Below are 72,089 nucleotides of genomic sequence, written 5' to 3' on the forward strand. Positions count from 1 at the left end.
AATCAAGATACAGTTAGGAAATCTAATTAAGTGCCTGTGGTAATAACGATGACCTTCCTCTATCCTGCTTTATTCTAGATTGAAGTTTTCTGGGAAAAACAGAGTCCTGGTATAAACAAAGCATCTCTGTCTATTCCAGTGAAATTCTGTTTGCTTTCGAACCCAATCTGCCCTTCCTCTCAGTCAGTTTTATTTTATTTCATGGTTTCATGTATCATTTTTTTCATCCCTCTTCCACGTAACACTCAAGGAAATGAGAAGCCTTAAATAATCAAACAGTGAAAGTCAAGTATGGAAAAATTAAAAAGCAGCTACTCAAGCTATTTTGCAAAACTGACTGATGGCAGTCATGGAAATCTGCAGTGTTTGAATTCTGCTCAGGTCAGCACCAGGCAAAACTCATTATTTTCTGGTGATTGTTTTGTGGCCTATAGGATATAGATGGATGTTTTCTTCCTGTGGAATGGTTTTATTTCTCCAGCTCTCTGTGGGTTAGAAATGAGAACTATGTTCAACTCATAGAGATTTCGGCTCACTTATGAAATATGGAACAATTGCTCACAGGGCTGCAAGGATTTCAAACTATCACACCTTAAGATTGCTTTTGATATCGTATGTGAAAAAAAAAAAAAAAAAAAAAACTGTTGTAAGCCACTTTTAAGAAGTTTGAATTGCTGGGGAGCAGTTAGGTTTCCTTTTCTAATCAGCCGCCACAAACTGCAGAAGATTGGCACAGTCAGTCAGTTCTAATGGGGAAGAGCTGGAGCACTAACAGTGGCCAACCCACTGCTCTGGTCATGCCATATTTCTAGATAGCACTTTTCAGAGAAATCTTCTTTTGTCATTTCTTGTGGCTGAGGAAGTTCCCCTACCCTCTTCCTTCCATCTTCTTACGATACAATGGCTGTTATTTTGCCTCAGGAAAATATCATAGCTTTCTTGTGGTTATATTATGTTTTAATTTTTCCCCAAATGAAACCAAGTTTGAACACCAGAAATTTGATGAGCACTGAGAGGAGCCCCAGAAATACCTCAAAAGAAAATGGTGTGGCTGAAACACCGAGTGTGGATGCACTGGTAGTTTTGAGTACTAGATGTGCAGACTAAACTAGCCCCATTTCTGAAGACTGGATAAAGACTGGAAGGGTCAAATGGTCATTCTTTGTTCAACTTTCTTCTACTCTGAGCTGTTAAAAAATGATACTCCATGAAACAAGCTGTGTCAATAATTGTTGGATCAAATGTCAGAACTATAGTTGCTGGAAAACACCCACTTTTCCTGACTGCAAAGGAGGAGAGGGCAGGGAAGGAGCACTCACTAACACTGAGTGGCTATGTAAGAACTCACAGCTGATAGGATGCTATAAATGACCTGCAACATATTTTTGCCTCATGCCGGGCAGTTTTGAAAGTACACCGAGGGTTGTGATACTGAAGACCTGAGATTTGAAAATTCTTAGGCCGGGGGAGAACAAGATTTAAGCTGCGACATCTGTAACTGATCAAATTTATCAGTATGATTTACTTGTTTCCTGATGTACCCTGGTCTGACTTACCACCTGTTATATTGCACTTGTGTTTAAAGGCAAGGACAATTACTAGCATGTTGTTTGTAAAAGGCCCAGCAGAGTATTTCTGGTCCTTGCATTTGCTCCTCTGCATACTGTGTTACTCTACATTTATAGTACTCCTTCAGGAAGATCCGCAGTGAAAGAACTTACACGATCTCCCAAGGGGCCACCTCACAGATATTTAAATATTACTGTATGCTGTTGAGCTTTCCAAATTTTTACCACTAGAAAATTTCTGCATTTCTTTCCTGACTGCACTAATAAAAAAACTTATCACTGGGTGAGTATATGGCAGTTTAATGGAAACCACTAAAGTCCGTTAAAGCATGAAGTACCTTAGGACTTATTTAAAGTGCCTGGTATATCTGGCAGGTCACCAAGTTGATGAAAGCCTTTGGTATTTCGTGGCACTCACAATAAAGAACTGCTGAGGGGCTTAGCTTGGCTCAGATTCTTATTTTCCTTCTCAATTTTTATGCTTTTTGATTGTAGTTAAATGCAGTGAAAATGGAGTTTTATGCTTATTTCAGATATAATTATGAAGCCATGATTTTGACACGTTTTCTCAGGAAAATCTCTCTGACTGGTCTTTTCTCAGGAAAATCTCTCTGACTGGACTTTGTCTACTGGTGGAAGAACAGATGTGTGGAGTAACTTCTGCTCCTCCTTCAGACTTTTGCCCTCGTGCTAACTATCAGCTCTGCAGCCACTGAGTCACAGTTCTGATTCTGTGGTAAAAGAATCCAGCAAATAAAATCCCTTGAGGCCACATTGCCAAAAGGATTTCAGCTCAGAAGAAATCTTATCAAAATGCTGATATCCTGGAGAGGCCAAGAAGGCTTTGCATGATGCAGTAGAAGCATACTAGCACATTCCCCAAGCATGAACGCACCTGCCTCCAAAAACATTTCCTGCAGTACTTTAAAACTATCAGGCTACTTTGAAGACAGTTTATTATTATTTCTTCTAATGGAAATAAGCTTAAGTGCATAACGTGTCCAGCTGAAAATAGGTCAACACACAAATAAAATAAATAGCAAAAAGGATCTGGAGCCCAAGGCCCTGACACAAGGACCCAAGAGATATATTCACAAGGGCAGTCAGCACTACCATCAGCCGTGGAAGGGGGAAGGAGAAGGACATTTCAGCCAGTAGCTTGGGAATCCAACAGAGAAGATAGAGGCATCACAAATGCATTCGTAAAAGAGGAGATTGCACTGAGCCCTCAGGAGAAATATCTGAGGCTGAAAGACAGATCAAAGCTGTGGCTGAATAGATCAAAGATCTCAAAAATAAATGTGCGTGCACAGCAAGCTGGATGGTTAACCCAAGTGAAAGCCATTTCTGAACAAAAGTTTCCTATTATGCAATCAGATATGCAATCAGATTAGCCGACAAAGCACATGGTGCCCAGAACAGAACACTGGGAGATGCCACTGGTAGAAATTCATTATCATCTACTTCTTTATCTATAAGCACAGAAATATAGGCCTGACAGCTCTAAGGCATGTGAAAGGATTAATAGAAACAGAATCACAGAATCACAGAATGGCCAGGATTGGAAGGGACCTCAAGGATCAAGAATCTCCAACCCCCCTGCCACGTACAGGGCCACCGACCTCCCCATTTAATATTAGACCAAGTTGCCCAGGGCCCCATCCAATCTTGAACACCTCCAGGGAGGGGGCAAAAAAGATTTTTCCCAAATTGCTAGTGACTGGGTGTAAGGGGTACTCGGTTCAGAAAGCTCTCACTGAGATGTGATGAGGATTCCAGAATTTCTGAAAAAACCCTTTAGCATGACTCTGGTAACTGAACTGCTGGTCAGGTTTCAGAAGCTGGGCTGAATTGCTGCTTAGTAAAATACGTTAGCTGCAGAGAGAGGGGCAGAGTGGAAAATTCCTTTTCTCCTTGCTCCAGTGACTATTTTACTAGTTCTCCAAAGCTGAACAATTCTGACAAGATTTTGGCTCTTCAGCTCACTGCTTTGGACAGTTCATTAAGGGCACCAAAATGCAAAATTATGTCTTTTGTGTGACTTGGACCTTGAACTTGTAACTTTCCAAGGAACTGCTCTGAATTCTGATCCATGGCAGGGTTCTATGTTCCCCCTGCAATTTTGACTAGAATTTTCATCCTGGTGGCAAGGAAAGAGGAAGGGGGGGCCAAGGGGGAAGGCAAAGGGGAAGGGAAGGAAATGAAAAAGGACAGAAAAGGAAAAAGGAAAAAGGAGAGACTTTTGAATAAATGACATGACTTTAAGATAATTGTTTACTCAAGAAATTCCAAGTCTAATAGTAGTGCAGAAAAACTGTTTGCAAATAATAAATGAAGGCTAGAAGTATAAAATAAGGAAATATATCCTGCATGCTACTGGCTTGAAAATAAGTCATATCCTGCAAGCGCTGTGACATGGGGTCTCAGTTAGGTATGCAGACCAGAGAAACAGGGGGATTTTCTGTGAAATAGCCACAGTGGTGACAGTAAGTGTCAGTTCATAGTTTCACCTGTAAATATAATGAGAAACTTGTACTGACATAGGACACAAAGCTTAGGTGACCTTATTTTTCAAGGATCTTCTGAAAAAATAAAGGAATGAAAGGAACAGAGAAGAGTGACAGAATGTGTTCAAGGACTTGTGAAAGCAGATTCCACCGAAAAATGCGAAATGCTCATTTTATTTACCTTATCATAGAGACACTTGAGAAGTAACCAATTTACAGTAGGCAGAATCCTCAAATGAAGGGAAAAATCTCTGTACCCTGATGCTGACTGATCTCTCAGGGAAAGGCTGAGGAGGAAGCTACAGCTAGAACCAGAAACCAGTTTAATATTAAAGGTAAGGTCTTTTATTGAAGCTGAGGTTTATTAGTCTGGAACAGAAGACAAGAGGAAGCGAAGAAGTCTTTTTTATTTTCCAGACCTTGTTGGAGAAGACAGCATAATTAAATGATATTTTACAGTTTAGTTAAACATGTGTTATTGGAATCACTGGGTTTGGTGAAATGTGTCTCAATCAAATTTAATAAATGGGAGGCTAGCCAATGTATCTTTTCAAGATGCCTTTCAGCCCTGTTTTCCTGTAATGAAAGAGTTCTTCCATATTTAAATGCTATGTATCCCTGTTTCTAGTGCAGAATAAGGAGAAATATCTGAACAGATCTGTCTGTGTCTGCTTGCTTTACATTTATGCATCGTATGTGGTAATTGTACTTTATGGGAACCACTGGCTTTCTTTAAGCTCACTGAACTTCACAATGAAGCTCCAATGCTTCCCTGTCTACAGTATGTCCTGTCACATAAGCCAGTGTTGCACTGATCACTGGATAGGCTTTTTTCCAAAGTACCACAGTCTAAATCATTGCAACAAGAGCAACATAGGGGAAAAAAAGTAAATTGAAAAAAAGAAAAAAATTGACTGACCCATCTTTCTTTTCACTCAAAGACTGTCTATATATAAAATGAGAGCCTACCCTTGTCACTCCCCCAAGGGAAACACACTGCCTTTCAGCACTTCTTTCTCTGAGCCTTCCTCCTATCCTTTGTATTGTTATTTGTGCTCAGCTGGTCTGACTGTGCATCTCTCCCTCCCTCCCTCTCTCTCCCTCCCTCTCTCTCTCTCTCCCTGCTGTTGCTGAACAGCAGCTCCCACTGGAATTTGCACAATCAAAACCTGCTCTCATCTCAAACAGCAGTGAATCACATCACCTGGAGAAAAGGAATAGCAAATCGAGCCCAGTAGCCTTGCTGCTTATGGAGCATGTGATACCAATAGCACACGCCGGATGGAAAGACCCAGGTTTGTGTGAGTCTCACTCAGCCTCAGACCTGCTGCTCGTGATGTGAAAGCTGTCACAGGCTTTTATAGGAGTGTGTGTATTTAGAGGACGTTTCTACAAAGCGAATAGCCTGCTGCAACTGAAGGCTGGGAAAGGCTGGTGCTCACTGCTGCTGCTGCAGTAGCTGGTGCAGCAGTATGAATGTGTAAAGGGCAGCTGCCCTAGCCGTGCCGGTGAGGCTCCCATCCTGCTCTGTCTTAATTAATGAAGGGCTACAGAGGAAAGCAGACGCACTAAGCGAGTGCCACCCTGGATCTATCACTGTGCACCCTTCATTGTGGAAAATGGTCAACAAAGACATGAATGGATTTCCAGTCAAGAAGTGCTCAGCCTTTCAGTTCTTTAAAAAGAGGGTAAGATTTTCCTTTTATTGTTTCTTTCTTTTCACTTTCTTTTTTTTGTTGCAGTTATTTTGGTTTGTGTGAAAGTCAATGAGGAGGGAATGTATTTTTACGCCAGTCTTGTATGCATGGAGCTCGTTGCATGGGCAGTTCAATGAAACACCAAGGGCAATAATGCTGTGGGGTGAAGGGGAGTTAGAGATGAAGACAGGGTCCAAAAGGCATTACGTAAGCACTCTGTGCTGAGGAATGTATTTCTCAATCAGGGCTGACCACAACAGGGCTTGACGCAATACAAGCAGCTATTCAGAGTGGGATAATACAATACAAATCAGAGTGCAGGTTTGTTGCAGCTTGTCTTGCACTCTGCCTCCTCCACATGCACCTAGGGGTACGACTCCCTCCACACCTTTCATTCACTTTCCTAAAGTGCAGCATTACCCACCTCCATTCATCATCTCACAGAGAGGGAAAAAAAAAAGAGAGAACAAAGAGGTGTTTGTGAGCTCAGCGAAATATTCCACAGCCTGTAATTTGCCTGCAATTGCAATTAACACATGAAAAAAGGTTGAGGGAGGTACACCTGGATTTTGTTTTCTATTACATTTTTTAGCTTAGACAAATATGTCAGGTTTTAGAGAAGTCTACTGTGCATTCTGTTTGACTGCTAGTTCTCTTAAAGTAATGTGCATGCATTGCTCTTCCTTATTACTTTAGCTAAATCATTTCTGTTTTCTCAACTCTTTTAGAGTCACACACACTCTCCATTTAACTTGAGCAACAAAGTTATTTCCATATGGCAGCAGGACAGGTATTCAGAATATGCCTGTGTAGACACAGACAGAAGCAAAGTATCAGAAAGAGATTGATAGCAAAGACTTCTCTATGGAAAGGATTTCCTGAATGATTAAAACGAGAACCCTGTATTTAAATAGACTAGAGTAAAAGCAGATAAGCTGCTCCATTCACTCATTCATTCATTCATTCATTCATTCTCATTCATTCTCTCTCTTCGTTATTTCGAGAATACAGTCAGTCCATTTAACCCTTCAGGCAAAGAGAGTGAAGCCCATAGCAGCTACTATCTAAAAGCCAGAGTCAGCCCTTTCTGGGCACTGAGATGCCATATTTAAGGGCTGACATGCAAAATGCTAGCAGGGTCACTCGGGGGAAAAAAGTGCAGTCTTTGATGATTTTTTTTTGTAGTTTCCAAAGTGGTTTCTCTAAGACTCACAGAAACAATTCAGACACCACTCACAATCAGTCCATATTAATGGCTCTTGTCTCAGGTAGCTTCTCATTTAGGTACGTTACTTGTGGTACATGTATGTTCAATACTAAGCTCACCAAAAATTGTCCAAATGTTTAAAAAGAAATGTATCCTTAAAGAGGAAGCAAAATAGCTTGCAGTTCTTGTACCAGGCTAATTACTGTCAGTTGCCTTCTATCTCCGTTTAGAGCTAAGACAAGTTATCTCTGGAAGCCTCTGTATAGTTTTCATCTAGAATCAGGGAAGATAGTTAACTTTAGCTTTGATTAGTTTTGTTTTCAAAGCAGTACTAGTGTTGAGTGAATTTTTCATTGGAAAAATTGTTAGCTATAGTTGTATTTGAAGAAATAAGAAGACTGGAACAGTCCTGGACAGAGGATCAGAAGAAAATAGCCATTTTTCAACTCTGAATGTTCTTATTTTTATCAGATATTGACTTCTTGATGTTGTGACAAAGATGGATGAAATCAGTAAAACCAATTTACAGACACAACTGAAGGAAATTCTCTCTATATACATTTCTGTCAATAGATACATACATTCCCTGACATTTCTCTTACTCCCATTACATCCTCCTTATAACAAATCAAGCATTCAAGTATTAACCACATAGTTCTTATACCAGTGCTTGGAACATATACAAGCAAGAAGAGCTACATGTTCATAAAGGGTTACTGGTTTCCACTAACATATATATTGTTTGTTGGATGAGTTACATAGTAGTTTTAATTACTGGGAGATTGGGGCGAGGTCGTTTAAAGTTATCACAGAATCATAGAGTCATGGAATGGCCTGGGTTGAGAAGAGCCACAATGATCATCTAGTTTCAACCCCCTGCTATGTGCAGAGGTTGCCAACCACCAGACCAGGCTGCTCAGAGCCACATCCAGCCTGGCCTTGAATGCCTCCAGGGATGGGGTATCCACAACCTCCTTGGGCAACCTGTTCCAGTGCTTCACCACATTCTGTGAAAATCTTCCTCCCAGTATCTAACCTAAACCTCCCCTATCTCAGTTTAAAACCATTACCCCTTGTCCTATCACTATCCACCCTCATAAGCAGCCATTCCCCCTCCTGTTTATATGATTATATGATTTATATGATCCACTTGATTCAGTTCCTTACCAATGCTCTGGATATTCTGTCTGAAGAACCACCAGAGCCCTGTGCCTACAGAAGTACAGCTGCTAGGTTTCTTGATTTGAATCCAGAGTGTGAGGTTGTTAGTTGTTTGACCGTTGCATCACCAGAGCACCTGTGGGCCATAACTGACACCATCAACCTACTGGATACATCCTCTACTCACAGTGAGAGGCAGGTCTTGCCCTGGGCAGCTCAGCAGATCTGACTGCAGGGATGATGTATTGTTATTCCCGCTGTACTTGATAATGTCTGGAACCCAGAAGCAGATTTCTCATGTGGATGATTCTGTTGTGATAGGCTTCCCTCAGATCACCATCAGGATCTTTAATGAAACAAGAGATGAGATGCCAATAGCTCCAGTTTAAAGTTACAGTGTCTTTCTCTAGAAAAGTCCACATTTCTAGTCTAATTCAAAGAAGTCTGTTTCAATCTAGATTAAAACACCTTAAACTGTGGGAAATGTTGCTATTTTTTCAACTCAATTAGATTTTTTTTTTAATGAAGAAAGTGCAAAATGTACCTTCATTGTTTTCGTTTTCCATTTAGCCTAATGTTTATTGTTAAATTGCAATCCTTTTTGTTGCTCTGACCAAGAGTGCAGAAAGGACTGACAGAGCTCCATGGATTTAAGCTGGGCTGAAAGTGCATTCATATTGACTTGAATTTGAGGTTTAGGTTTTTTTTAAGCCTGGCATATTCTCTGATGACAAAGCACTGACCCTCTGGGACACTGCCTGCTGTGTCAGATGATTCAGGGTATGGGCTAATCACATCCGGAGGCTGGAGAACAGGAAGGAAAGGCTGAAATTAAAAGGCAGCTCACAGATGAAATAAAAAGAAAAGTAGAAACTACTAGTTTTTCCAAATGACTTGTAGCACTCACTGCTGGCAGAGCTGGAACAAGTAGGTATGGATCCCATTCACTTAAAGTCTATACTCTGTAAAAACAAATCAAGTGATCGACAATGCCTGTGGGTTTTTTTGCAAGAGGTATAATAATTCAGTGTGACTAAGATCAAGATGATACTTAATTAAATATTTTTTTAATTGATGATGACACAGAAATCTAAAAAAGAATGGGGGAAAAGAAGGAGGGACATTTGTAGGCATAAAGAGAGAATCCAAAATTTCCCCAGTTGTGGTGATTTCTGAAAAGCCAGTGTTCACATGATTTTGGGTCATGGCGTGTAAGTATCTCCATCTGATAAGACTGAAAGATTAAAACACATTATCATCTTATAGCAAATGATTACCTTCACTCTGAGGACTTTTCTCTGCTGCCATCCCTTGTGCTGTCCACTGATGTTGCATACTGAATTCCAGTATAAATCCCCCACTAACTTGCTTTAGTAACAAGTGGTTGGGGAGTCTCTTTTTCATATGCATTTGCATATGAAATAGATGCATTTTGACTTCCCCAAAGTTCAATTAAAAGGTTTTGTTAACTGGCAGAAGATATGTCTTTCTCGTATGAGGGGTCAGAGGTCTCACCCTCCAGAACTATGCAGGGTTACCAACAGCATTGCATTGATTTTGAGAATGGGGTAAGCTTGCAAATGCAGTATTGCTGGTCAGCCAACAGGATTATCCCAGAGCAGAGGGATCTTTCATTGGTACCTACTGCTGTCCCTGCCAAATGGTTTTGGGAAGCAGGGTTTTGTGGTATTTGCACTGCTTTCTTCTGTGGCATTTGCCTCCTTTATAAACCTTTCTGATAACATTTTGCAATATATGACTTCACTCATCTTGAAATAAATTAGCCTTTTATGTAACACAACAAAATGGTTAATCCAGGATGAATGATGAATAATGAACTGCCTGTGCCACTTAAACACTAGCTGATGATATGGTAACCTCAGTGAGCCTGGAAATTCATTGTCCTCTTATGTCTGGACCAAGAGCAAATACAAATTTATTCAGGATGGGAAGAAGATAAATGACTGATAAATGGAAAATGAAATTGCTGTCTTCCATAAAATGAAAAAAAAGAAGCAGATAAAAAATGACGGGGAATGTCTCAAAGAGGAAGTTTATTGCAAGATTAAGGATTTGTTTGTCTGAAACCCGATAAGGGAAAGAGTATCCGTAATCTCTTTTCACTGAGAAAATTTGCATTAATTAGCAATTTAGGTCAAGCTAAAGTGAGTTCACAAAAAAGGAAGAGAAAATCCCTATCTTGTTTCTATGCAGCTTTTCCAAATATGTAGTTTGGGGAAGCCATATTCTTCTTTCTTGGTGGATATTTTATGTCATTGCACACCGGGAACTTTCTCCATATACATGCTGAAGAGGCTAACTCATAAACATTATTGTGCATGAAGATGACAGCTCTGTCATCATTAAAGCTCAAGGCAAGGAGCTGCTGAGAGGTCTGTAGAATTACCTGAATACCATTTTTAGAATTACAGTAATTTACTGATAAAGATAACACCTGAAATCGGTATTTCCAACTGACCTCCTACAGATTATGTTCCTTCTGGTAGATTGTGCTGTAGGGGCTGCTGTCTGTTCTGACACTTTAATGGGTCTAGAAGTCCATTTCAGAACTGGAGTTAATTTTTTTTTAGAGTAATTGGGAGCTTACCTAGAAGAAAATAAATGAGATCTGAAGCTGACTGTACTGCAGGAAAATGCCAGGTTTATATGGGATGACTGCAGCTTTTCTTTGCTACTGCATCCAGTGTCATACAAGTATGCACATTTTTAAGTTGATTTCTAGACAGGAATCCTGGCTCAGTGAGACAGAGTTGTGCTGCAGTAGAGACTTCTTTCCCATCCCATTTCTTCTGCATGGAGGAGTGCTGAGCACCCATGGCTCTGCTTGGTATCAACCAAAGCTGTAGGGTCTCCCAAGTGCCATTTCCATAAATAAAAATGAATCAGAAAGAAAGAGAGAAAAAATGTAGGATGATGAAATTATGTTAGAGTATTCTCTTTCTTTCCCTTTCCTAGAATGTAGGACTAGAGGTCAACTTCTGACTATTTAAGTTTGGTCTCTTTTTCTCATTGCTAAAACATGTCTCATAATCCACATCACAAATTGATTGAGCTGCTGCTTGAAATTGCCCATATCTCTCTCACTTTTGGGAAAATGATCCCATCTGAAAAGCAAAAAATTCTCTCATTTTCAGTCTAAATTTACACATGTCCAACTTATTCCAGTCTTCTCTTGTCCCAGCAAAAAGTAACAATAAATTAAATAGCTCTTCTTCCTTCATATATGTGACCACAGGTGTGTTTCTAGAGTGCAGACATTTCTTCACTCAGTTGTATTTAGTTAGACTAAATAAGCCATCATCTTTTAGACTCTTAAGGTAAACCTCCCACTCCCTAGCCACTCTAATAGACAAAAGAAGCAGTCCTATTTCCTGGTCTGTATTTTTCTTTTGAGTTAGCAAACTATTCATATATTTATTTTTTACTGTCCTTTTCACACTTCTAACCTCCATCTCATTCATGTCCTCTCATCCTGGTCCTCTTCTGCTACGCATGTCTCCTGTGGGTCACTGGCAAATTTATAATCACAAGCCTATGTTTTGTGTCAAACCCAGCTCAGTACTACCCTTCCCATTTTCAATACACTTTCCTAATTCCTTTCTCAGTATTTTTTGTTGTAAAAGTTTTCTTGTTTTCCATTTTAAATAATTAATTCCCATGTGCTTTCACTATCTTCCTGAATTACTGAAGACTATGTGGGTTAGATTAGCCACATTTCCCTCTTCAAAGGAAGGCATCAGGCAAGTCTGGCATACCGACAAATGTATGTTGCATTTTATCACGTTTTCTATCAAACCCTTAGAGATTTGCTTTCTCTTCAGATGTGGTAAGTTTTGTGTCTGTACACATAGTCTCCTAAGGCTTTTTCTCCCATGCTGTATACCATAATCCTCCTGGAAAACACAAAGCAAAGAATTCATCTTGAGATTTACTTTTATCTCAGCTCAAGTCTTCAGAGAAACAGTCCTCTTTTTTCCTCTCTTTTTTAAATTTCAGGATCTTACTGGATTTTTCCAGATTCACTCACAGCTATTCTGCCATATTTAGTTTTGTTATCCACCATCATTAATGAAGTAGCAGTGGAGGGGAGATTTCTCTTAGAGTATACTCTGGAACATTCCTTACAAGATCAGATTAGATATTCTTGAACCTAATTTTGGTTTCTCTTCATTGCGTGCTTTCAGAGTACTTCATAGTCATGACTTCTGTTTGGGGAAGGACCAGCCATGAGATCTCTGACTCTTCTGCCAAGTTCATATTAGCACTGGTTTAAAGGCCGCACGTCTGGAGTTAAATTCTTAGAGTAATCTTACCCCAAACACAATGATGTCATTACTATCATAACTCAACACAGCAATCTCCGTATCATTTAACCTCAGTCTGAACATCCAAACTGTCTGAAAAACATTGTGACGCAAGAAATTGCCAGCAAGAATAGCAGTGCAAACGTTACTGAACACCCCTGGCTCTCTGGAAGGAGCTGATGCAAAGTGAGCTACTGAGAGAGCCAACAGCTATATCTTCTGAAAAATCAATGTCGTTCCTCTGCCAAATGGGCAGAGATATGCAGAGGCTGAGAAGCACTAAGAGTTCGGAGGAATACACAAAGTACTTTAAAGATGTGTTTAATGAAGGTTACGGGCTTGGGAGAGATCAAAGGTCACATCCGTGGAGAAAGGAATCAGAGAATTGGAAAGGGGAAAGCTTACATCCTTTTAACAATTTGGCTATGGTAGTGAAGGGTAAAATGGAAGGAGAGCAACAACCTCTGCATAAAAACATGTAAATGAACATGCTAATGCAACAGGAAAACATGCATGACCTAAATGCATGAAATAAGCTTGCAAAATCAAACTGATAACACAGGCGGCTTTTTTCTTAAATAAATGCACCAGGAAATAATTTCCAGTGGATGTTATTTACAACAATTTTTTTTCCAAAAAGATTACTAAATATTGATGGTTAAAAAAAAAAAAAAAAAAAAAAAAAGAAGGAATAGCTCTGAGATCAATTTTTTTTAATGTTTATTGAAGATACAGCATTGACAGCTTTCCAAATCAGCTTGCAGGCAATTAACCGAGTCTCAAAATATACTGATGAGGTAGAAAAATCACTCTCATTTCAAAAATAAGTGAATAAAGAGGAAATACGTAACACCATCAATTAGAAAAGCTATTATATAGGAAATAAATTACTGTTTTTTCCTTATCCTTACTCTAACTTTCCCTACTAGAAAAATGGAAGACATCTCCTTTTCTTGAAATGACAGCAGTGAAAGTCTGGTAGGGTAAACTTTGACTGGGAGATATTCAGGAGCTTTAAGCAGCTTAATGAGACAAGCACCAAAATAACATACTTTTTTTTCAAATGCTAAGAAATGCCTTCTTACTAGCTGACACAGTCTTGCTCACATGAGTATGGCAACAGAATATGGTAAAATACAGTGGTAAGTTTGAAAAGCTATTATTTCCAGTCCTGGAAATGAATGACAACATTCTTAATGAGCTGAATGATGAAGAAAAATGCATGACAAACATAGATTCTGCTATACAAAGTCAAGAGTGTCAAGAATCGTGTTTGTATTTTAAGTGTCTTTCAGCATGGCCAAAGCCTGTTCCCATACTGTGATGTATCAGGATAAGGTTGAAGAGGTGACAGCCTGAGACTGGAGCTTGCTGTTCTCTGTAACACATTGCTTATTTCAATCCTCTCATGTCTCCCAACAGGCAGCCCCCCAGCATGCAAACTTCTGTGTAGCATCAGAAGCACAGATGGTGAGCTGTGTACAGGGGCAGGGGCTGTTGTAGATATGGGTAGACGATTCTAAGATGCATACAATCACCAATGGAACCCAATTTTACTTCCCAACTAGAAGCAGTGCATGCTGTCCAAAATACAGTTAATTTGCCAGGGACCATTTGTTCAGATGCCCCAACATAATAGCACAACATAATTTCTTGTGCTTTTCTGGGCTCTATATATTTGAATATGTACAAAGCATGCAGTGGGGGTTCAGTCATTTTCTGAAATGTTCCTGAGTATTACACCTGTGAATGAAAGTGTCTGCCAACTAAGTATTGCACATCAGAACTTCCCTGGCAACATTCAAGAGCCCCTAAAAAGAAAACGGAGGGGGGTCTGCATCCACCATGCTGCTGCCAGCTGCCTAGAGATGTGACCTGGAGCTGGAAGATGCCCCAGGTTCCTTGTTACAGGAAGGTTCTGCTCTCACCCATTTACAACAGCATGATGGCAGCATCTCAGGGGGCTGGATCTTTCTCATATGGCCTTTTTAAGGAGCCACCTTGTACCAGTACTGGGTGCTAAAGAGATCAGACTCGAGAGAACAGGCTTCTCACTCTGACTGATCCATTTTTTGATGCTGGGAGGTCACTTCAGTTATCATAGTAGTCATCCTTTGGTCACGTGCTTAGATTGCAAGCTCTTTGAGGAAGAGAAAAAGAGACTGAGTTTCTACAAAGATTAAAGCTGTCAAATTCGAATCTTAGTAGAGACTTCATGAACACAGATAATACAGAGAAAATAACAGACTACTGTTGCTATAAAAATTATTTTTATATGGATGATCTGGAGAGTGTTATTTTTTGGCAGCGACGGATGGGAAAGATATATTACATTTTACTTTTTGGTCTGTTCATATTTGATATTTGCTAGTCTATCTTGTTTCTGTCAGTTCTTACAAAGTCTGCTTTTTTTTTTTTTTCTGGGGGGTTAAAGGTTCTCAGTAGCAGAAGTAAGTAAAACAGATTATCAATAAGAATGCTTGAACTGCAGGTCAGCAATACAACTTGTAGATGTATTGCAACAACTTTATCCAAAAATACATCTCAAAACTGGCTTGAAGTTCCGCTTCCTATTTAAAGTATCTTTTGTTCTACTTAAAGATTCCTGCATTTGTCTGATGAAAAACTGCTAAACTTTTACATGTTTAGTTACAAGTGGGCTGGAATTTGACTAATGATAATTATTTCTTGCTTCAAAAGAAATGACATTTTGAAAAATAGTGTCATCATCTGACATACTCTAATTTGTGCAAAACTTCAAATTCGTCATTCCTAAAAGATCAAATCAAAGGAGTTCTCCTTATCAGAACAGAGACTGTAATCTCATATTTTCTGGTTGTAGTGTTGGACAAAACCTGTGAACAAAATCACTGTGGGAATCCCATGTGTAAAGCCTTTCTGACTAACTGCTGGGCTGTGACACAAAGAAGAGCTATAAGACATCTTAAGAAAAGATAATGGAAAGTAATGTTGGAGGAGGACAGCCTGTGATATAAAAACCTATAATAAAGTTAACAGCTATGCTGCTGCTGAAGTTATGCATTTGGAAGAATGCCCAGTATTAGGAACCTTTAACTTGCAGCTAATGATTACAAACTCTGATTCATTTCTTGTTTGAACTCTTGTAAAATTGCCTTATATTGTTTATCTGTAAGAATACTTGAAATTAAATGTTACATAGATTATTATAATAATAAAAATAGTTACAGCAGTAGTCATACAGAGCACAGCACTCAAAACATCATTTTTGACCCTCAAATAAAGTGGTATCTCCATGTTCTACAAGAATATGTAGTCACACAAATGAGACCTGATCTCACATTGAGAAAGCTTCATGAAATCAACAAAAATGTATCTCATAATCATAGAATGACCATAGAATCATAGAATGGTCTAGGTTGAAAAGGACCTCAAAGATCATCTAGCTTCAACCCCCCTGCCGTGGGCAGTGTCTCCAACCACTAGACCAGGCTGCCCAAAGCCACATTCAGCCTGGCCTTGAATGCCTCCAGGGTCAGGGCATCCACAACCTCCTTGGTCAACCTGTTCTGGTGCTTCACCATCCTCTGAATGAAAACTTTCCTCTTAATATCTAACCTAAACCTCCCCATAAACAGTCGTTAATCTTTGTCTTTTGATCAGATGCTCAGGATTATTACCCACATACTACAATCAGGATGAAATGCTGAAATATTTATCAAACATCTATTTTTTTAAGTCACAGTCCTTCAGTCTTCATTATTTGATACAACAATCTTGCTGCCTGACAGTGTAACCAGGATCTCACCCTACTATATTGCACCTTGGAAAAGAACAAGATATATGCATTGATGTGCCTAAAATGCACACCTGCAATTATCTTAGTCTGAACTGACTTTGATGAGCAAATTCAACTGTGACACAGAAGTAACTATTCCAAAATACCAACTAGTCCAGAGCATGCATGGAGCAATGGAAGCAGTAATCTCTATGTGAGAAATACCTTCAGAGATGTGTTCAGTTATATCAGCTTGTGTTCAGCTCTAGTGCCCCAAACCAAAGCTATCTTTAGCTCAGTAGTATGACCTTTCCTTCTTAGGCCACAAAACTGTGGGTGTAATAAAAAGCACTGTACTTACATTGCACCTCCAAGATGTGTGTTCAGTTTGAATCATGGCTCCATACTATTATCTCTATTGCTTCATGGGCACACTACCCCTTTCTACAGTGTTATCACTGACTTCAACCTGGTGTCTAGTTTGTATAGGAAACTAGTAAGTGACAATGATTAATAAACAAGGAATTTTAAGACTACTGGTCAGGGTTATTTTTGACTTCTCAAAGAACTGATGAACCTAAATACATCTCAATGCTGTGGATTTGCATCTTAAAGATACAGCCTTCAGCCAGAGGTGTTCAGTGGTCATCAAGCTCACAAGATCTGTCATGGATTAAGTAGAATCCTTTACACACTGAGTACAGCACAGTGGACGTGTGGCAAGATCTTTGTCATTTGTACTGCTTTAAAGGTTTGGCAGTTTCATGGCATTTTCAGAAAATCAAACAACATCACTATTTCCATTGCCTACCTAATGACAGGGCTTTTGATCCATCCATAGATTAGATTTCCACAAATACTCCTCTGTCTTTATCCCAGGTTCTGGCTCTACTTCAAATGAAACAACCAGCTTACTCAAGCAAATGGATTTTACAGAATATATCTTTACCTGGTGGGGAAGAAAAGACCCTCCTGATGCCTTGGCATCAGTCTAGACCGATCATCACTGCAACCAAATTCTTGGCTGCACTGATATAGTTAGGCACAGCATCTCTGGGCATCACATCTCTAGGTATATATAGAGAACAAGGTATCTTCTCTTCCATCCAGTGACCTACAGATCATTCAAAGTATATGACAAACTGGGAACATGTCTGCTAATTTTGGTGTAGACTCACCTTTTGGGCCCCATTAAGGTGACTGAATAGCTTAGTGCTATTCTACTGAAGTTCCCCAGTTAGGCTTGCAGGAATTTTTCTGTACTTCCTTCACAAACTATTTCCAGACAAAAAAAAAAAAAAAAAAAGCAAACAAATAAAAAAACCCACAACCCTCACTGGATTTTACAAAGGGGTCCAAGATCTTGACCCTTGACCAGTGTCTGTATATGCAGGTTAACACATAGTATGCATAGATATGTATGTACATACATATATATATGCATATGCTGCTTTATTCTTACTTTCCTTCCTGCCCCATCAAATGGTGAATTTTGATGCCACACCATAGATGGTGCTGTATCTGAGCACATTGAAATGAATCACAATGGGATCCATACATTTTTCTTAAAATTTCTTTTTATTATGGTTATTTTAGGTGTAATATTTCATGCAGCATGTTAGGCACAATCATCTCCTAGCTCAAGGCTTCTGTCACTGCCAAGCCCCCCTGAGAGATGGAGAGCCAAGAAGAAATCCAGGCCTCAGGAGGGAACTTGGAGTCTCTGTTCATTACCTTGGCCCTGACACTTCTCTTTTACCTCCTGCATTTCAATCTGACAGTGTCTCTCTAGTGCATATCAGGAGTAACAATGCACTTGAAGGAGATGGAAGATCTATTATTTTGATAAGGAGACTGTGAGATTTGATTTATGTTGTCAGAAGATTCCATTAGTGCACTTTTCTTCTTGAGCCTACAGTTTCCCCATGTACACTCTGCACCCATCCTCTATGAAAGAACAAATCTCATTTCAGACTCAAAAGTTTATTTTTTACGGCTTTTCTTCTTTTATTCTGCACTTCTGAGTACAGTGATAAGGAAGCCATGGTGGCTGCTCTAGAACATCTTGCCCGGACTAAATTAATTCTTTCCTTCTGTATTTTAAATTAATTTTAAAATGCTAAAGTGAAAAAAAAGATCTGAGCTATGGAGAGATAGTTCATTCCATCCCCAGTTATTCAGTGTATGCAAACCTGAAAGAACTGTAATTAGATATGACAAAAGCCTTAAGAGGTTCTCTTTCTATTTAGTTCCAAGCACTCTGGCAGTCTTCCAGAAGTTAGGCACATAAATAAATCTTTTCCTTTTCACCAAATTTCTCCCACCTGGATCTTCCCAGTTTATTAGACTGTGAACTAATAGGCTCATACAGAGATGAAGGGAAAGACTGTTTCTCCTTCATTGCTGATGGAGAATCCAGCCTACAACTATGCTGTATGAAGTTCTTAGAAGAACTTATTTGAGCTTTAGAAAACCTCAGCAGCTTCAAGGCCCAAATGTCTTTGAGATCTGTGCATTAATGTGAGATACAGACATATGTGCTAGGTTTCTCTGTCACAGGTATGCCGGCTAGAAAGTAATCCACTGGCCCTACAAAGTTAGTTGAAGGCATATATGCCAGGCACCCAGGCTCCCCACATTTCCAGTGAGATATGAGAGTTGCAGGGGCTGGAAGGAGCCAAGTGCTACGTAGCTTGGTGCAATTACTACTTTAGAAAATGTTCTCTTTGGCAAAGGAGTCACTGGCCTGCTCCACAATGTTAGGCTGTGGTCTGAATTCCCTTATTTCATGGTCACATTACTAGAAAAACTATTCAGTCCATTTAAAAACCTGGCTAACATGTCTGTCTGAGGCACTTCCTCCTAATTCCCTCATTCAGTTTCTATTTGCTTTAAATGAAGGTATTTCTTTAAGCAAAATGGTACTTCTTTCACTATTCCACTTACTCCTTGACATAATAGTTTACACTGGCGACTAAGAGTCCTGAAAAATGATCTACAAAATGAACTGAAATCATATACATCCTCCTACCTGCAAAGTGTTTCCCCCAGTAGATACTTCTCCCTGATGTCAGTTTTTGTTTAACTGGATCAGCCTCAAACCCTGAAAAATTTGACTTCCTAAGAGGAAAAATGTGTTAGGTTCCAGTGGCATTTGCCTGAAATGACTTCACTTTTTTTTTTTTTTTAAAGAATTAGGCAAAAGAAAGCCCACATACAACCAAGCATGTGGAATGAGGCTCAAAACAAGCTGCTTCAGTCACAGGCTTCCCAAAACTAACCTTCGCATGTGGGAGACTCCAGCCCTCAAGCTGATGAGTCATTATTCGTGACTTACACTTCAGGTTGTGTTTCTAAAACAAAGATCTTTATGAAAATCATTTTCTCACGAGATGAAGACCACAAAGAATAAAAGTGCTGGGAAATACATTTCTTGTGCATGCAAGTGTGCCTGTGGAAAAACACTAAGTTAAGAAGGGGAAATAATGTAAACAGCAGTAAAAAAAGCTTCTCCTGTTTCCATACTTCTCAAATGTGTCTGGTTTACATCTGTTCCTACATTTTTCACTGAAGAACTTTCATTTCTTTAATACATGAATTCATTTCTTTAATGAATGACTGTTTATGACTGGTAGTTTGAGAATGTCTCTTTACCCAGACTAACTGTTTTTTGTCTGTACTTAGCCCATTTGAAAACCATATTTCTCAAGGTATGTTAAAATATGAGGAAAAACAACATGTGGAGCAATTTATTGAAATGCCAGGCAGGTTTGACAAGTGCAGGAGAAATTACTAGGTTTCACAAATTGAAACAGCTGTAGTTTTATAGGTAAAGAAAATTGCAATGAGATGAGGTTTCACATTTATTTGTTCTTGTATTTTTTGTTTCGTTTTTGAAGCAATGAGTCATTTCTCACTCTTCAAGAGAGTCTCTAAGACCCATTCATCAAGTGGATGGAGACAACCAGTCTCCAAAGAGAAAAAGGGAAACGTGGTAAAAATTCAAACAAATTTCAGAGAAGACTGAAAAGTAACTGAAAAATAATATATCCTAATGCGACTAAAAATTAATGTTACTTGCATCTTTGGGAGCAGAAAAAGCCATAAAACTCAGGTTCATCTTTCAGATGGACTGAGCTGACCTAGATTTCATTGCTTATCTTAAAAGAATATTGTGCCCACAAAGTTTTGAGCAGTTAACCAACATAAGAGTCTCTTGTATTTAGGAGTTTTACTTTCACTCCATGCAATTGTTAGAGGAATAAGCGTGCTTTCCTTCCAAACAATTCAGAACCATGTGTTTTCCTAAAGTGACACAGTGTGTATCAAATACTATTGCTTCCCATAAGCTCATTTTTATCATCTCAGCTGGGAAAAATTAAAAAGAAAAATCAATGAACAATCTTAAAAGAACTGATTACATTTGGCACTGGACATATTTGTCAAAACTCTCTCATTATAAAATCGTCTTTATCACAGGTTAGCCTAAATCCCCACTGAAGATAGTAGTCTAAGGTAGTTCTTGTGTATCTCAGAATAGAATGATATTTTAAAAGCTGATTTAAAGGAGCTGGTTCCTCACATGCTGCTGTGCAGGCATCTGTCAATGTCATTTTCAAATCTGATCGCTTAGGACTTTCTGTTTCTGCTCGAACACTATTCTCAGCAACTCAAAAGTGAGGGCAGCTTAACCACTAGAAAAAGCTTGGAGGAGAAATAGTGGGTGTTTTCCTGGCCTATATACCTGTGTGCAAACATGGCTTCTTTGACTCAGGAAAGGAAGAACAAAGTCTGTCTGTGTTACACACAGGTCTGCCAGGCGAAAAAGGCCACCCCAGAGCTTGCTGGTGGGGGTGAAGCCACCTGACTCCATGAGCATAGCACAAGAGAGCCTGCCCGGGTCCTGGTTGCCAAGTCTCAGCCCAGCTTCATCTGGCAAGGGAGTCAACCTGTGAAACACAGACATCTCCCACCTGCAGCCATCACAGACACACTGCAGCTTTCTGTGACACAGTTTTCCTTGCAGCTCTATGGATACTTTGAAATGTTTACCTTTCAGGACTGGGTCTAGGTATCTCAAAACAACTCATCTAATGATCCTGGTTGCCATTAAGATCTACAAAAAATTAGGATGCTATGAAATATAGCATAGCAAGTCATATCAATCAACTTCTGCCCAATCAAATATAAGTTAAGCGAAGTGAAGTATCAGATATATATTATGAATAAGAAAATTATTAAATTAAGGCCATAGAGAATATGCTTCACTACTCTGAAAAGCACGATACCCTTGACCAAATAGCTAAGGATGATTACTGAATGGGATTTGGTACTGCATCCAGTCATCTATTGTGCTCTGCCACTGCAGCCATTATTCTTATACTGCAGGTAAGTTTTACAGTGCTGTGTATTTCAGTCTAGACTACTGAAGGATGCAAAACAATTACTGTATGAGGAAACTGGAGGAATGTATTTAAAGGAGAAAAAACACAGTGAGATATTTTTGTTTTCCTCTGGCTTGTTTTCATGCTTTTACCTTTGCAGCCCTTCCTCTTCTGAACTTGCATCCCTTGGCCCCTATATATGACTTAGAAGATCACTGAAGCTTGCAAACTTCTTTGAGACTTTGATTGATAGACATGGAATGTGGTGTTTATCAGTGCAGGATTTAAAATAAACGTTGCCTAGGTTTACTGAAGTTAAAATAGAGAAGAGAAGGTACGAATAAGAAGCCTTGAGTGGTTTAAATAGAATTTGGGAGTGTATTGTTCATGTTGTTTTTATTTCATCTAGATGAAAAGCATTTTCAAACTTGGTAGCTTGGAATGATTAGATTTGTACATACACAATAAACCCCATTTTGTTTTGTTTTCCTCTTTGACATAATGTGCAGAGAGAGGGTGTTTATACATCAGTGTGGACAATGAATCTATTGTGTTATGTCCTGTAGAAACAAGTGCCATCAGTGCTTACAACTGATCCAAGAACTCTTACCTGATTCCAACACATCAGTTGTTTATTTATTCACAAAGAAAATAATCCCATGAGGCTAACGATTGTTATCAAGGACAGCAGAGGAGGAAGGAAGAGCGGAAAATCCTAAGTGGTGCATGTTCAGTTGTTTAAATTTCTTTGTGCCACATTGCAAACAAATCAACCATTCAATAAGAGGACAGAGCAAAAGTCAATTTAGCAATCAGTGTGAAATGTGAGCATTACAGACTTTCTCCTGCACCATTTGAGCTGGCAAGAACTTTCCTATTGAGTGGAACAGGATAATCAGCCAAGCAGTTGTCTGTGTGCTTTTACTGTTTTTATCCTTGTTACTGATATTATTGGTGTACCAAAGCTTCCTGCTGCTCTTCATGCCTTGTCTTTCATGTATTCAACTTGTTCAGCAGGAACACTTAAACACATGCTTAGAAGAGCTCACATTTCTCAAGTCACATTGGTACTCAACATCTTTTGGGATTGGTGCCTGTCTGCAGTCACTTGCTGACGTAATTTTCTAAGAATCTCACCTTAGCTGACTTGAGACATGTTCACACCTAAGGTTGTAAAAATATGCCTTATTTACTTCAAGTGTTAACTCTGATGACAAAAAAATATAGAAGCATTTACTATGTTTCCTCTTAGATAAATTTGATTTCTGTCAGATACTGTTACAGCAAGTGAAATATTCTGCTGTGGAAAAGTGGGTGTGTGTGCAAATAGGAATGAAGTGCTGATTAAAAACCATGACAAAAGCCTGAGATGTTTACACAATGAACCTGAACAAAGATATGGCACAGGACAGGTCAAACCCTCAGCATGTACTAAAGGTGTATACTTGGATCTGGAGAACTAGCAAACACATTCCAGCCCTCACACCCAGGTATATACCCCAGTTCCTGTCATGCTGTGACAAATGTGTCATCCTCCCTGCATGCTGGCTTCCAAGGAAGGAAATATGCAGATATGAACTGAAGGGCACTGAGCTTTGTGGAACAATGGACACTTAGGATAAACTGGCTTGCCCAATGGTTACATGGCATAAATCCAGGTAGGCAGAGGCAGATGGAGACTTTACAAGATTGTTATACCTGACAGTTTAAAGAAAAGGAACTAAAACAGGTCAATCCTCTAATTCAGCCTTTATGGGCTGACTGGGATGCCAGGATGATCATGAAGGACATCCTCTCAAAACCATCACATATACAGTCATGTGCTCTTTTTTGTGATACTTACAGGAGTAATACCTACAGGCAACCACAAAGGTAGAGGCTTTCCACAATGAGATAATGAAGAATTTATGATAAAACAGCAAAGGAAGAAAAGGATGGAAGGAGAAAGCAAACCCCAGGGAAGTGGCACGGCTTTCCCGACGGCTCAGAGGAAACATGTGCCAACCAGAATTATACTGCCTTGTCCTGCTGGTGACTGAAGTGTACTGGCATCCATGTAAATATCATCATAATTCCCTGCATCTTGCTACCCTGAGCCGTGACTGTTCATCCTTCCCAGGATTTCCCTCACATGCAGGCAGCCTTTCTTCTGTCACATTTGGGTGGCTGAACTCTGTGAATCCAGGCCACGTTCATCTAGGCCAAAGTGGAAGCAATGCACTCTGTTATTTGGCGTCAGCCTGCTTTTAGCAAGCATATTTTTGGCTTGCAGAGAGTGGCAAATGATGACTAAGCAGAGAGTTGCCCTTCACTTTCCCTTATAAAATGAAATGTGATTATTAATCAACAAAGTGACATGTTTCAGGGCTCCAGAGGGAAGAAAATAGCTTGAGGTGATTTGACAAACTGATTCTTTTGCTGTGCTGCACTTCCTAGGGGACATGACAAATTAAATGTTGAAGCCAGCTAGAGAGTAGTGATATATCTCAGCCTGGGCATTAATCAGCCTGCCTCTCATTTACCACTTTCCATTTAAGTGGATGACTGCATGCAGTTTAAACAACGGAGCTTTTCATTCCATAATCTCCCTAATTGTAATTTAAATAGGTTTCCTGACGGTCGCCCCCAAGGCTGCTGGGAGATAGTTCCAAGAGCTCTGTGTCCACCTACAGTTTACATAATGGATGAAAATTCAAATCTTGGTTCAAGGTGCAATTAGATAATGCAAGAAGAGGAAAGAAGGGATCAGGTGAACTGCAATCAGAGAAGGAGAAAAGTGCATTTGATATCTCTTGGAGGCAAAACTAGAGCAAACACACGCACATGCACAGACATAGATCACAGCTAAAGAATTTGATACTGTCTGGTAGGGAATGGACACCCAGAGACTTTGCAGGGCAACGTGTAGACTAAATAGTAGCTGACTGAGAGCCATAAAAACTTATGAACTGATGCAATCAGGGACATTTATGAAAAATGAAAATGTAAATACAGAACAGTTCAAACACACACTGAGTGGTTTATTGCAGTCCTGCACAACAATGGGAAAAAAAGTCCATCCAAAATTTCAGATGAAGAAAATGCTGTCGTACGGAGCATCTGGTAGCACAGGCAGTCAGATAAAACATGATACTTGTTGTGTTGACAGGTGTGATGTTTCACTGAGAACTGGCTGATACTGGACCGCCAAGTGGATTTCAACAGTCTCTATCAACCCATTCCAGAATCGCTTACCCCCAGTATTTAGTAAATGTTTGAAATTTTACATTCTTCAATGGTCTATAAAATTTCTTGTCCGGAATATATTTATTCACATTCCTAAATCCTACTAAAATCAGAAGTCTGCAGCAGGCACTAGGATTTAGTGATCCTCACATTCACAAAGGGACTAATCTTGCAAGATGATAGGTCTCTGCACAAGGTGTCTTCTCCTTTCCAGAACCACTGAGACTCAAGCCTTCAGCTGGGAAGTCAGCAAGCCAGTCCAAAGTTATCTTGAGAATCAATGACCTTTCCAGAGCCCCCAGATCCAAGAAATGAGGATGCCCGAGGATTTCCACAGGTGCCACTGGCAGCTGCTTCACTCCAGCCAAAACCACATCTGCACCAGCAGCAGCCCCCAGAGAGCAGACTGGTGTTTCTTTTGTGGAAAATACTGCTCATTATTACAGTGATCAGGACTGGCTTATGAATACCTGATTAAAGTACAAATTGTGCTGAGTTGACTGATACCATTGACAATGGAGCCACGTGAAGTTAAAAGCTGTATCTGTTTGCTATTACGTAAGAGGAAAAGTCATGAGTGGAAAAAACTCCAGTTTTTCCAACTCAAGTTGGAACTTGGCAAATCTCATTTAATCACATCTGGCAATTTTCTAGTCTGAGCGATTATCACTGCTGGATATCGTGTTTTTAACAAGTAGTGCAAACAGAAACTAGAGCAAACAAGATTCAGGAAATAAAGAGCTTTTTTTTTCTTTTTAATACTTGTGCACTTTTCAGCGATATTACAGGCCACAGCTGGGAAAAGAGTTTTTAAGGTAACTCTCTTATTTATGACAAGAACAGTCATATTTCAATCTAGTTTAGGATTAGTGACAGATGAATACATCCCAGAAGAGCGTGCAACACTCTTTTGAACTCACTTCTCTTGAAAGAATAGGCAAAAATATCAATTTTGTTTATTGCAAGAAAAAGTAATACTGAACAGCTTTGACTGTCTGCAAAGGTTTTTCATGCTACCGGCAAAGGAGACTCAAAAACATCTGCACAGACCTAGGAAGCTGCACGTCAAAGGATTACTTTGGGAACAGTGAATCGCATAAACACAATTATAGCTTAACCAGAAGCTGCTGGGTGCTCTACTATAGGCATACAGTAGAAGTCATTTCTAGCGGATATGAGTTTTTGATGTAAAAAAGCAGTAACAAAGCTGCAGTCAAGAAGGAGCCCAAGAAAATGGGAGCACTTTTCTGTTCCACTCAGTTCTATTTTGATTATTTCAGCCAGCTGCTTATACCCTGTACTGGTGCATAACGTTGCCTGGAGGGTTTAAAGAGCCTTGCTTTTTAAATGAAAGTACAGAAATCTTCAGAAGCAGTTCAGAACAGAATTGCTTCCTGTAATTGGGAGCAGGCTCTAGTTTACTTACTGGTATATGGAAACCATGCTAAGAAAAAAAAAGAAAAAAAAAAAGCATTTAAATAGTCAAATACACCTGACATTACCATGAAGAATGATGCAACTAGCTCTGTGGCATCTGAGTGTTATACACTGTTCCAAATAACAAACTACTGCCCACTTCTTGCTAATCTTCCTGTCTTTGTCATTCAGGGAAGCAATTGTTAGAAATTTCTTCAAAAGCATGTTGGTTTTTTCTGTGCATGCCATTTAGTGTTGAAGGTTTCAAGTGGGAACTCAAAGGAAGCTTTGCACTTTGAAATCTTTGTTGACATTTAAGATAGCCCAAGTCAAATAGAGATCAATAGATCTAAGGCTCTTGTCTAGTGTAAATATAAATATTAAATATATAAAAATCTTTGAAGTCTATTAAGGTTAAAGCTAGGGAAAAACTTATAATGTAGACTTAAAATTGAATGACTAACATGTATGCATAACCTTTCAATAAACTTAACTGAGTCACTCTGAGAAGTAATGTATAATCTACAAACCTCAATAGAAACCTGAGACCTGCAGAGCTAAACTCAGGGAAGTTGTTTTTCTTCAGAAGTTTGCTTTTGGCCCGGCTAAATGGAGGTGCTGCCAATTTGTGCTTCCAATTTCAAGTCAACATTTTTGATGATTCTGGATGGTTATATGTGTCAAAGTCAGTGGTGAATCATATGGTTTTCCACTCTGAGTACTGGTAGCTATTATCATTCTCTTCCGTGCACGTTTGCATTGTCTGTGATATTTAAAAGCCAAAGAGTTTGTCTGCAGAGGGATGCTGAAGGACATTAGTCTGAATCAGCCGAAGATATGACATGAGAAAGGATTAGTAAAATGTTATTAAGGTCCTCATGGAGCTTTTAATTCTGAATCAGAACAGATATTTTAAGCTAGATAAATGAAGTAAATGGCTACATTAAGTCTGTGTTATGCTGGAGCAAACCATCTACACAATGCTTGGCTGTATAATTAACTAATTCATATTTAGGTCAACAAACATTAACATATCTGTGTAGACCAGGCCTAAACATAACAAGCACAAGTACTCAGCCAGCTCAGTCCCAGGCCTGCATCTCACCAGTGGGTGCAGAGCACAGGTTTGGGGCTTTGTTGAGTTTCATCAAATCAATGCACCACTACAGACTGAGTGAATGTGGCTGAAGGTTTGTGAGCAGTAACGTTGCCCAGTTCAACAGAAGAGAAATATAATTAAATCTCTTCTCTGCAGGTGCATTTGAACTTTGGAAGGACTAACCGCAGAAGTCATGAATTTGAAAACATAAAATCAAACATCATTCAGCCTAAGGAAACCTCAAGCCTCAACAATTTGTAGTAGAATTCCTACCTGGATTGATGCTATATGCAATCAAGCAGTCATGAATAAAATATTGGTCCATGTCCCTTAAATTTTGAGAAAAACTGAACTTGTACCCTGTACATCGTGGAAACACAGCCTCCTCTATACTCTTTGTCTTCTTTTACACATGCTTGTTGCCTCCACCTTAAATATATGACTTAAGATGCAGGATGTTGTGGAAGAAAGGCAGATCCAGGTCAGAAAACACTTAACATCACGGGGCGTAACTTTAAAAGGTCAAAATGAACACTTATTTACTCCTTTCAAAATTACATTCAATGCATTGAATGCTTTGTGTTATAAACCTACACTAACTACACTGGAAAATCAAACTTTTTTTTCTTTTTTAATCAGAAACATAATTATTCTTTTCAACATATCAAGTTCTGAAATTTGATCAAGACACACAGCCATGAATTTACTTGAGGAGAGTAATATATTTAATGATGTGCTTAACAACCATATATAAACAATTATGGTTGGCAAAATAAATGTGGTTAAAACCTGCAAGAGTCAAAAGATGGGTTTCAAAATGTGTTTATTTAAATGAAATCTGAAAAAAATAACTCCTACCCCCTGCAACTTCAACCCATCAACATGAAGCCAAAAAAATCTGGATAAGGAAAACAGTGAGCAAACAATCTAGTGCTGAGCACTATTATTTAATTTAGAAATTATGAAAGCAGAAGATTTCAATAGAACCCACAAACTGGTTTTAACATCCTGGAAAAATGATTCCACAAAACTTTAAGTATTTGGATTTAAATTCCACAAAATATGTTACCAAAGCATGACCTGCCATCCATTGCATTCAATAGCTGTGATGGGTGGATGGGGGTCTGAGGTTGTAGAGATGCTCCAGAGCACAGAATTTGGAGCTGATACAGTCCATACAAACATCAGCAGAAAAGGCAGATGGAGAATGCAGCGGGAAGTGGCACGTTTGCCCGCAGAAGGACATCTATTTGCTTGGTTTCCATAGAGAGTAAAGGAAAATGTTCCTAGCCTTGAGATTTCCGTCAGTCCAGCATAGCAGGGCAGCTGTGGGTATATCACTCACCGTGGAGTCACCAGAAGAAGGCTGGTTACATATGTTTCACTCTGTTTGTTTATCAGAAGTGATCATGGTAACCAGTTGCTGTGACAGAGACTTCCAGTGCTAATCAAACACTTGGCAATCATGACTAATGTAACGTGAAATGTTTATTTTCCTGATGTAAGGCATCCTCTAATGGCAAACGTCACCTCCTAATGAAGCATGAGGCCAACTGCTTTTCCTGGCTTTCCCTCAGTGGAAGCCATGAGAGCCCAGGGTGAGACAGAGCTACACTTCCCTGCTCCCATGCGCCGAGGTATCAAGCTGCAAAGCAAACAGGAGGCTGCTCTGACATGCAGTCCATGAGCATGTATCCTCATGTGCTCCCATTTCCCAAGTCCAAACGGCAGAGTAAATAGGAACAGAGATAAATGTGTATTTGTCAACTGTGCTTTGAACAGACTGAGTGTAAATGTAACAGAGAACATGTGGCTGTCTCTTTGCTTCCATCACACAAATGGACTTGAAAAAGCAGCTCAAGAGAGTCTCCGGCTTATCACTCAGAAAGCCCAGCATGTTCAACTTCCATGGCATAGAAGAGACAGTGGGAGAAGTGAAAGACAAGCAGACAACGTGCACAGGGCTTATGAGACACCCTGAGAACAGTCAGACCCACCTTATACAGTGCAAAACATGCCACATAGGGAGCAGTGGGGAAAGGGAAATGCAGGGGAATGCGGGGTCCAGTGTCAAACTCCAGAGTGAGTCAGAGGGAGATAATGACCTCAAATGTGGTGACAGCAGGCACAGAGAAGACCGAGACAGTACGTTAAGTCAGAGATGAACAAAAGATACTGCTGTTGAAAAGGGACTGCAGTAAACTTACGTGATTGCTGTTGCATACCTGCAAAAACTCACTGCCTTCTGTCAACAAGGAGAATTGAACAGTGTAGGCTGGGAGTACTCACTTTAGGTAGTTGTCTTCCTCTTCTCGATAGTGTCCCATATACTTTAATATGTTTATAAAGTCCAAAAAGGTGGTGCTGTAGATAAACTGCAGACAGACTTGCACCAGGCAGCAAGTAATCATAGAATAAAAGGTTCCTACGGTTTTCACAGACCAAAGTCTACGTAGTATCTGACCCCATCATGGTATCTGATTATTTTCTCAATTCTGTGCCTTTATCCAAATGAGAATCCCTGCTGCTCTATACTAGCTGCTGCCATAAAGCATGCAATAGGAATCTGTAATCTCTTTCTCTGTCAACAGGTACGGAGGTGGATTAAAAGCCCAATGGTCAGCGTGGAAAAGCACCCAAATGCTAGCCTCAAATACCCAGGGCCCACTGTGATGCACGTGCCACCAGGGGATGCAGAGCTGGAGGCTCCCCTGTGCCAGACCTGCCTGGGTGACCACTCCTTCTCCCGGGGTGTCTTGCCACAGGAGACTGAGTCCTGCTCCTGGGAGAGCCTGCCGAGCAGCAAGGTGAGCCAAGACTCCTTGTATGCATGTTTCTCACTAAGAGTGGGGCTGTGCAAGGCCAAAGAGCCATGATTTAGCCTCACAGTGTATGAACTGATTGGTAACCAGAGTAAGCAGCATTTCCTTCCTTTACACAAACTATGGAGAGGTGATGCTATCTCTCCAAGATAATCATAAGAAACAGAACCTGTTGTTTTGTACTTGGTAAAAGACCACATTTTTTACCCATTACTTCATAGAAATGCAGAATCATAGAATGTATTGGAAGGGACTTTAAAGACCATCTAGTTCTAATTCCCCCACCATAGGCAGGGTTGTCACCCACTAGATCTGTCTGCCCTGGGACTCATCCAACCTGGGCTTAAACACCCTCAGTGACATTTCCTCTTTAGAAATAATAACTTGGCTTAAGGAGTTTTCCTAAGAAGAGGTGAATGATGCAGTGCCTCTTTTCACTGGAAACGATCAAGGAGGGGCTTTACTGAGGCAGACCATGGACTTTTCATGCATCATCCAGCTCCACCTAAGCCCTGTTGAGAAAAGCCAAATGCAGGAAGTTGTGCTCAGAAACCATCCTCATCAGTGGACTTGTCTCTACTCAGAGAATGCACACAAAAAAACCAGAGTTGCATAAACATAAAAAAAGCAAGTAAGAGCCTTTCCAAGCACAAAGCAGAGCAAATGTGACAAGGGATTTATCAGACTGTGAGTGCAGATTTCGCAGCAGAAACATTTTTTTATATGTCTGCTGCATTTTAAATAGAAAAGTTCAAACAGTGAGTAAAAGAGTAAGTCCTGCGCACTCCAGAAACCCAGGAATAGCATGTGGGGGAAACATATGCACAAGCTGAGGAGTTAATTACTCCTCTATTTTACTTCATCAGTAGAAAATTAACTTTGTACAGGATGAAGTATTAAAAAATAAAACACCAAACAGAGGGGATTCTGCAAGCCTTTTGCCTTGCCAAAAATCACATGTATCGCTATACAAACCACACAGCCCCACAACTGATTTCCACTGGGTTGTGCATGCATATGGGATGGATTTGTCTATAGGCATTTTCCCTCAGTGCTCTCTTGGTCTCTTTTCTGCAGGCAGTGAAGAGTCTGCTTAGTCAGCAGTTGGAGTCTGCAGCAAAGGGATATTTTGCACGCTGCTTTAAAAATAACGTTGTCTGGCAAAAGACTCCTTGGCTAAAGCTACGCTGCATAAGGAGTCTTTTAAGTAAGTTACAGCACAGAGACTTTGATGAGATTAAATGTAAGGTCACTGCCTCTTTCTCTCCAGTAAACCATGCAGGAAGCTTTTAATAATAAAGACTGAAGGAGCTAGGGTCTGACCTTTTCCAGGTTTAAAAAGAATTGCTGGGTGAGTACCTGCTCAGGGGCTACAACTGCAAGAGCTGCATAAATGTGAGGTAACTACCTTCACTCTAAAACAAGGAACTTGTTTCTAGCAGAGGCAGTCCATATTTCAAAGAGAAGAGAAGGTTGTCTCTTAAACCAGCAGATAGTCTGAGCTATGCCAGTTGTCTCTGCTGGGTAATTCCCGTCTCTTTTTCCTCTTTATTCTTCCTTCTCTGTTTTTTCCAGTGCTCTCACCTGGTGATTACTGCTCCTTTGCTGTGCCCAGACACGTACAAGGGTCCTACTGACCCTCTCCTTTCATTCAAGGGCAAATTAATTCACAAAATAATCGGCTGTGAAATAATATTATTAAGGGCTTATTCATGGCAACAAACCTTCTCTGACACAACTCAGTAATTCTGATCAGTTTGAAAAAAGCCTTTTAAAAAACAACCTGATGAAGTCACATCACCCAAGGGAGCATGTGTCTGTATATCTAGTCTTAACTCCAACAAAAAACTAGGAGAAAAAGTCTTTATTGCTTTTTTGTGATGCTAATTTTGTAGTAGAGTCTTTAAAATTCACTTAACATAAATAAGATTATATTGAAAGAAAGTGTCTTGAGACTTTTTCTTATTATACTTTTCCATTTCTACCTCCCCAAGATTTTCTATTAGAGCATGTGTCAGTTGGAGTTTATAAATGAGTACTGACATAACCTCTTCAAAGTCCTCTCTATTATTTGTATGATCATGTATTATCTCTGCTTATCTGTTATCAGATACTTTTCAAATATTCCCAGAAAAAAAAAAAAAAGAAAAAAAAAAGGTGATTTTCACAAAACTTGCACAGGTGTATTATTGTAACTGCCTTGGATTAATTCTATGTAAAGTTTATATCTGCTCTATCAGCGCAACAGCTGAATCCCTGAGGCCTTGGATCACTGCCAGGGTAATGATTTACAATGGCTATCTCTCTCCTTGCATGTGTATCTACATACTTCAGATTGTGTAAATGCTACCAGCTTGATGAGAAGGGTAAATTTCCTTTCAAAATAAATTGCAGCGCAGTACGATTTGCAAATAATCTGGTTTTGAAAGAGCACGTTGGCACCTTTTAAACCTGCTTAACATTCTCTTACACTGGGAGAGGTGAGCATGGTGAAAATTGGATGTGGTTCAAATCTCTCAGGTGAAGGTTTACCAAGCTAAGTTGCTCAGGGTAGCAAATTTTATTAAAAAAATAAAAAAATAAAAAAATCCTTCATACCCTGCATAATATGCATACACTGCTTACGCTGAATTGTAATGCCTTTGTTTCAAACATTCCTCTAAATAAACAAAAGAGAGCAGATCTTGTTAGCAAGCTCAAATATATATATATAAATATATATTTTCCCCCCTCAATTACAGCCAGTGGCTAGGTTCAAGACTTGTTCTGTTCTTTCTTCTTTTTTTCTCTAAAAATGCTCCTGCTGCCCTATCTGTCAGCTGGCATGTGTCCTGAAGCATCATGGACACATCTCATTCTAGTAGACCAAAGCCTTGCATGTTATAAGCTATTGTCTCTCCCCAAAGTTTAACAAAAACCCTGTGCTACCCCTAGCTAAGAGATGAGAGGAGGGAAAGCATAAATGAATATGTTAACTCCTTTTGAGCAATGTGACTTCACAGTACTGGGAGCATCTACGTGTGCTCGGCACAGTCACCACAGCATGACAGTGTTGAGCAGGGCACTGAGATACACCAGCCCAAGGAGGAATCTGTCCCCACATCAGGTGTGGTGTGGTGGGCCTGATGGGCAAAGCTGGCAAATGCGTTTGGTCTCTTCACACTTCATAGCTGGCAGTAACAATGCACTGAGAACACATGTAGAAAGAAGATGGAGGCTGCTGAAGGACTTACCCCATCTTTCTCCACCCTCCGAGGTACATCCATGCCCAGTATCTTTTGCAAGGAGCATCAAGAAAGTCTTGCTTGGAGTTGCAGGGAATTCAGTGGATGAGTTCTTTGTAACTTACTGGAAGATAATTATTCTGAAAGATGCTTCTGGAACCAACTACTAGATCGATAGCAGGAATTTATTTTGCTATTAGAAAACCTTTGAAGCTCCCATGGGTAGTAGAATTCTTCATTTCAGCCAGATTTCAGTACTTTATTATAGTTCAAATCTTGCTTCAGACATAAGGAGTGCTGAAAAAGGTACCCACAGCAAAGGTTGGGAAATTATTTGAGATTGTTCTACTTATGATTCTCTCCTATAAATAATACATGGCTTTTAGAAACTTGCATGTGAAATGAGGTGAGAATATGCTTCAGGTGAAATACATTGTAAAAAGGGACATTATAAAAATAAATACCTTTCAATTGATTAGAAAATGTGGAGCTGAGAAAAGGAAATATCTGACTAGCTCTCATAAAGAAGGAGTTTGGGAACTGATCTGATTGAGCTTTTAAAGGGAATATAGATTATTTTCTCACACATTTTGGAAAGAAGTTCTCCATTTTTAATGATCTATATTGGCAATGAGGCACCTTTTCTAACTTATGTAATTTATACCCTGATAAGCTCTAATTAATATACAAACATATGCACATGCACAACTGAGGAAATCAAAATCTTGAAAGGCCAGCATGTGATTCCAATTAATCTTGGAATGAATATATGAGAAAAGCACCACAACAAATATTATCTGAAAGGGAAAATAGGTTTAAAAGGTCATACAACAGAATTATTCAGAGAAATGAAATGTGGAGAAGACTGTGAGAGGCTTTAATAAACTTAGGCAAATTAACAACCTGATGGCAGATTACACTTGATAGAGACAGAAACACCGTAATGCACTTTGATGGAATAATTAAAACTACTTGGTACACACTGCAGGATGTTAAATTAACAGAGAGTATTCAAGAAGGCATTCCTGAATGCCACTGTGAAGAGCTTTGTAAAGATCTCAGCTCAGCATAGCTCAGTGGATAGCACCCACAGACAGCAAAGCAATGCCCATTCACTGAGAAGTGCTGGATTTACTTCTGCCCCAGATGGGGACAGGAAATAAACAAAATTCACCTCTATACCTAGCAATATCAGGGTAACTAACGTCTGAGAAAGGCATTGAGTGAAACTGTATTAGTTTCCCTTAGCCCATATAGAATCACATAATAGAATTATAGAATCATTAAAGTTGAAAAGGACCCTTAAAGATCATCTAGAGACCAACTCCTTTGCAATGAAGAGGAACATTCACAGCAAGATCAGGTTGCTCAGAGCTTGATCCAACCTGGCCTTGAATATCCCCATGGACAGGACTTCCACTGTTCAAGTATCTCACTACTACAGTATTTAAGCTACCATACAGCACAAATAGAATGACAAAATGTGTTATTATACAGTATGGAAAACTGAACATTATAAGCAGAATACAAGACTTACAGGGATCTGGAACTACCTGTCAAAACAGAAGAATCAAAGTAACATTGCTGGACTATAATATATTCATGTGTAGGATGTTCTTGCCTTTGCACTTAGTTATTCCGTACTTCAGAGTATATTTTATATTATTACATTTTTGTATATTTATGTATTTTTTTTTTATAAAGACTGGAGGATGGGGGCTTAGCCTACTGAGTTTGGGAATTGTGCCTTGTACTCATAGAGAGATAATCCTTTGGGAAATTCTGTTGTCCATGCTGTATTTCCAATATAGACAAAAGGAAGAAGGATGCCAAATCCATTAAAGAAAGTATTTGTATACTGTATGTAATTTAACTTCTGAATCCATTGCCATTGGACCTCTACAGCTTCGGTTTTACTTTTCATATACAAGCAAACACACAAATCAAATTAAGCTCCAGAAATTTGTTATAGCACTGTCTGAAAATGAAAGAGGGTTTCAGAAAAGTGAGTTGTTCAGTGTGAGCAATTAGAACAGTGTAGATGGTATTTTATACTTCTCTCCAGTCAGCATCTTCTGTCTGCACAAAGTTTATATTTTCTGGATCATCACGAGTTGAAGTTGAAGTTCAATCCTGCAAATTGACAATCCCAAATGGAAAACTCATTTTCACTGGCAGAGTTTACAGCTATTTCCTAAATAGTTGTTTCTAGCTGACTGCACTAAAGCTCTTTTAACTGTTGATATAAATGTGCCACTAATGGGTTTTTAATGGAATTTGAAATTAAGTACATTTGAATACACATCTCCGCCCATATGCAGAGGCTTATATATCTACCAATAGGTGTCTGTATTTTAGGAATTTGTGTGCATACGCAAAGACTGGTGATTCAAATGTGATTTCACTGTAGAACCTATAGCTTTACAAGAATGAAAAGCAATCTCAGATCTCTCTGTTGCTTATATCTCAGTAGCTGTGAGGATCAGCTGTGAAAAGCTATATGCAAGTGAGGTGGGAACAGGCTTTGTTTCAGGGATTAAATCTAAATGCAATATGTACTTTCATGGTTTTGTAATGGATTGATATAGGGTTATTATGGATAATATTTATTTAGACGAGTCAAAAATGTTTAACACAAAAGCATTTTCAAATGGAAATAGCAAAGCACAGTTTGCAAATGCACAGGCTAAAATTATGTGTAATTTCAGTGAATGGCAAAGACTGAATAGCAGACAATTGCCTGTAGGGGTTTTTACAGTCCCAAATGACAAAGCGATGTCTATAGCACAGAGCATATAAATCAGTTCCATGACTCGAAGAAATGATATGATATATCAATCATCTGCATTAGAAATACGCAGTGAGGCGCTCAGTCATTTGTACATCCATTGGAGGCCTGTTCAAATGCCACACGTTTAGTAAATTAATTGGACAAGTCAATATCAAAATTGAAAAACATGCTCTCATCCTTTCTGCATGCTGGTTCAACACTACTGATAATAATTAAAATAATTCCTATTTTAACATAACTAATTTTCACAGGTTTTCCCTGAGGACATCTGCGGTTGCAAAATGATGTATTTTTCCACAGAGTTTCCGTAGTACCTAGACTGGAAATTACATCTCTCTTTTTCTCTCTCTCTTGTTTTTTTAAATCTTGTTTATCTAGCACCTTTTCCACACAGATTCAAGCAGCTTTGCTAATAGAGAAACCGGAGAAATGTATCCATTGCTCCATTGGTGGTGGTAACCAGCAAAACCATAGCACATTGGGTATGAGAAATATGAGGCAGACCCAGGAGGACAGAATTTGGGACATGCAGGATAGACAAGACTCACTTCTGATAAGCAACCAGCCAGACACGGCTCCTCAAGTTGAGATTTACTAACCAGAAGTGAACAATGTTCTTTATTTCTTGCTTATGACAATATCCAGCATCTAATGCTAAAGGTGAACAAAAGCAGTCAAAAGGCACTTTGTTTGGAGAGAATATTTTTTTACCATATAACACTGCATTACATCCATTTGGTCTTCAAAGGCTGTATTTAGTAAGGACAATGAGAATTGCACTTATCTATTAGAGTTTGATACTAATCTGTTTATTACCCATCTTGTAGCCATTGCCTCAAATAGCTCGTTTTGAAGATAATTCAGTGCTACATAAAAGATAAACAAGGGAGTCTGTTGCACTGTGTCACAAGGTCGTAAAAACAACCTGACAGGCAATTAATACTCCTCCCTTGCAGAGCAACAGCACTGAAGATAAAACAATTCTCTCACATACAGGTACGTAAGTCTGAATTCAGGCATCTGAAGACTAGGTTGGTAAAATAGCAAGCTAAGCAGGATTTAAAACAAAATTCAGTCCCATGCATCAAGGGACCAGTAAGCCATGCTATAACATGGTCAGAGGTTGCACAGAGAGAAGGGAGACACAAAGGTAAAACCACCTGGAAAGCCATCTGTGCCACCAGGAGGACTGCTTGGAGAGAAGGGTTGAGCTGAAGCCTCCCTGAATTCCTCCCTGCTAGAGTACTTCGGCCAGTTCACGACTCTTCTCCTCACCCAATGTCATTTCATGGCCTGTCTAGACAGTGCTTTTGAAGATCAGCAAGGCTCATATGCCTTTTTCCTCTAAAGAAATGCATTTCTGCCCCAAAAATATGTTCCGTAAAGAAAAGATTGTTTGTTCCTCCAGCTACTCTATATATACCATTCTGTCTATCCCAAGAAGCCACAGGTATCACAAGACATCCAAACTGTCTTGCTCAGTATGAGTAACACTATGAATAATTTTGTTCTCATCTTATTGTTAGCATTGCATCTATTGCATTCCTCTGTAGTTTATAAATATCATTTCTTTTCTGTCTAGAACTTCCAGATAACCTTTTGTTCAGAATTTTTCACTTTAAGAAGTTGTAATTGGCTAAGAACTCTAAGTAAAGTCATGTGTTCTGTAAATCCTATTACAATGTTAGTTAATACAGCTCACCAAAGGTAATTCAATGCAATTCCCATATCCCAGGACTCCTCAGTGCATTTGCTATGTACCCAAATTATACCCCTTCTATTTTCTTAAATCTTTTCCCCTCTTTGAGTAGTCAGCACTGGATGTCTTAAGAGTCTCTGTAATGTGCTTTCTGGATTTGAAAGACAAGTTAAGTCAACTCTTCTAATAATTTGCATTAATAGAAACATAATTATTTCCAAACAGCAGTGCAACTGAAAAAGGAATTTGTATGTCTATATTGTATCACACCATATTGATATTGTTATTGAAACAAGCCAACAAAAATGCTCAAGACTCATAACATACTGTTTTAAAATTGTGTTAAAGGCTTGTTGGCAAAGAAGGCACAGGTTTTACTTATGTTGGGGAATTAATTTCGGATAAGAAAAATGTCACATTTTCCTGATGAAGAGCTTTGCGAGAGTATCATCCCATCTGATCCCCTATGAAAGACACTCTTGAAGTAGAGGAAGTCACACCCATGGGACTTTAGAAATCACCAGTTTTAAGGAACTGAAAATGAATCCAAACCCTTACAATTAAGAAATCCTTAGCAGCAAGCTGCCACGTGAAACCACATTGCTTTTGCTTTGCCATGCAACAAACAATGTTTTTCTTTGTAGATAATGAATTTAAGGACAGATTATTGTTACTTTTTTTGAAGTGAAGGCATCAATAAATGTTTTTAAAAGGGTGCAATAGCACCTAACTACAATACCTGTCTTTTGGAGCAAAAATCATTGCCTATAATTAAGTACTTATTCTATCCTACAGAGGCAGAATTCAGTGCTGAGCAAGCATGTGGGAAACACAAGATGGGAATAGATGTACTTCCCCAAGTTTCCAATACTCTAAGCCTGAGAAAAACACCGAAACTAAAATACCTGTGCTGATTCCAATAGGAAGGGATTATAACTCCCCACTCCCAAATAATCTTCTCACCAAATAGTAATGAGTTTGTTCAGGTGAAAGTGGGGGATCTAACACCTCCTATTAATGCATCCTTTTTGCAGCTGTATTACTCTGTAAGAGCACATACAGATCCCAGTAGCCTGCTTGAACACTCCCCTGAGGTTAGAGTATCCTTGGATTCCATTTACTGCCTCAAGGATTATTTCTATGTCAAGCAGTTGCTGGCTGAAGTGCTGACGTAGATGAGAAGGAAGCCTATGTCTCCTGTCTACTTCTCAAAGGTCTGATTTTTTAGTCTGGTCAGGGTTTTAACAACAGGTAAGTAGTCTCATGGGGAGCGAGAGAAAGAGATTTGATTTCTCTCTGTTGGAGAGACACTAAACCAAGATCTGTCACAACTGGAGCATTCAGTCCTGTGAGTTACTAGATTAAAACAGGGATTGATGTCTATGAAGTGCTTTTCAAAAAACATTCTTAAAAGGAAAAATTTAGATAACTAATGCCAAGAGATTTTCTCCCTACCCTGATAGTGTTTCTGTTGTTGTTACTCCTACTGTGAAGCATCTAATGTGTCTGGAAAGGTACTTGTGTAGTTACCAACACAGGTTCTACCTTTGAAAACATATCTAACAGCAGCATTATTGAGATGATAATTTTTTTCTAAAGTTTTGTTGGTGTTTAAATTGAGCCAACAGTAACCAGGCTTTATGAGAGAGCTATTTCAGCTTAAAAAGCTACCTTTTTGTCAAAGCAAATCTCCAAACCCCAAGATACATCCACTGAAAGGAAAATATAGCCGCATGCACAGCCAAATGCATACGGAAATAAAACAATCCTTTTTATATTTTACATAATAAGTGACAGCTACAGAGGGAATGGCTACAAATGAAAAGCACAAACCTGCTTTCTTTTCAAAGGACCAAAGGGAAATGCATGGAACAATGAATCTGTTGAGCAAGACTCCGTCAAGATAAATATCATATGTCAAAAAAGAAAAGTATCTTTAAAATCGGCTTACTGTAACAGGAAAAAAATCAGAAATCTGTGTACCTTTTTTCAGCCAGTTGTTCTTTTTCAGAATTGAATCGCTAGAATTTCCACTATATTTCTATCTAGCTTTAATTTCACTTCTCCAAAATGCTAAAGGTTTTCCAGGTCTCTCTGAAGGTTTTGTTTGTTTGTTTGTTTTAAAAAACATCAGTTTGCCAGCTTATTATATACATAACACATCAAAGCAGCCTTTTATATAAATGTTTGTTTTATGTTCAATGATACTGGCTAATTTGTCAGAAGTGATCAGTAGTTTTTGGTGTCTTACTCTTGGACACACATGCTCTGAGCTCTAAAACCATCACAGAAAGTGAGTAAAAAACACACTGCTCATGTGCCAGGGATCTTTGTAGGATCCCAAGCCAGTATCTTAAAAATTGAGGCACTCGGACCTATTACTGCTTTCAGGAATTGTTGCTCATTAGATCTCATAATATCCCCTTTTTAAAAGGTGGAATTGAAGCTCATTGGTGGTGATGTCCAGGGTTTATACATTTTTTTTCTTCATATCATCTCCTCCCTGGATGTGCACAGAGAAATAATATGAAAAGAGAGTGTCTGTTCTGAAGTTACTTAGTTATAACTGGTTTTCACTGACTTCTTTTGGTTCGTGTTCCTTTTAGATAATATAGTACCTGTATTCTAGGGAGAGAAATGGCTTTGCAAATATTTCCTTTTTGATTAGGGAAATTTTGTCCTGAAAATGAGGACAGGAAATGAAAAAAAAAACCCTGCTAATCTGCAGGAGTGTTCCACGTGCAAGACCAGAGATTTGTTACCACACCAGCTTCCAAAAGCCATGTGAAAAGGGACTGACATAACAGTTCAGAAAAACAAGGTTCTTATCACAGGTTATGTGGCTGTTGACACATCACACATTCAGGATATCGCTTCACATTTCAACAGGCAGTGACTTTCCACACTCTACAGTTTCAGGTGAATTCTTTGAAAATAAGTAACTGGACATAGTGCCTGGAAGATATGGATAGTCAATAAAAATTAGTTATGCTAAACTGGTTCCTCCTTCAAAGTTTGGCTCCGGTAGGACCATCTCTGCATTACAGGCACAATTGGAACATTAAACTCAAGGGCAGACTGGCCATTTCCTGAGCTACTTGCAGTGCTTTGCTTCTGCACTGAAGGGGCTTTTCACACCCAATTCAGAAGATACTCCACAGACAGATCTGCATCCTGCCTGTCCTCCCTGGTTTGCCTTTGATGACAATGTTTACAGTCTTTAATCCCTTCATCCTTTCAAAGCTACAGGGTCCTAAAGACTGTGAAACTATTTTTACATTTGCACATACTGAAGAGTATGTTGAATTTACCACTTGTCCCAGCCTAAACCGCAGAAGGATGGAAAAAAATTTGGACACTCCCAAGTCTCTCAGGACAAAAATTTATTTGTATCATAGAATCCTCGAGGTTGAAGAAAGACCACTATGATCATCTTGTTCAACTGCCAATATATCATCATTCTGCCCACTGACCATCCCCACTCTCTTTTCATATTATTTCTCTGTGCACATTCAGAGCTTGATTCTTTCATTCATGACATTCCACTAATGTCAAGAATATTGGAAATAAAACCTATGGGAATATTTGTAGATATGGACATCCACGCCAGTTTCCCTAGCTAGATGTCACTATGTCTGTTGGCCATTTCTCAGTTTTATAAGGAACTTTAGGGAAAAAAAATATTTGGGCCTGGTGCCTTTATGGTTTATTTGTATTTCCTTTCTTTTTCTTTCAGTGAAATTTCAGTGCATGTTAACACTGAATCCTCTGTGTCTTGGCAACAGCCTTATGGTGAGGCTGATGATAACTGACTTGTTCAATCCTATCACATTTTCACTCAAAATCTGTTCAGCTCCAGCTTAACTGTTGCCGTATTTGTGTGGTTTAGGATCACATTTTATCCTTTCACTAAGAATGTTGTCTCATTTATTTTGGGAGAGAAATATAGGCTTTTCTTGGAGCAAAGCCACAATTCACATATTAATTAATTCTGGTGAAAGTCTCCATAATGATCAAAGTTGTACAACGTCTACTGAAAACCACCCGTATACTATCTACATTGTTGAAGGAACATAAAAAAAAATAAATCTGATTCTCCAAGCACAATTGGAGACCTTCTTTTGAATCAGAGAGATGAAATGAAAAGCTATGAAAGAGTACACAGGCAATCCTTACTCACTTATCTGATTATGTAACTCTGAATGCAAGCAAATACTTGTACTGTAAAAGCGGGAGCAACTGCCTTCCAGAACTGCAAGAGCTGTTTACACCCATTAGTGTGATAAATATTTTTCACTGTAACAAGTCTCCTTTTTCTTGGCGCTAGTACTAGAGATAAAGTTGAAAGACAAAGTATAAACACATCCAAAAGAGCTATTTTAATGCTTTTATTTTTTGCAATAAACAGTTAAATGTCTCTTATTCTTCTCTTCAAGACCCATGGCTAGAGCCAGCCCACAGCAGCAGAGGTTAGGGACCAATATCTGTGGTCAGTAAACATGCAAGAACTTGAATATTAAATACTCCCAAACTTTTATGTTATCTGCCAGTCATTTTGTGCAAGATTAAGTCCCATTAATAATCACATTATCAAATATCAAACCATGAAGTGTTCAGAAAAAAAAAAAAAGATTCTTTGCAAGCACAAAGCCAGACTGCAAGGACCATGGTGAAGAACACAGGACCTATTCATTCCCACCTTAAAGCTCATCTTGTGAGCAGAAACTGGAGCAAAGAAATTAGATTTTAATCTGATTTAAGGAAGGTTCCAGCCAAACTGGATGTTGCTGCATGGCTGGCCAGTGTAAACACAATCAATCCAGATAAAAACTATGTTTATATAGAGCTTTACAGCTTGAGTCTCTCCATTTGTTTATTGGGTAAAATACAGTTTTACGGTTTATCTTTACCAACAATATCCCCAAAGCATATCTTAATACCAGCATGTGCATTTACATTAACATGTGTGTGTGTGTGTGTGGTGGAACCAGGGTGGCTGACAGTAAGAACAAGTCAGGATAGAATGTGGGGTACTTTGCCTGACAAGCCACACTCAGAAGGTTGTTGGAAAGCAATGTCAATACATGCCAATAGTGGGTGAGACTGTACTGAAGTCACTCAAAGGATGTCACAGACTGGGTCTGATGCAATGGACATAGATTGCATATAAAATTTATCTAACTCTAATCTACATGTGTGACCTAGCCACTTTTGTCATGAGAGCTAGAAGAAACACGTTGATAAAAGCTAATCACACTTCTGACGTAGGCATTGACCACTTTTATTTGCTCAAGTTATTTCAGTTTCTGTTCCTGTTTTTAAATAGCAAACAACAATCACTGCCCTCATTACCAAGCCAGTATCACTCCAGCTCCACCACCTCTTGCAAAATGTGGGTGTAGGATAACATGGGCTTATACTAGTTGCATCAATTCCATCTCTAGTTTTGCACACAACAGATTTCTCTGACATTATGTAGACATCCATTTATATCCCATATACAGCTTGACTGTAATGACAGAAATAAAGCTTTACTTCATTTCTTTCTCTGCACATACATACAACTAACACTGCAACCTTAAATGAACCCTAGCATAAGAAAGGACATATTTTGCTAATTTGCTTTCTTTCTCTGCAGATGTTTGTAACAGAGGTCCATCAGCTAAAATGTCAATTGATTTTTCATGTTTAACATGAATAAAGGTATTAGCTCATGCCAGCTAGAATGTGTTCTTTCATTTTTCTTTTCCCCAAGAGACGATCTTTCTGTCCTGTAGGACTGCATGGTATTTTTCATTGTCTTAAACAGAGAACCAGATCAGTTCTTCGCTATGTCCTTGAGCTGTCAGAAATTAATGAATATATAATTTAAAGTATAGCACAGATAGACAGTCATCCTCCAAAAACTCATTGCTTCTAACCAGGTTCATTTCATTTTTTATTTTCAGGTCAAATGATTCCTTAGCAGGAAAAGTGAAGGGAAGAACAATCAAGTACTAAGAAAAAAGGATTAGATATACTATGGTCTGTTAACTCATGCACAACAGATAGACTTTTGTTATGAAAATGCATGCTTTAACTTGTCATTGCGTTGAACTAGAGCTTCATGAAAACATCAACTTTTCAAAATTAATAGAACATCTAAGGTGTTCATACATCAAAGTTCTATAGGTATCCTCAGAATAGGTATATCTCTGGCAATGTAAATAGAAGTCTGGATCCAGCAGGACAGCCAATGGGTGCACTGTGCTCTTGGTCCTGGTGGGCCAAAGTACTTGTCTGCCCCTCTACTCTCCTTTTGTACTCCTCTTTCAATATAAACAAATTTTCCTTTCCGTTAAGGTTATAGGATTTTCTCCCTTCCAAAGCAGCCAATGTCTTTGTATGCAGGATGCCTGCAGAGAGGTCTCTACCACTGCTCTTATAAGCACTGCAGAGGGCTAGGTGTCATTAGGTTATGGTGGCATCCAGGGCCAGAATTAGAAACCTAGCCACTATCAGCCAAAAGGAAGACTCATATGACCCACAGCACCCTTATATAACTTGTTTCTGTTTATCCCAACAGCTGCAAACCACAGCTGTCTCAGTGTGGGCTCAGCACACAATTGGAGCTGTTATCTTTCACCTCTTCTCGTTAAGCAGCAAAGACCTGGAGTTGTTCTGCAACAGAAGTAATCATTCAGAGACAAATTTAGCTCTGTTCCTGAGTAATTCACCCCAGTTTCTGAACAAACTCCATACACATAAATGGTTTGTAAGTCATTTTAAGAAGATTTATGAGAACGACTGTCTCTCTTAACTGAATTCAATTTCATGTTATTTGAATACATGGCAGAAGCACAGACCTTGGAAAAAAGGGTTTCCGTGTGCTTGATGAGCATCTAGAAAATATGCAGAATCACTGAATCACAGAATTGCCAGGGTTGGAAGGGACCTCAAGGATCATGAATCTCCAACCCCCCTGCCACATGCAGGGCCACCAACCTTCCCACCTAATGCTAGACCAGGCTGCCCAGGGCCCCATCTAATTTGGCCTTAACACCTCCAGGGACGGGGCATCCACAACCTCTCTGGGCAGCCTGTTCCAGCACCTCACCACTCTCTCTGTAAAGAACTTCTCCCTGACATCCAACCTAAATCTTCTCTCCCTCAACTTAAAACCATTTCCCCTCGTCCTGCAGCTATCAACCCTTTCAAAGAGTTGATTCCCCTCCTGTTTGTAAGCTCCCTTTAGGTACTGAAAGGCTGCAGTGAGAAGAAGAAATAGAGTTTCTCCGCTGGCATAAAACCCACTGTATATATAAGCTGATTGTCATACTTACATAAGAATGAATTGTAGGGTATCAGTTAATTGTCAAAATTAGTTGGAGAACTGGGAAATAGAGTCTATTCCAGATCCTTTGAACAGAGATCTAAGTTTGAACAAGCCTTCAACCTATTTGTTATTTAGATTTTCCATCTATAAAATGATAATAATAATAATTATACAATTAATCCGTGGCCATGATACTTGTGGAAGACATGCACCACCACATAAGTGGTCACTGATTTTTCCCTTGTGCTAAATTCCAAATTGTTTTACCCTCAGTGAAAGATTTCAAGTTCATCAAAATTGAGAGCCAACTTTCCACTGATGCTCCCCCATGGCTTTATTTATACATGAGGAAGAATTCTTTCAGTAACCAAGCTAGTGATGTAGATACAGCATGATGTACATCAGTATGAATCCATAGTTACTTTAAGGCAGTGTTTGCAGTGCATTGCGGGTTCACAACTTCGTTCCCTGGGTGACTGTCTTGAAGGATACAACACAGTCCTTCCACATGTTACATCAGCTGATCCCATTCAAACAGATCTATTTCCCAGCAGCAGCAGCATTAAATACAGCTCTGTTTCGCATTGTTGAAGGCAATGAATCACAAAATCTATGATGCACGATGTTTTGTTATATCCCTGAGCTTGGCTTTTGACTGGGATGTGATTTCCTCCATTCAGGAATAAATGGAAAACACATTTAACCATCTCTGTCTTGTAAGGCAAGTCTTGGAAGGTGACATTTTTGCAGGTGAAATGGGAGCTGCTCACAAATTGCTTAGGCCTGTAGCAATCTTTACAAGTTTTACAAAAGCCTGTGCTATCAGCAATTCTCCTATTAGATCCAAAGCTAGTCATTCATGTTCAGCTTTTAATCAGTTATTAGGGCAGCAATAACTTGTTTCTCCTTTCTCTGGTAATTTTGAAGGAAAAAGTGTTATCATGAATAAGATCTCCCAAAATTTGACAATTGCCAGTGTGAAGCCAATATATTTATTGGAAATATAATTTGTGGCCTGAATAAAAGATTCCTTTTTATGAATGAAGGACATTTTTCAATGACAAGTACTTGTGCAAAATGCTTTTTTGTTATATAGCAAAGACATGATGGGAAATGATTGAGTAAATAAGTAATAAGTAATGCAGCTGAAGAACATTATTCTTGCTATTGTTGGTGCTTCTCCTTGGAAGAGAATCCTTCAGGTCTGTATAATAGCTATTCTGAAGAAGAAAAGGTATTTTGCAAAGCTAGGTAACTGTCTTCTTCTCAGATATGAATAATTTCACCTCCTGTGTATGCTGCTCTAGTCCAGGCTTCTTCCCATTTTACAAAGAGTCCTTTTTCACGTGGATCAATGTAACCTTATCTCCATCTCTTGAAAAATTACACTCCCCAAAAAAGAAATTTCAGCCCTTCTGCAAAATCATACAGCAGGAGAGAAGCTGAAAGCTGGAGGTGAGAGAACCAAAAGAAGTACAAAAAAAAAAATTCACTCTCTTTTCATCCATGGCACAGCACCAGGACAGTGAGGCTTCTGATTTGTCACTTTGTCTGCATAGCTCTTCAGAAATTATGATTTCCATTAGGACACAAGGAGAAACATGTCTAAAAAGCATGTAGTTTCTGACCTTTACAACACAAACATGAGACTTTGTGTAGGCTTGAATCCTTCTTAAAGCCAGAAAAGGAAAATAGAATTGTAGATAGGTGTCTTAATCAGCACACGTGTTATGTATTTATGGTTGTAACAGACTGGAAAGCTGTGCTAAGCCTAACTCCATTAGGCTTAGGACATGGGCCCCTCCTAGAGATGCAGTGCAAGCCTGCAGAATGCTGTGCAGAGAAACAGTGGCTGGAGAAACAGTATTGTAACACCTGGAATATAGGTAACAGGCTTCTCACATTTCTCAGCTCACTTAATTATGCCCCTTCAAGTTGGCTTGATTTCAGCATAAACAATCCCACTGCAAGTTATGGTTGTTTCATGGAAATCTACACTACTGCTTCTTCCACCCACAGGCAGAGCTCCACCTACGTAAACTTTTGCACATGCCTGGGAACAGGTGCAAAGATGTAACAGTAGCCATATCCTAATCTAACAAGCAAGACTTCAGACTCACTTGGGGTTCCTGCTTTGAACACCAGCACAAAGCATTCTGGCTGCTCTCATTTCAGAAGTTGTAGCTGACTGCAGTCACTTGAAGTGGTAGTAGCCCTTCCTGGGCACTGTGCACTGTGGTGGTGTTTTGGTAGCTGCTTAGGATCTGTAGCAACATGGCTTGGCTACAGAGACAGCAGTATCTGTGGAGGCTGACACTGCTGAGACTTCAGAAGTGCTGAAGAAAATGCACAAAGAGAAATGTGGATGGCTTCCATTCATTTTAATGGGTAATTAGCTTTAAAGTCTAATTATAGACATTTTAGTGTCACAAACATTATGAATCTTTTCATTTTAGGTTAGCACTTCTCAAGCACAACACAAAGAGATAATATATGCTCATCTTTGTCACATCCTGTCATTCTCTTCATTTGAAGGCACTGTCTCTAGGAATTAAGCTGTAAATCTCGATATACTAAGTGCCCAGAATTCAGTGGCTTATTTGAGTAAGTAAGAACCTCAAGTGAAAGCATTGTCATCCCACTAGTAGAAACGTTTCGGATCCAAAGACTGTGTATTGCTCAACAGAGTGGATTTTCTACAGCCTTCCACAAAGCACCAGTGAAGACAGATAACTTTAATAAATGAGTATCATTTTGTATCTGTGAGCAAAATTTTCCCTTTGTAATACAAAGTGGCTTTGGTTCAGTCTAGATAATGTATTCTGCTTCCACTGTTGCTATTGATGTCCTTTCAAGTATACAGAATATGTAGCCATTAATGAGCTCTTTCTGTTAAGATGTTCAGCAATGAAATAATTAACAACGCTGATGCGTAAATTAGGCTTCAGATTTTAAATTGCCATTTAGATTAATAAGGCGGATCACGTTTGTCTAACTGTTCACCAGAGGAGATGAGGACTTGCTATATGCTAAATATAGCAGTACTCTAAGTAAAAACACATGCAAGAACAGGCAGTATCTATGCCTACCTTGTCTCTTTTCCATCTTTCTTTTCCAGGCAGCCTCCAGACTTAGAAAATACTAAAGGATGCTGCAGCTGAAGACAACAGTATGGCTAAGTAAAAAAGACTGGAGAAGGAGGTGTAGTTGCTACCGTTTCAGGTGTAGTTGCTACTGTTGTGTCAGAAAGATTTCTGTCTTTTTGCTCTTTCTGAAATACAAAGAAGCAGGATTTTGCTATTAACATCAGGTTTGCACCAAATATATAAAGCACTGAAAATTGCTGAAAAATCAGTCAAGTGTTGCTTGCACTGATGAACTTCTGACCTCCACTTCTCTTTATCTTCTCCCAGTGGCACTGAGATCACAGTAATCCTGAAACTTAGATTAGTACCTTTAAACTCTGGTTCAGAGACAACTCTTCTAACGTGGTTTACCCCTTACAAATTGGAGGCTTCAGTACAGCTGACTCCTAAGGCACGGCTTTGTGGGAGCTGTGCTATTCACCAGGGAGATTGGCTTTTCATGGTCACATTGTCTGAGAACACAAAAAGGGGGAAGGGGTAGGTTTTGCTTCATGAGATGAAAGAATACGCTGTTTTCTACAGTTAGTCACTATTGTATAGATTTTTTTTTTTTAAATATTTGATCTGTTTAGGTCTTATCTACTGTGGCTTAAGTGTACTTATCTAGCACAAAGGCTTGGCCACTGTGTCTCCTCTCTGAACTCCAGGCTTGAGCAAGGTCAGCTGGGAAGTAGGCAAGCTAGCATTTTCCAAACACATTATAAGCATATTCAGTAAGATTCATTAATGGAGGGGGAAAAAAAAAAGCAAAACTTCTAATCTGCAAATATTATTAAGGGGAAAAGTAACATAAATCAAGCACCTGAAAAAATACTTTTTTATTCCGTAGTTGTGATGACATTGTATTTTTCGTCGTGTTAACACATAAGAATCAGCAAAGCTTATACTTCATATGAAATATTCAGAGAATGGTGGCTATCACCGTATCTCTAGGGCCTTAATGATATCATTGATATTTGCACATTCAGATGGGAAATATTCTGTACAGCTTTCCAGCACCCCACCTTCGCACAGTTTTGACTGCAGTATCTCTTGTTTCGTGGCAGGGTGACCGAGAGAGTTTACTTTTTAACTTTTTTCATTAATGGACTGAGTTCAGGGTTTGTAGCTTTCAGCTTTCAGCACTCAGCCTTTTATTTCTAATGGATACTGCACACATTACACTTCTGTCCTTGTCATAACTTTGCAGTTTGCATATATCGTTTTGCACATATGTAAAGGTGTATATCTTTCTGTAGGGACAGATCCATGCCTGATGTGTGGTTTCTCTTAAATATTTTTCACCAAGCTTTCTGAACTGGTGTTCTTCTAGTCAAAATCACAGTTCTCCCTGGAATATGTCAAATTAAGAACTTTGTCTCTCCCTTCATCCCACACTTACTTTCTATTCCCATGCAACTTCAGTCCTACTGTCCCTCTGTTTCTCAACTTCAATCACAGAGCTTTACAGTGGCAATAACAGAGGCTGTCTCAAATGCCTGCTTCTTCCTTGTTATTCATTAAGTGCTTAATCTCCAGAATAAAGATAGTCAGAAATATGTTATCAGAAATGTGAGCCACCTCTTCAATTCTTCAGAGCCTTGGGCACCCTCTCACCAGCTTCATTTTTGGAGTGTGTGTAACAGTAGTTGAAGTTGCCATTTGAGCTGGGAATCTTTTGAATGAAAGCATTTCTTAAACTAAATAATGTGAAGAACGACAGAGTTGAAACATCTACTTGACTGACTCACCTTTGCCCCAGATCCACACTGACAATCTCTTTAATCCTTCAGGACTGCAGACTTAGAGAACATTCTATCTGTATGAAGACACATCTAAATTTTGTGTTAGCAAGAAAAAATCATACTGTCTTTGGATACTAAAAGTGATCTATGATCATAGTGAAAATTCTTTACCTTGTTTTTCTGTAGGAAATTATTTGCTGTTTGGCAACTGCTTTCCATCCTGATGCTGGATGCAGCATTTCGGTGGGGTGGAGAACCTATGAGGCACTTTGGCATAGAAGAGTTAGGAAATGAATGGTCCTACTGTCTGTCTCCACACTCAGACTGTTTCCTAGAAACTGGAGCGCTGAGGTCAGTGACCAGTGCCCTTGGAAAGGTGTTACTAAGGGACATTCCTGCTCTCAATTCTCCCAAAGTCTTGTGCAGCTCTTATTCAAGTATGAGTAAGGGAAGTACAGAGGAGAAACAATTTGATCTACCATTCTAGCAGGGATGAGGATGAGGTGAGCACGTGTTAATTAGGAAAGGAACAGGGGCCTGTAGATCCCAGGCTGAACATATTCAAGGGAATGTGGCTCACCCAAACCCGTCCCCACTGAGGCCATCTCAGCCCTGTGTGATAGAGCAGTTCTCTGCAAGCAGCCCCATGTCAAAAAACAACCCCATGTCAGAAAACAACCCCTTCAGGACTCACCATTTCTTCACCCCTTCCACATCTCAGCAGAACCAAAGCAGGAGAACAGGACCACCTCCCTGGTCTACAGAGGTAAGGTCCACATGTATGCTTTGTGTGGAAAATGCAATTCAAGCATAGTGAAGCACAGAGACTATCTCTTTTTTGGAAGATTGTAGAACCTGGCACCTCGTATGTCTGCCCCTGATTACAGGAACAGCTGGAGTAGGGACTTGCACTTCCAGCTGACACATTTTCTTGGTATGGAAATTAATTTTGGTCTTCAGTGCTGTAAAACAACAACCCAGTGTACAAGGCAGCTCTGGTGACTCGATGTGTTCCTCCTGTTTTGCAGGTGAAGGAGCCCCATGGAAGAGGAGAGCCGCTGCCCAGGCCTGAGCCTCTGCCTCTCTGGGGTAGCGATGATGCAGGTAGGGGCCGGGCTGCACTCAAGGGCTGTGGGGGCTGTTTTGGCTCCATTTTGGGTTGCAGTGCTTTGTTCCAAAGCCAGGCTTTGGTGGAGGGTGTTTTTCTTGTTGAAATGAGGCATGGGCTATTGCCCACTGTTTGCCAGAGAACAGCAACAACCACTGCTTGTGCGTGGGATGGCTGAAGTGCACGATGTGCTGCACAAGAGCTCCTGAGGAATTATGCCATGGCATGAGGAGAAACAAAAGTATTATGGCAAATCCCTTGAGTAAACCATCAGCCATGCTTCATCATTAACCTGCTGTGTGGGCAAAGCTCTCATTGCTGCCTGGCAGGTGCACAGGAACCAGGGATATGGGCACTGTGCAACAAGGGGCCACATTACTTTTTACTGTCTCATTTCTGTTTTGGGGATTTTGTTTCTTTGGGAGTGCTGGTTTTGTCTGGTTGGTTCTTGTGCTTTTTAAAAAATTTCTCTTTGCCTTATTATAAGCATAGGTATTATTTAGAAGTTAAAAGTGCAGCAGATTAATTTAGACTTGGTATTGTGGTTAAGTGGTATGTCAGAACTTCAGAATTGCACTTTAGCCAAGGAAAAAATGCGGTGGCTGCAGACTACAAATGTCCTGATAAACAAGCACTGCCCCAGCATGACAAGTATCTGACAGATCCTGAGGCAGATTTCACTTGAACTCTTTGGGGATTTTCTTCCTGCTCTCTCTGCCACTTTTGCAACTGTCCCCTGGGAAACATCCCAGCAGCCTCTGTCCCCATTAGGAGGAAATCTTTCACTTCCTCATTCTGATTTTGAGTACTTAATGGTTCCGAATAATTCCCTTGACCTATAATCAGTCTTGGTTTCTATGCATACAAAAGAAATGCCAATCTAGATGATATATTTTATGAAACAAATTTAGAAATACATTTAAATAAGCACTCTGTGATGTTATTGTGGTTGCAGGCTGTGTTGATTCCTAGCCAACTTTAGCTAGAGTCATAACACACTTTTTCTAAAATATGGGATCCCACAACGGATAGCTCTGCTGATTTCATTAAACTGGATGGTTGCTTTCTTCTGTCTGAACTGTAGCAAAGCAAGGGCCCGCCTGACTCCTCCATTAGCAGCACGAGCAGCGCAAGGGCTGGCATTGCCCTTCTTGCTTGCTCCTGGTCACTCTTCTCTAACAGAAGCTCTCCCCTCAGATCAGGTGCTGGCAACACATTAAATTGACCTTGTTAAAAATGCAATATTTAGTGCAAATTTCTTGGCAGTGTTGGGTACTGTTCTTTTTCTTTCCTGGATTGTTTAAGCATCTAGGATAAATTCAGTTAAAGCAGGAATAGCACTTACGGTTTACTGCTCTAGAAACTAGTCTTCCAGAATTTTAAGAACCTTTCTACCATGACCCAGCTGCCCTAAACTGGTCCTTGAATGTTTGCTTGCACTAACTGGCTGGCTGGGGACACTTAGTACAGCACATCAAGTTACCTTTGATTTTTATTGTTTTCCAGTCGTTCTGCTTAAGAAGCATTTAACATGTACCTCACCATATCAATCAATTAAACTTGATTAAAACCCAACTGCTTCACCATAACAAACCTTATAGCCAATTCTTGGGTACCTGTAAGAATGACATTAGAGGGTTATAGCAGTATTTCTTTCAAGGCTTCTACAAGAGCAATCTGAGGAAATCTTAGTATCTGCACGATCCCTTTGATTAGGACTAAAGTTGCATGTTTTTACTCTGCTTTCATACTGGCTCTTGGTTATGCCAGAGGACTTAAACTGCTTTTAAGCAAAAAACATTAATTCTCAGGTTCCAAGCCCAAAGTGGAGTGTCTTATGAGTTGTTTGTACATTTTGTTCTGTGGTGACATGGTGAAGTTTGATGCCCCTGAGTATGATTGCAACAGGTGAAGTAATTCCTTGGTCAGAGGATGAGGAGCAAAGAAGAGCAACATATAACCATGAGATTTTGTAATTTCTCAAAATGATCTTTAAAAGCTTTATAAAAGATCTATCTGTCTTAATGAAAAGCAGTTCTAAGACTACTGTAGCCTTTGAAAGAAGTGTGTGAATTGCTGGCAGATTCAAACCACAGCTAACATTTACAGTATTCTCCCATTATTTATCTTATAAAAGTATATGTATCTCTTGAGCTTTCAAAGGAAAGCTTTTCAAAGGAAACAGAAACAAAGACCTACCAGCTATGGTTTCCACAACTAGATAATCTGTAATTGCTGTGCATAACACTAAACAGTAGGACAGCAAAAAAGACATTGCTTCACTGATGTCTCTGCCTTTTTTAGAGCTCCACCAGCTCATAAACCATAGAGGGTAAAGGCCCTCCCCGTATCAGTGCCAATGCTGCAGGAGCTGAGAGAGAGTTCCTACAGTGCCTTGCATTTCCAAGTGTATTCATCAAGCTCAAATACATGCTTGTTAGCAAGAAACAGCTCTTATTTTTCTACATCATTTATCTCAAATTGTTCTTAATAATTTGGATCTGAAGTGCCTATTAAATAAAGCTAAAAAATATGTGATATTTAATGCCTCTAGTTTGCATTTCCAACCATACAGAAGTCTTGCCAATTCTTGCAACTAGATGAGTCTCACGATGTTTCAAGTTTCTTTTGCATATCCCTACCTGTTTGTATTTAGACATTTAATACCTGTGGCTGAAGAGAAAAATGTGAGATATTGAAGCACCTGGAAGCTCTGAAAACAGAGATCAAGAAAAACAAACATATCTCTTGTTGATTTCATTAAAAATTGATGTATAATCCAGTTTTATAACTTGGGCAGAGTATCTGGACTCATGATTTTGGAATGCAGTGGCAGCACTGTTCCTGTACTGACCGTTTCATTTACAGTTCTCTGCTCCTGCCTACTCAATTCAATTCACTGCATTTTGCAACTGAGATATCTAGCACATTTTGCATCTTGCATATCTAGCACAGGTTTGCTGTGGTCTGAGAAGTGGACACTTACTTGTGGAAATTGAAAAAAAGAGGAAATTGGGTGTTCCTGGTGGCCCAAAATAATGCAGTTCACAAGCTCAGCTCAGAAAGAGGGAAGGAGGCAGGCAGAGAGGAAGGGAGGAAGGAAGGGACAAAGGAAGTAAGGAATGAACAATGGAAAAAAGATTTTTATGAGACTTTCACATATATTTACACCTTCGGGGCCTGATTCTCTGCTGAGTTGCCCAAAGCTCTGCAGAATGCTACTGCTTAGATTTGATAACATTTTGCACATACCTTGGTGCTCACTCTGGCAGTTATCAGTGCATATCCAAGAAGCAAAGCAACAGATAATGTCTGTTTGGTTAATGCACTTGATAACATTGATAACTTTATGCTCTCAAATACACTTTGAAGTTAACATTCCCTTGAACAGAGTGGGAAGAGTGGCTGAGGTGTAGTTCCCATATTTGTCAATTTATCTACAAGAGTGTATGCATGGGGAGATCTGCATTTGCCATAGAGATGGATGAACTGTTCCCTTCTGCAATGAAAACATATGGTACCTCTGGGGAACTGCAGCCAGAAAGACAGAGACATAAAAATTGGAGTATTTGCTAGAAATTTTCCCTAGTGCTACACCTCACCTTGTAGCTCCATCTTGCACTGCAGAACATGATATGCAGTATCCACAAAGAGTAAATAAATCTACTTCTGTGTGCACAAAATACTGAAGGGGCAGTGAAAGCCATTGTTTCTCCTCTCTTCCCCTTGAGAAGCTAAAAAAAAGCTTCCACCAAGGTCTGTTGTTTACTTGACCTACACAGTGCTATTCTACAATACAGTGTAGATTTTGAGCACAGAAAAGTCCTCTGAAGACTCGTGTCAATATTCCTGTTTGGAAATACCCTAAAGATTCACTTTGCACCTGTGGAGTTTGCACTAAAGAAAACTGGGCTTCTATCTCCATTGGGGAGTTCCTAACCATTATTCTTTGCAGCCCATGAGGGTTGGCAGTAGAGTCCTAATTCCTAAAAAAAATGTGTGTTCAAAATGGAGAAACACAGTATTTTTCCCCATTGTCTTTGTATGAAGCTCCCTGATCTCACCTGAATGAAAGAGGAGCATCCACCAACCCAGCATTTCGCACCCACTCTTTCTCCCCCTTGGCACTCTGCTATCGCTGCCCTTTGAGTAATAACACCCACACTTCTCTGCAAGAAATTCTCAGTCTCACTCTGGACACTAATTGTTTTTCAGACTGATTATCAGGGTGGTCATTTTTGTCTCACTTTCCAACATCAGCTGACCATAATACATGTTTAACTTTGTCCCTTCAGAGCAATATCTTAAAAATTGATCTCCAAACCAGCTTTGGTATTGTTCTTGCCAATATGAGTCACTTCAAGAAAAGTAAGATTTACTTACTCAGACACAACAATTGAAGAACTTGATTTTTTAATTCAAAAGTTGTGAAGATTACAATTTTAAGCTCATGATATCTTTCAGCTCAATTTAATCAGCTTTTGTTCTATTTTCCCCTCATCTTTTCCAATAGAGCTCTTTACCTTGACACAAAAGCTAGAATAATTAAAACCGTGATGAAACTGATCTAAAAGCACAGCTTGAAATTCAACTCTGCAACTTACAGAAGATAATTATTTCACATTTTCTTTTCCTTTAATGTATTCATTTAGACACTGCAACATGGTAGCAGATCAAAGGTCTAATAAAGTTTAATTGCACTTAATATAAAAGTCTCTCTGTGTGTCATAGTGAACTGGCACCAAGAAAGAAACAGTCCAGGTTGAAGGCATGTGAAGTCATTCCAGATTTACCAGTAGGACAGCTCCATGCCAATCAGCAGCCACCAGCAGCAGGTAGCAAGAAGAGCTCTGTGGTGGCTTGAATACTGCAATTTGAAATATTTGTAGTCACTGCCCATTTGAAATTTTTGGTGAAAAAATTGTGTTCCCAGTACTCCTAGCTCTGAATAATTTTTCCCACATATAAACCAAAACCATTTCACCACCAGTCTTCAGACCTCTGCAAAGTGGATTTTGATGTCACAGGTCGTTACTCTGTCTTTTGAGGCAATGCATAGAGAACAGCCATAGTTTTTCTGACCTGCAAGAGATCTCCTGTCTAAAGAGAAAATGAATCAGTCCCTATTTGTGTCCTTTTTTCTACACACACAATGAAGGAAGGTTAGACAAGCTGGGTTTAGCTTCTTAAAATGCTTCAAGGGTAGGAATTCCTCAATACTTCTACTCCTTTCTTTCCTACTTCAAGTATTGTTATTTGTATATCAAGTATTGTCCTTGAAATCCCATTTTCTTGGAAACCTTGTGCAGATGTAATACAGTATTTATGTTTTTATCCTTTTTTTTTTTTTCTTTTCTTTCTTCTTTTCCCTCAACTTCTTATTTTATTGAATTGTAAATCTGGGGTCTGATTTATTAGAGAATACAGTGAAGGAAGTGAGATTCAAATTAGCCAAAATAGGGCCCCAAATGTGTTTCTGTTTCTTCCAGAGTGTGGCAGAGATTTCTAGAGAAACTACTGCATTGGCACAGTAGTGTGGGACAAAGGTGAGAGAAGGTAGGAGGATAGAAAAGAGGCTACCAGGGAAAACAGCAAAGTGACAAGGAGATAGCACCTCCACCACTCTCCCACATACCAGCAGGATATCCAGATCTGCCATTTCCTCTTGTCCTAAAATTTTCTTCACCATGTTGTGCTTTCGAACCAGTATCTAAACTGCAGCACTCACCTGTCTGAGGTCCTGTTTATCCTGCAGGGATCCACATGTTGGCTTGCAAGACCTCATGGAAAGCCTTTTGCCTGGAGTCTTGCCAGTGAGAAAATCCTAGGCCTTATATAAAAGTGTTATGTTTTTAAAGAGCAATATGAGGGGCATCATCCACAAACCTTTTGTGTAGTTATTCAGCTAAGCAATAAATCAGACAGAAACATGGGTTATTGCAAGAGTAATAGAGAATAATAGCTGTAGAAAAATGTGGCGCAGAAGAAAAGCTGAGTATGAGGAGTCTCCTGGGTATTTATTTGGATTGCTTGGCTCCTGCTCAAAGAGAATTATTGTTATGTATTTTATAGACATCGAAGGAAACTTCAAAAACAAAAATCATAAAAAGGCCATACTGAATGATACCCCCACAGAAAAATGAAAATAATCACTTGTTCTATTTTTTTTCTGTATTTTTATTGTTGTTTCTAAAGGTGACTTTGAAATTGGGAATGTGCCCAAGTTTATTCCTTACAATAAACAGGCAAAAAAAAAAAAAAAAAAAAAAAAAGAGCACAGCATTTTGTAGTACAACTGTCAGAACTTTATGTATTGTATTTCTCTGCAACATATTTTTCAAGATAAGTCTGTGCAATCACACTTCATAAAGTGTGAGGTTTGTTCAAGAGGAAGAACGTAACTAAGGTCAGACACTGCATACCAGCATGTTGATATTCATCAACCATCATGCAGCAGAATTGATGTTTCAACAGAAAAACCTGACTGAGGATTTAACTCTTTTCCTACGGATGCAAAGATTCTGAAATAAAGATATTTTAGAAGAGAGAAGGGCTATCTAAGGTTTGCTGTTTGTTATCCCCTAGTACTTGTCAAGGCTCTATGCAGAGATGGCTGTACACAGATTGATTGCCCGATGCCTTCCTCAAAGAAACCTGCTGCTTTCCCAGTTCGTACACAGCAAGATGACAGCAAGTCATCTTCAGGAGATGGAATGCTTTTGTTCATGTGATGGAGACACGTGTTGGCAATTTTCTAACCTAAAAAGTATCAATGACTATACTTCCCACTTCCCAGAACTAGGGGAGAAGGAAGTGATTCCAGCAGCCAGTTTGAAAAATGACTTATTTTAAATTATGTCAACAATAATTTTCTTTCTTGACATCCTCTGTCTAAAAGAGATATTTATATCCACATTGTTACTGTACACTTGAGAATGCAATTAGTAAATACCATTTCAGTAGTTAGGGAAATGAATTCAAAATCTTTCATTGTAATCAGGCTTTAATATGTTGGAACAAAATTGCTTAGTTTACCTGAGATACACTATCATTTCCATTTAGGCTATCACATTGTTCAACCAGCATTGTCTGGAGATAATTGCTGAAGAAGGCAAGCTCCATTGTCTGCCTAAAACAAAGCACCATAAACTTATTTGCTGGAAATTAAAACAAGGAAAATTGTTGCCACTTTTAATATAATTGCACAAAAAGAATGAGTTTTACTGGTATGTTAAAAGCAATTGCAGTAAATGCAAGATTGTGGCTTACAACTTATGTTCTGAACAAGTATTTAAGGCATCCCAGTTAAAATAAGTGGATTTATATGTAAGAAGAAATTGGAAACTGTAAAACAAACACTTCCCCACAGGAGGCATCAAATGCCTGTGGACAAACCCAGAAAACAAAAGAACATAATTACTAGAACATAGATTTTGTGAGAATAATTTCTAGAGAAGTATTGAAACAACAAACAAAGAACTTTTACTCTATAAGCACACATATGCATCATCACATGGATGTGAATCATCCCACTATAACTGAAGTTGCTACTTGCCTCCTAAAAACACTGGTTTGTAGATCTGAGAGTAGATAAGTTCTAAAAAGGACAACCTACCAAGAACTGAGGTCTATACATACCTTTTAATATGAAGTATATATAGTGTGTGCATGATTCTAAATGTACAATAGTACATTTACAATCAGTCTGAAGCAGAAGCCCAACTGCAAGATGGAAGAGTCTGCATTCACACACTCTTTTTTCTCTTACATTTGCTGTTATATGACAGATCCTTCAGAATTTCAAGACAGTTTTAACCACAAAAACTACAGATTCTGATGCGCTGGGCACTTGTTTGCTGGCCTCTCAGCATTGCTCTGTATTTGAACATCTTTTGGCACATACAAATGTTCTGAAGGGAAGTGAAAACTAAAAGGACACTGCTTGCATATAGTACATTTGGTTTAAAGAAAGATTCATAAGTATGCATAAGTATTCAGAAGTAGAAGTATTCATAAGTATTCCACTAATCCCAGAATAAACAAAACTGTTTAGATTGGATTACCTTCTCTTCAAAAGAAAATAAAATTCCTCCTCTTCCAGATAAAAGACCTACCTGTAGTTCAGAAGTGACTGGCTAGCTGAAGTGATCTGAGAGGATAAGTACATTATTTTGCAGAGTTATATTGCAGCCATCCCATCCTAAGGCCAGCCTATGATCAACACTGGAGCAGGTCCTCATGGCCTTGCCTAGCTGAGGTTTGGAAATATATATTCTTCTGTCTCTTGAAGCAGCCTGTTCCATGGCTGCGCTACTCTCATGATGAAGATTTCATTCCCTAATGTCCAGACTGAATACTCATATCATTGCCATTACCCCCTTTTGCACCTTCTGTTACTGAGAAGACTTTGGTTCTGGTGTCATTGTAGTTCTTCTAGAACTAGTAGATGTAGGCTGCTGTTCAACGGCCTTTAACCTCCTCTTCATCAATTAAACAAAGCCAGATCTTCAGCCTCTCCTCAGTGATACTGTGCAGTAGACCAAGTGACCATTCTGATAGCCCTTCACTGAAATATCTCCATTTTCTTGACACCTATTTTGAGCTGGAGGCAGTTTTCATATTATAATTGTCTCATCTTATGGAACATGTAAAAACGACCTTTTCACTTGAAATGATTTTGAAAATGACTTTGAGATAACAGTGTTCCTTTGAAGGTGACTGTAGCTTTTAGTGTCCTGTTTTCAACTAGAAGTAGAAAAGAAAGAGGGATCTGAGAAAGGACACAAAGTGAAATACCAGAACAAGTTAGGTAAGACGTATTACTTGGAGGAGGAGTTGGGGGCTGCCCATCTGGAAAGCAGCTTGGCAGATGAGGACAAAGTTGAACATAAGCCAGCAATGTGCCCTTGTAGGAAAGAGGGCGGACAATATCCTGGGCTGCATTAGGAAAAGTATTGCCAGCAGGTTGAGAGAGGTAGTCTTCCCAGATCAGTGGTCAGATTCTGGGCTCCCCAGTACATGAGAGACATGGTCATACTGGAAAGAGTAGTGAAGTACCTAATTTATGCCATGTCACTATTGTTACATTGTGATCCAAGACAAAAATAGATTAATGTGATCTACTTAGCAGATAGGGATGGACCATATTTGAAAGCATTTAAGCTAGCAAGTTTCATTCTCCTGAGAGAGGAAAGCCAATGGCAAAAAGTCTTCCAAATAATTGCACTGCTCCATATGTCACTGAATATGTTGCCCAGGAGCTTTACCGTGACAGTCATTGAAATATACCTTTCCTTTATTTCAATCTCTGTATAGCTCTGTAAGAGCATAACACCCCCAAAATACCCTTCTACCAGGGATTTTGTCTCAGTTTTCGGTGCTGCCCACACTCATCAGCATATCCAAGCTGGACTCCACCTCCCAGCTAACTGAAGAATGCCTGAATAGGAAGAATCAGATCTGGAATAGGAATTGGTCCTGCTGGAAATGCCACTTACAATTTTCCAAAGCAACGAATAAATTTCCCATAAAAGGACTTCCTCTAGAAATGACTTCATCATATTGAGGGCAGTATGCTAACTTCCCCACAACTCTGCAAAGACCTGATGAATAACCATCAGCTCTAGAACAAGTTCAGCCTGGCAGAACTTCGCAAGAAAAACAGTCATATTTTTGGACTCAACTCCTGCGAAAAAAAAATCAATCTCATGACAAAACCAAAAGAGCAAAACAGCCCTGACACCACAGGTCTTGAGACTCAAGATCAGCCACCAGCAATATCTGTGGAAGAAGAAGGGCTATGCTTCTCTCCTGTCAAATCTACAACTGATAGAGAAGAGCTTTCCCAGACAGGGTCAGAAAATGCTTTCATCATATTCAAACCCTGCTGCCTTGCAGTTTTTGTAGTGCAGATGGGGCAGTCCAGCAGCATTTATAGAGGCAGAAGTGAAGCAGTTCCAGTCAGAAAAGGCAGCCTGGAAGACAGCTTTCTCTTTTTATAGAAACCAGAGGGCTGTTTATGTTTGATGGCAGTTCAGAGCAGCTCTACAGCAATCATCAGTTTCTATGGGATGTTGTGTTTTGGATGTCCGGCTTTCAGCTGTTGTGTGCTATTGCTATGCGGTAATGCTGACAGCTGCTGTGCTTCGCTCCAAATTAGTGCCTTCCTCTTGCTCAGGAGTGAAGTAATACCTATGTACAGGGCCAATTTCCAGTTCACTATGGAAATACCCCCAAACAAGTGAAAATACTACCAAAACAGATGCTTTGTGCCTGTTTCCTAATCGACCACATGATACTTCCTGTTTCTATACGGAGTTTCCCATTCACTCCCACACAAGTTCTTTTTTTTAAAAAAAATCTTTTCTTTCTTTTTTTCTTCCAGCAGTCCAAATATTTTGGGTTGTGAAAAGAATTCAGTATCTCAGTAGTTCCACATTTCTTGTAAGATGGCTACACAGAACTGTCAGGATGCTGAGCCATGCTGGTAAATGATGGCATTCAGCCTGAAAGCCTGTTTTAATTCCTGCAGAGCCAACTTAAAGTAAAATTCAATTTTGAAAGCTTTTAAAGATCTTCTGAGAAAATGATCAAGAGTGATGAAAGAGGACTTTTTGCAAGTCAATAGCTGTAATATATCAATAAAAGTGAAAACAAAAAATAGTTTTTAATTGGTTTAGCATTCTTAAATTGCTTTGAAAACATTTGAATTGCCTTTTCAATCCAATCAAAGTCCCGCTTGGCCCAGGATCTATCTCCAGCAATGTCACTGACAGGTGTTTCTCAGCCTGTGCCCTGTGCAGTGCTGGCAGTCCATTAAGCATCAGATGGTGACCTGAAAAGCTGTCACATTTTTTTTTTTTCTAAGTAATCAGTCAAGCAAAGGTAACAAGGAAATCAAAGTAATATTTTCAAAACTTCAGAAAAAGTGAAGTGAGTGAACACTTAAAGCTTAGCTTAATTGTAGCTGTATTTAAATGTGTTACAGATTTATCATGCAAATAGCTTCCCCCAAACCTAAGCAACACATGAACTAAGAGAACTGCAGAGACACTGTCAAAAGGGAACATACAAGAAACTCAGAAACACTCAGAAGTTTTTTCCTGTCTTGACAGCCAGAAATAGATATATACAACAAAATTGGATCTGATGTCTCAGTCTCATAAAATTCTTTTGTATTTAAAAACACCACATCTGAGGATAAATGTATGAATGCAGAAAAAGAAACCAAACTCATTATATTAATGAATCAATGTTGGTTCCCACTATTTCTAACACTGTAACAGCTACATCCCCAAAAACAAATCACATTTTCCTATTAATCTCCCTTTAACAAACGCTTTCATTAGTCATTACTGTACATATAAGTACGTTTCAGGGAACACAAGAGCATGAATAAAAGTTCTTTTATATTATTCTATGACTCAGGTCACACAGCCTAAGCAACTTGGAAGTTTGCTAGTTGTGGTTGCAGTACCAAAGACAAATACACTTGGAACAGTCAGGATGACTGCTTGAATGATTACAGATCTTTCATCATGGTGATCTGAGAATAGATGAAAGAGTTAGAAGTTCTGTGTTTATTCTATCCTAAACAAGACAGAATAAATATATATTAATTGAAAAAAATGATCACAGCTATAACATAATACATAAAACTAAAGATGAGAAGAATGTATTCTGTAAAAAATAGTTAAGAATGCTGTTTCCAGACAAAACTGAGCATATTTTACTACTATGTACTATCTATGTTGAAGTAGATAAAATGAAATCAAAAAAGGATTATGCAGATACAGAATTATTACTCACTTGAACCTGGCGTATGCAGCTCTGTGTATTTTATACTTTCATATCTCAAACACTGGCACAAATACATTTTCTTCCTTTCTGAGAAATTAGCTTGCTTTCTTTGCTCTTTCCTGTATGGAAATTCTGTGAAAAGTGATAAGAATTTCAAAATTAGGGGACAAGTCAAAGCTAGAGCATTATTTGTAAACCTGAGGAAAAGTGGGAGAGAACAGCATTTAATTGATTTGGAGTTCAATAATTGGAACTTCATTGACTGTTTTGAGTCAGTCAGGCTGAGTCAGTCACTAAATGAGCAAAACTACTGCCAGTCTAATTCTATGTCTTGCAGGAGGTGGGCTTTATGTGTGGAGCATTGGACCAAAAGTCACATGCCCTACAAGATGCTTATTCTATTTTGGGCTCATCATATGACAATGACCCAAGTAATCCAACTTCCCCATGTCTTCATGCTTTGAAACGTCACTGTTAATACTTGTTTATGTGAGGGCTTAAAGATCTTTAGATAAAAACACGCATAAGTGAATATCATTGCAAAGTAAAAATCGTTAATATCAGCACTAGCAGCACAATTTCATGTAACTGTAGAAAACTCCTCAGCACTATACTTTGGAATTAAATGAAGCTACCACTGGTACTAACATAGGGCATAGCCTTTCTGTATTTAAACTGTGTATTCATCCTCAGTTGTGAACTTGTCAGTACAAGTGGTACAATACCGTAGGCTAAAAATCTTGCTTTCAATCCCCTGTATCTCTGAACAATAATTTGCTTAGCATTTTTATTCTTTCAGTTTCCTCACCCGAAACTTCATCTGTACTTCTGATGTCTACTAAACAGGAACTGCTTGGTAATATTTCCTGTATTGGAGTAGACTGAGACATGTTTGGAACTTTCTTGAGTTCCAGAGTTTAATTTTTCTAACGCTCTGTTAAAAATACAAGGTCACAGTTAATTCCCTTTTTCCTCCCCTTCCCTTTTTCCTTCACTTTCTCCTTTCCTTTTTCCTTTCCTTCCCTTCCTTTCCCTTTCCTTTATTAAACCTGTTTTGTATGAAAGATCAGCATGTGATATTATTCAGCTAGGTAGAGGAGAGAAAGGCTGTGTTCACCTCACTGCAGGTATAGAATTCAGTGTCACGCTGAGAATTATGTACCAACCACACAGCATTTGGCAGTAATTCTGTCTTCCAGACATGCTCTTCCTTGCTCCTATATGCAAATATTTTCCAAAAATATCAAAGTGCTGTAAGGTTCTTATGGGAACTGCTGCAGAAGTATCAGTAACTACTTGGAGCAGCGCACTTCCAAATCTACATCCTTTTTTAATGAAGCTAAAATGACAATGCAGCCAACGTGCTTAAGATCGGTAGATTTATACTCCCTGCTCAGGTCACACACTGGCTGAGTAGGATGGGATGCAGGCCTGCCTCCAGCTCCAGCTGTGCCAGCTGAAGTGGCTGTGCCCAGATGTGTCTGGCTGACTCAGGCACCTGAGTGGGAGGTTGCACATGGAGACCTGCCAGCTATCTGCCCAGCACCTGGGTGTGATGAGCAGCTGCAGGTGTGCTGGGGTGAGGAAGACCTTGGTGAAAGCTGAAAGGGTCATGTACTCTCAGCTTGGTGTTGATTGCACGCGTGGGGTGTCTATGCTTGTCAAAATCTCCTGATTATTATCCTGGAACTGGAAGAAAATTTTGTGATAGACAAGCTTGCGTTAAAGGGAAGAAGCAAGAAACCTGGACCTGATACACATTGTTGAACCTGAAATACATTGGAGCAAACACAAGCCAGCATTATGCAGATATTCAGGCGAGATGTTCTAGTAGATCCTTTTGGTCCTCAAGAGTAGTAAACTTATGGCCAAAACATTCAAGCTCGGCTGCCTGAAGTTAAGCTCTTCTTTGTGGAGTCACGTAAAGCACATAAAAAAGAATAAAAATAAAGTCAGCTTTTATCAAAGTAAATGAAACCAATATCAAAGCTTCCTCCTTACTTACTTTAGGGCTTAAGGTGTTAAAAAGATTTGGACTAATTGGAGTACTGCAAAGAGATTCAGAGTGTAGTGAATGACCGAGCAGGTTTGAAAATAGCATCTGGAAGTGAAAGAAAGTCATGATGCAGAAGTTTGTGGCTTGATCTTTCTGCGTCTGCCTGTGAAAAGGCTGTGGGACTTTTCTGTCTTATGATAATATTCTTTGTGTTGATCCTGTGCTGCAGAAAAGGTGTTTTCCCAACATTTCTGACACACTGAACAGAGGCAGGTTGCCATTTGCCAGTTGAACGTATATATAATTATGAAGGCTTCTCTTCCCAAAAATCTGGATTCAAGTAACTATCTGAATAACAAGAAAAGTTTTTAAGTGACAGTGTTTCTAAGTCCCACATATTTCTTTGTTGACAGTTTTCTTGCTGGGATGGGATCTGGGGCTACAGTAATGTTTGTCAGATATCTAGGCAGGATCCATAAAGGTGCAGCAGGTGCAAACAGTACCTGCTCTGGCTGAAGGTGATCCTACTACCCTAAACTGTCTATTTACAATATGTGTAATTGCACAAATGAGGTTGGCAGGTATGGAATAGATATTGCTGCATAGCAATCATAAAATCACAGAATGATTTAGGTTCTAAGGGACCCCCGGAAGTCATCAGGCCCAATCTTAATCTTTTTATTACAGTGGGATAAAGTTAACTTCACATTTAATTTTTGGTTCTGCCACAGACTTCCCTGGGATGAGGCACCTTGTCTTACCTGTGGTTTAATTCCTGCTGAAACAAAATAGAGCTTTTAGATCTCACTGAGATGTTATCAAGAATGGCATAAGGCAAGATATGTCAACTAAATTTGAGAGAGCTGGTATGTCTTGTCTACCCAGCACAATATAGAACATACAGGGATACTAACTTGAAACCAAGATGTATAATTGATCCTTGAGGAGAACTGTGGAGAGTTATACTCGTGTTACAAGGCTTCTTCCAGGTCCATAGCTAGACTGAACTGAGGCATGTCAGGAATTTATAATGCATAGTACTTGCCCTAAGCTTTCATCTTTTTACATAAATATATATGAAATAGGGAAAAAATGGCCGGAGTTTCAGCTCTCCCCTAGTATGTTGAAAACATGCTCCTCTGAAGTAATTGCACATCTTTTACATGTGAAGCTTCAGAAATAACAAAAATACAATTATGATTCAAAAGTACCTCTACCTACCTGTCAGTTTCAGGCCCAAATTCTTTCAACTAAATACTAGGCATTGCTTAAGTCAGGCCATATATTCACCAAGTTACCTCTGGGGAGCTTATTTTCTCTTCTGACCAAGGAGGGTACCTTTGGTGACTATATGTCCACTTAAAGTGCCAAAACTTAAGGAAGGTAAATGTATACAGTGGATTAATATATAAATAGATATTTTGACTCTACTTTGGACTACTTGCCTAGGGCGAAATTAACACTTCTTCTCTAATACTCTATTTTAAACTAGCTATTCTACCCTCAGAAATGCTATTATAACCTCACTAAAAGCAACAAAACCAAGTAACCAGGTAGTAACTATATCCTGAAACTATGGATCACTGGAGGTAAATCCCCCCAAATAAAGGCCTGTTTAACATACATGTTGAACATCCTTCTGCCCAGGAAGCCTCTTACGCCTTCCAAAATAAAATCTCACAGAAATATGGAGGAAATAAGGAATATGAAAGCAGTTGGCATGATGGCAAGAGACACACCACCAAGAAGAAAAGATTAAGACCTGACAGCATAAGCCTCCTTTAGCATGCCTCAGTTTGCATGTCCTGCTCACCCCTGAGAATCCACGTTGCTGCTTCAAGTTATCAGTCAAATGAGCCTCTCTCTAGCAAAAATTCCTCTCTTTGCTCGCTAATTTATGGTACCTTAACTCCAAGGCTGCTGGAGGGCTTACAGTTTTGAAGAGATCTTTCTTTTAAGATAATGAACGACAATGGTGATGATGGGGGGTTGTATACACATAAAAGGCACTGAGATATCATGGTAGAAAACACCTCGTGGAACACGAGATGAAGAGATAGGGGAAAGTCAGATGATCTGATCACTCAGTTAGTTTGGATATCATTTGTATTTTAGCACATATGTTTAAGTGAGAGGCATAGGGAAACTTGTTCAACTTGCACTCTCAGAAGAAAATGCCTAAATCCATCTTTGCTATCATCTTCCAGTAGCTGAAATTTTCAAGGCAAAATCTCTCAGAGTAACCAGACAACACATACTTATACTCTTCATTCTGGAGCATGTACCAGCTGCTCACATCAGGCTGCCTTGTGACCAAAGCAGAGCAGCAGCATTAAGAATCTTAATCTTCCTCACGAGCCTTTTTTTTATCACCTTCCCATCCTATGTTTTCACCTCAATTGCCATACTGGCATTGCTCATTTCTGATAAGACCATCACAGCACATTATTTTAAGTTCATAATAACAATAATGAATTCAAGTTTCTGTCACCCAACCTGTTTTAATGACTGTGAGCCAGAGAGGCTGCACAACAATGCAAGGACTTACACCAATCTGGGCTGAGAGGGGGGCACATTCTGAGGAAGGCAAACAAATAGTGGCAACAGTGGCTCATAATGTTGAAGGGACATCTATGTTAGATTGAAATCACTGTGCTGAAGTTAAAATGGAAGCAAGGGGCATCATTTATCAGCTATTTTAGCCAGAGGTCAGTGCATCTAGAGGATGCTGTAATTTTCCACTGCTTTCTGCAAGGACGGGAATTACTTTTTCCTCAGTACAGCTCTGCTCCACTCTGTGATCCTGTGAGCATAGTCCCTTGACACTAAAGCCTCTTACTGACAATGCAGTAAACCTGCTCTACAAGCATCAGAAAAGGGAAATAAAAGATGTTCCCAATTTGGGTTTGGCAAAACATGACATTGAAATCTGCTAGATATTTCCAGATCAATAGGGGCTTCAGTCAATAACTCTCCTTTCAGAATAATGCCAGCAGACCTGTTGACAGCACTCAGAACCTTCTGATTTAAAATCTCTATTTGGGTTATTATTAAGGCTGTTATTCAATTCTTATCTATTTGTTGCTACTCAAAGACACCATTTGTGGGGACAGCCTGAAAATCTTGACTGAATGTTTTGGCTGTTGTGCGTGAACCTTAGTTACAGGGTCAGAGACTCATTTGTTGGGGATTTTCAGGAGGAAAAAGTAAAAGCTCTTTTTGAGAGAATTTGGTTCAGAGCTCAGATGCTGCCAGGAGCACAGACTCCTTTTGCATCCAGGACAGTGTCATTCCTGCAGTCCAAGACTTGAATCCCATCTTTGTTTAATTAACCTGAACTCAACTGTCGCTGAAAATATTTGCAGAATTTTGTGAAGCTTCCGCTCGGAGTCAGCCAAGAAATTCTAGGAACAGCTCAACCTGCCACATCCTAAAGTCGAGATCCAGCAAGATAAGATGCAGGAATTAATTCCCTTAGCACTGAATTCATTGCCAAATTGAAGTTCAGAAGCTATCTGAGAATCTAATTCCTGAAGGATGGAGGCATGAAGGACAGGCGTAAATCATTCCACAGCACACAATGAGCACTGGGACATAATCAGAGGAAGAGAGTTCACAAATTCTGATTGCTGAGTGGGCTATGGGTGCATCTGACCTTTCTGAAGGACAAGCGGGAAAAGTTTCTGTGTGCATGAGTACAGCTGAGCAAGATGAGCATCCATTCAGTGCAGATGAGATTCCTCCAGCGAGACTTCTCGAGGGAGACACATTTCCACAGGCAGCATCTGCTGAAGGCGTTTCCAACACAGAATCACACCAGTGTTGTGTTGTTTGTCCTTTAAGATAAACTGAACCACATTCTCCAAGAGTTTTACCTTGGGCAAGTCCCAACCTCTGTGTAACAGGACCTAGGGTTACTCATAGCCACCAGATATGGGCAAGGACACACTGTGCCAGCTCTGCCTTGATGTCTGGGCAGCCCATGGCTGCAGGAGGGCTGTGCCTTCCTGCATTTCTGCCAGCCCCACAGCTGGGCTCTGGTTTGGATGCCAGAGTCTGTTTACCCGCTGATACTCTTACATGCAGCAGAGTCACTCAGCAGTCATGCTTTGTACTAGGTTACAAAATTGAATCAGTTACCTGCCTTCTTGCCAGCAAGCAGCAGTTTCCAGGTTGTGTAAGTGGGTTAAATTCTGAGCACAGACCAAGGACAGTGTCACTCAGAAGGGGAATGGGAAAATCATAATAAAGGTGTGGAGTTGTGTCCATGAAAGCCAGTGTATGAGGTTACCTGCACCAGCAAACAGCACTACTAAGGGCCCTGGAGCACGTCTAGAGAAAGACGGCGAAGCTGGTGAGGGCTCTGGAGCACAAGTCTCACAGGGAATTGGGCTGAGAGAACTGGGATTGTTAAGACTGGAGAAAAGGAGGCTCAGGGGAGCTATTATTGCTCTCTATAACTGCCTGAAAGGAGGTTGTGGCAAGGTAGGACCGCTTCTCCCAGCTACCAGTGATAGTACGAGAGGTAATGGCTCAACATTGTGCCAGGGGAGATTCAGGTTGGATACTAGGAAAAAATTCTTATCTGAAGGAATGGTGAGGCAATGAAACAGGATGCCCAAGGAGGTGGTGGACACATCATCCCTGAAGCGCTCAAGAAACATGTGGATGTGGCTTTTAGGGACATGGTTAGTGGGCATGGTGGTGATGGGCTGATGGTTGGCCTAGATGATCTTGGAGATCTTTTCCAATCTTAATGATTCAGTGATTGGGCAACTGCTCTGTGATGTGCCCCTGAAGCATCCCTGACTCCCAGGGGTTTGTGGTTCAGGAATACAGTGGGTCAGACACGCTGCCTTGGCAGTCTACAGTGCTCAAGTAGTTTTTTTCTGTTAATTTGTGTAGCCATTCTTGAACCGATCCACAGCTTTGTAGTTCTGCAACTTTTCATATGCCATTTCCTTTTTCATTTTGAATGTCCTTCTAATACATTATTAATTTTCCTTTTATTTTTATTTTTTATTTTTATTTTTTATTTTTTTTAAAAGAGAAAACAGGAAAAAAAAAAAAAGAAAAAAAAAAGTATTAATTTAGAAGTTCAGGAAGATATGCCAAAATTTCAGTCACGGAGAAAAACACAGTGTGAAACATCATTGTAATTGTTGGATTCTTCCCTTGTGTGTACTTATCAGCACACTCCTGACCCACCGCCTGCATAAGTCATTGGTGCAAACCGTTGCAGTTTATTGACTCTCCCATAACTCCTGACGCTTTTCCAGGAGACTCAGCTCCCGAGTAACGGGATACCTCTTGGCTACTTTTCACTCCTCTATGCTCTATCTTCCATTTCAACTGGTTTTGCTGACATCGCTGTAGAGAAAACTTGTAGAATGCATCCTTGGAGCACTCCAGCTTCTGAGAACCCAATTTACGGCTTCAGAGAAATAACAGCAACGCGTTCCATGCGAAGGAATCGCATTAAACACACCCACTCGGTGATGCACGGGCCGCTTCCCACCGGCGGGGAGGGGGCGAGGAGCGGTACCCGGACCCGTCCCACGAGGCCGCGCAGGTGGGCGCCGGCACGGGCGGGCGGACAGCGGCTTTCCGCAGCGGGGCGCGGCCGGGGTGCGCGGCGCCGGGCCGGGCGGGTGGGGGGCGCCGCCGGGGCGCTGCCGGCGGAAGGCGCTGGGTGCCAGCTGGGAGCGGGGCCCGGCCCGCCTCGGCGCTATCCGGCCGCGGCACCCCCCCGCAGTAGCAGCGCCCGCCCCGCCGCTGCCTGTCTTGGCTCCCGGCCATCTTTTTTTTCTTTTTTTCGGCGGGGGGTCGGGAGGGCAGCGCCCGCTTCCGTGGGTCCGGGAGGGCAGGGCCGCCCCCCCCGCGCTGCCGGGGTGTGTGCGCGCGTCTCGGGCTCCCGCTGATGACAGTAATTTTGACGGCGATGTTGCAATGGGGCAGAGTGTGCGGGGCGGCCCGTGAACTTTATAACGCTGCCGCATGTAAATCGCCTTCGGCGCTACGCTCATAAGCGGGACAGCAGGAACGGTGCCGGCCTCCCCCTGCTCGCCGCCTCCCTCCAGTCCCGGGGCCGGCCAGGAAGGGAGCGCAGTCGGGATTACGGCAGCCCGCACGCAGCTGCAGCGCACGGCTCCGCGCAGAGCCCGCATCCCCGCGGCGATGAGGGGCAAAGAGGAGAAATCTTCATTGAAAGGTGGGCTCCGCTGCGCTCTGCGGGGGCTTTTTGCAAAGCGCTCCCGACGGGGAATTAAAACCCAGCGTCGTGCGCAGGGCTGGAGCACGGGAAGGGGCCGGGAGCAGTGGCACGAGCAGGACGCGAAGAGGCGGCAGCGGGAGGGGGGTTAAAGGGAGGGGATGCAGGTTGTGCGAAGGAGCGGGGGGCAGTGCCCGGGGGCTGCGGAACGGCGGCCGCCCGAACGGTGGTGGTGTAGAGCATTGGTCTTATCCCAGCCCCGGAGGGGAGCGCTCCTGCTGCTGTCCACCCGGCTTTCTTTTTCTTTTTCTTTTTCTTTTTTCTTTTTTTTTTTTTTTCTGTCTTTTCGTTTATTTGTTTTCTACTACTGAAAGCGTCAGTTTTAGCAACAGAGGGAGGAAGGCAACAAGTAGGAGAAGACAGAGCCCCGCCGGCTGCACTCAGCCTTCCGTGCTACTCCCTGTCGCCCCTTCCTGCCCTGGCGCCGGCTCGCCTCCATCCCCCGGAGCGCGACTGCCGCCCCCCCCGGCTCCGTTCGCTCCTTCCTCTGTCGTTGTAAAACGCTTTGCGAGAGCCGTGACCGTCCCGCAGGGTCCTTCCCGCCGCGGGCCGTGCCTGTCACTGCTCGGGGTGAGCCGGGTGCTGTGCCGGGGTGCTCCCCGCTCCCGGCCCCGAGGAAGCAGCCGAGGGATGCCGCCCAGCGGCCGCCTGGGGTTTCGGGAGGGAGAAAGGGGCCCCAAGCAGGGGGGTAGTGTTGGGGCACGGCGCAGCTGGAGCTGCCGGTGGCAGCCCAGGCGCTCTGATATGAAATGAGTGCGTGCGTAGCACCCGCCGGGCGGGGAGTACCCACGGGGGAGCCGGCGGGAGATGCCCCAAACGGGCTCGGATGAGGCGGGTGCACGGGGAAA

General features: G+C 40.1%; 2 protein-coding genes across 2 annotated transcripts in view; both read left to right on the plus strand.

Moving 5' to 3' along the window:
- The first annotated feature begins 5,285 nt into the window (after positions 1-5,285).
- LOC149919041 (uncharacterized) lies at positions 5,286-51,686 on the plus strand. The gene is made up of 3 exons (XM_090135761.1): positions 5,286-5,763; positions 29,938-30,153; positions 51,096-51,686. The coding sequence occupies exons 1-3, from the start codon at positions 5,695-5,697 to the stop codon at positions 51,351-51,353; spliced, it is 543 nt and encodes a 180-aa protein (XP_089991887.1). The 5' UTR covers positions 5,286-5,694; the 3' UTR covers positions 51,354-51,686.
- A 19,172-nt stretch (positions 51,687-70,858) lies between these two features.
- The window catches only part of LOC116240381 (serine/threonine-protein kinase Sgk1), a 7,466-nt gene continuing 6,235 nt past the window's right edge, over positions 70,859-72,089 (plus strand). Inside the window, exon 1 of the mRNA XM_031610732.2 lies at positions 70,859-71,181. Within this exon, the coding sequence (XP_031466592.1) occupies positions 71,148-71,181 (34 nt within the window). The 5' untranslated portion in view covers positions 70,859-71,147. The remainder of the gene's footprint in view (positions 71,182-72,089) is intronic.

This window comes from Phasianus colchicus, chromosome 2 (genome assembly GCF_987193195.1).
Source record: "Phasianus colchicus chromosome 2, bPhaCol1.hap1.1, whole genome shotgun sequence".
NCBI classification, from domain to species: Eukaryota; Metazoa; Chordata; class Aves; order Galliformes; family Phasianidae; genus Phasianus; species Phasianus colchicus.

Bases quoted from the DNA above. Each gene is read 5' to 3' on its own strand.
- LOC149919041 (XM_090135761.1), top strand. From the start codon at position 5,695: ATGGTCAACAAAGACATGAATGGATTTCCAGTCAAGAAGTGCTCAGCC. The intron at 5,764-29,937 runs GTAAGATTTTCC...CTCTGTCAACAG, and splicing joins TTCAGTTCTTTAAAAAGAGG to GTACGGAGGTGGATTAAAAG. The intron at 30,154-51,095 runs GTGAGCCAAGAC...CCTGTTTTGCAG, and splicing joins AGAGCCTGCCGAGCAGCAAG to GTGAAGGAGCCCCATGGAAG.